Genomic DNA, 72089 nt, shown 5'->3' on the forward strand with positions numbered 1-72089 from the left:
AACAGACCGATAGAATAAGTACTAGACTTACAAAGAATAAGTCCTGGGTTCGATTAGCTCGAGTAAAAGGCGGTGCTCCAGCATGGCCAGTCAAATGACTGAAACAAGTAAAAAAGTAAAAGAGTAATTTAACACCTAGTGCCTCAATTGGTCGCACACCACAAGGTTCAACAGAACTTACAGAAGCAAGCCAACACGCTCGCGGTACAACCACGATCGATGGTGAGGCTGACGAGCATCCCTTGACATCTCAGTAAGGCGAGCTGCCAACGATGACAAGGACTTCGTTGTTAGCGACCCAGCCCGACAGAGATAGCTCACTGACAGGTCCCGATTTTGTTCTGTTCGGCAATGGAAGCAGTGACTCTCCCATTTATCGCAATATCCAGGATGTGGGAGGTATGTCGTTTGATATCGTTGGTTGGATTTTTAATGACGTCATCGCTTAATGTGAAGCTTAATCACTAAAACCTGATGACTGAAAAAAGAATCCAGGCTTAAAATGGGGAGAGACCTGCTACTGAGTTCAAATCATTTTGGAGTCAAATTTATCGTCCGTCCTTCTTGATTTGATAAAATAAGTTATCAATCAAGTACTTGGATCGATTTAGTATTTAAAAACGGCAAAACATAAAGGGACTTATAATAAAAACTAAAACTCTTTAGAGTGGACTTCATCAATACATCCTAGTTTTTCTTGTTTAACTCCGAATCAGCTCTCTATGGGTAAAACTGTCATCAATAACATTCCAGATACAATATATGATTAATCTTTACTTAGAGCATACAAGACATTAAGTGGAGACGCAATCGCCCAGTGGTTAGGGCAGCGGACTAGCAGTCATAGGATCGCGGTTTCGATTCCCAGACCGGGAGTTGTGAGTGTTTATTGAGCGAAAACACCTAAAAGCTCCACGAGGCTCCGACAGGGGATCGTAGCGAACCCTGATGTACTCTTTCACCACAACTTTCTCTCACTCTTACTTCCTGTTTCTCTTGTACCTGTAATTCAAAGGGTCAGCCTTGCCACACTGTGTCACGCTGAATATCCCCGAGAACTATGTTAAAGGTACACGTGTCTGTGGAATGCTCAGCCACTTGCACGTTAATTTCACGAGCAGGCTGTTCCGTTGATCGGATCGACTGGAACCCTCGACGTCGTAAGCGATGGAGTGCCAACAACAGGACATTAACCAATGAGTTCTTCCCCCTTTTGGACAGTAAAATATTTGGCTGCTATTTCTAGCAAATCGTGCGACCATACAGAAATTTTCTTGTTGGTTTGTGAACAAGTGGAAGTAGAACTCTCTTGTATTAGAGAATATAAAAGTAGTTTTATATTTACGTCGTTGAGTTCACTTGGGATGAAAATAATTTCTTATTTATATAAGTCAAATTAGTTTCCGCAGAAATGTCGATATTTACACCTACAAACCAAAAACGATTGACCAATGTTGCTGTTGTACGTTTGAAAAAAGGAGGGAAACGATTCGAAATTGCCTGTTATCCGAATAAAGTCATGTCGTGGCGCAACAAAGTGTGAGTGAATGGAAATAGTTTATTAAGTAACCGAGTTTGTTTACAAAACTTATACATATACATACACAAAAGAAAATAAGTATAAGACAGCATAGTATGCATGTAAATGATGAGGCGTATGTATTCATAGGATTTTTTGTATTTTGACTGTGGACATTTAAAACTGCTAACGGGGCACTCGACCTGTTACAATTAGCAGCCAAATCGCACCCTTCGCATCCTCCCATCTTTAAAAAAAACGGAACGACGCAGTAGTTAATGTAGTTCGAGGTACATTAAGCCTAAATGAAACGAGATGGTGACAGCAGAAACCCTTTGATGATTGGTCTGCACAATCAGGACGATCTTTTAGTTAAACAACAACGTGCCTGAATTTGGAGTCATCGTAATAATTACTGAGAAAGAAAAATTTTTAATCCTTTTGATAATTAACTCACCAAAGACCGCTTCTGGTTCTCTAGTTAAAAAAAAAACCTTTGTGTTCTGTTTTTAAATATTTTATTGGTCCAGATGGACTATATGTAATCTGAACTTTTCCCCCCCTTGTTTTATTATTTTTTTTTTACGGAATCCCACGTTTTAGGCTATGGAGATTCCGATTCTGAAAATTTTTTTTCAAAAATCTCAATTTCAAAATTTCGATTCCCCCCCCCCCCCCCCCCCGGTTTTTATATAGATCCACAGGGTAAACCTAACTCAAACCCTAACCCTAACACTAGTTTTGTGAGATTTGGCTGTTATTTCTAGCATGTAAATAGCCTGCTTGGTGGGGGAGGGAATTGAAATTTTTCAAAAAATTTTTTTTCAGAATCGGAATCTCCATAGCCTAAAACGTGGGATTCCGTAAAAAAAATAATAATAAAACAAGGGGGGAAAGGTTCAGATTACATATAGTCCATCTGGACCATTTTATTTAAAATAAATTTAATGTATTTTATGTAAGAACTTGATTGAACGTAGTCAATGTATTTCACTCGAAATAAGTCCACGAAAGTGTTAATTCCCGCAGTTACACTATTATACCTTATTTTCTTCATGTGTAAAACTAATCTTTTCGTAATTAAAGTGATTGTTATACGCTAATTGTTATTTGGGACTCCAAAAACAATCACAGAAACAAAATTTTTTATGCATCCGAATGACAAAAATATATTTGTAATTTTCTTTTTTTCACTAAAGTAAAATTTTGAAAAGTATATTTCCATTTTAATCAGCCGTGCTTTACCTGCTTTGTAGCCACCTTTAGGTTTTCTAGGCAGGGCTTTGTAATTACCTTTTATGGAAATAAGAATAAATAAAATGCATTATCCCTTCCATTGAATTAAAAAAGTATTCTGAAGTTGTCAAAACTAATAGATACCAAGTTAATGAGAGCAAAATAAAACTTTTTTTTTCTTTTTATTATACTATTTCGTTGTTTAGCCACAAACTATCTCTGAATGATCAAACTTATGATCAGGTCTATGTCTGTAAGACGGCATGTTGCGATTTGAAAGAATAGGCTATTTTTAGTAAATAGAAGGATCGCGTTAGAGATTTAATTTTTTTTTCTTTTTACTTCTTTTTCTTTTATTTTTAGTTGTTTTATCGTAATATGTATAGCTTAAGAGTTGCTGTTATGTTTATATAAGATGGTTTTTGCTTGAACAGAACTATGGGACTGCGATTTCTAATAACACTGCAGAATAATTGATCCTCTGCTCCGTGCAACACATTCGTCTGATTTGTATACAAACTACGTTATTTATCCATAGATTGACCTTAATCGCGCAGACCTATAACATATATTCCAGCCACGACTACCCTATCTTTTATTCAGACTTTGTTTATTTATGATACCATTATATCCAATGTGGCCTTTTCTTAAGACAATAAACTATGACTTTAGGGAGATTTGGCTGCTGTGTCTAGCAGGTCGAATGAATTGTTCTCAACTAGGTTCCTTATGGCACCAGAGGGTCCTTATAAGCTTTTTTTTGGGGGGGGGGGGTCCACACAACAAAATAGTAAATTGGGGATCCACAACAGTATTTTAAGGACCCCTGAAAAAATTTTGCTTTAGATGTATGCATTGTATTTATTGCAAGAAACAACCAGGTTTTTTTCTCTAACATTTTAAATAGTTCAACCTACACAAGTTAATGTGTGAAAAACAAAACAGGAATTTTGAAAGGTTTTTATAAAACTAGTTTTTAAACATCGAATGGCAATGGTGTCCACCAGAATAAAATAGTAAACAAAAGTGTCCGTAGATGAAAACAGTCGGGAACCCCTGGTGTAGAGGTTTGTTAATGCAGTAAGTTGCTTAGATAGAAGTATGTCAGTCAAAGTATATTTTGTGGGAGTGGGGTACGGTGTTACAAACCATTGTTTCTGTAAAATGTAAAACAAGCTGCTAGGCTCCCTCGTATATATACTGTGTCTGTCACACTGCACTTGATCATGCAGCTTGGATTTTAGAATTAAATTGTCTGTTTAACACTACTACTACTATCAATTGACTGATAGGTATCTTTATCAGAGTTCACTCTGTTACAAACATTCTGATCATGTCTCTAGTTGTAGACAACTTTCTTCGTCCCTGTCCCCAGCCAGCACTGAGTATCTGAAAAATACAAGTGCTGTTCTTCCCACAATTCCCAGTGACTAAGCCTTAAAAAATATTCATTTCTATTTCAGTGCTGACTGAGCAGATTTATGATGAAAGTCATTCCAGCTACTAACTTATCATCCAATGTGTCTTTTATGACAGGGGAGATTAGTTGGTAGTCAAGAGACTACAGGGAAACTGTTTAGTCCTGCATCAGACCTGATTGAGTAGTGCTATGGTTTACAGTAGTGGTTCTCAATCAGAGACCATGTAGCCCTTGGTGGGGGATCCATATAATCATTGTCGTTTAACGTCCGCTTTCCATGCTAGCATGGGCTGGACGATTTGACTGAGGACTGGTGCATCAGATGGCTAGACCAGGATCCAATCTGATTTGGCAGAGTTTCTACAGCTGGATGCCCTCCCTATCGCCAACCACTCCAAGAGTGTAGTGGGTGCTTTTTACGTGCCACTGGCACGAATACCAGTCAAGCGGTACTGGCAACGGCCACGCTCAAAATGGTGTATTTTACGTGCCACCTGCACAGGAGCCAGTTCGGCAGCACTAGCGACACTAAATTGCTTATACATCTACAATACAAAGAATATTTTAATTTTTTAATAAAATTCCCAATAATATTCAATTATGAAAATACAGTAGGATTAAAAAAAAAAATATATATATTTTGAATGGCTATGGGGGTCCAGTATAGTAAAATAGGAAACAAAGGAATTCACAGACAAAAAATGGTTGGGAACCACTGGTCTGCAGTATTCTAATTGTACTCATCTTGTCTTTATCCCAGTTACCACAACCATGAGCACATTATCTGGTGTGCCTATTCTTAAGATCATAGGATGTGGCCTGTTTCTAGCAAGTTTAGTGAACATAGGTTGGCTCATGATGGTAATGTTAAACTTAAGTGATTTACCACTCAGATGTCAACAGAATATTGCATAATTAACTAAAATGATGGGGATTTGTATCTTCCCATCAGCACTGTGTTGTGTCCATGGACAAGAAACTTAACTTTCAAACACCCCAGTCTGTCTGTTAATAAATATTGCAGGATGGGAATAAATCACTGCTATGAACAGCTGTAGCATTGTAAAATTAATTAGAGATTCATTACATAGTTTTGAATTTAGTCCCTTCTTTATGTGTCATTTGGAGATGGGAATATTTTACCAATCTGTCTTGACACATATGTATTACATGGAGACAGGCTTTATGAGTACTCTATAACTTAATGATTTACAAACCTTATCTGTTCAGGAAAGTGAAAGATGATTAGAAATACTTATATTATAGAAACTATTTTATGAACTGTTTAAGTGATTAACCAAAACAGAATGCAATTGATTATAGCTTCTCCTTCCATTTGCTTTAATGTTAAAATCAGAATTTACCTGTAAAATGAAGCATCCTCCATAAACTGAATTTCTCACCGTTTTGTGTTCAGTCAGCAATAGTGTGAATCATCAGTTTTTCAAAAGAATAAATTAACTCCATGATAGTAGACTCTGTCTGGCACATAGTTAAACTCCATCATCTGATCCTTGGATACCTTTAGTGAGGTAGACTTTGTTGTTTTATTGTAAATATTTAGGCGAAACCACATGATTGGGAAGTGATCTTAATCACATAACCTAATCATGCTTGTACATACACACAGAAAAAAAAATTATATATATATATATATGCATGCCAACATGGAAGACGGACGTTTCATACTTGCATGAGTGAGATGAGTATTTTGGGGCAGTGTTTTGTACAGCCAGATATCCTTCCTGTTGCTGAGCCCCACTTTTTACCGAGTGAGGTAATTCTCTCCTACTCTACTGAACAAAAAACAGTCTGGACATGTTTACATGGAAACAAATGATACTCTATGAAATAAACTTGTTTTGTTTACAAAGTTTGCGTAGCATGTTAAAACCTGTCTCAAAACTTGGATGTGCTTTTATGGTGGACTACAAGCAAATTACACCACCACTGAAGCCATTGTTTACACTCAATAACTAATTATATGTGTAGACAAATATGCATATATATATATATATATATGTACAAAATGTCCTGCAAAAATGTATACACACTTTTAACTGCTGATAATGTAATTTTCATTTCTTTTTAGATTTAACCCATTAGAAATAATGAAGAAAGCCAGACAAAGCTTTGAACAAAGGAAATTTGTCCTAAAGCTCTTTTGGAAGTTTGAAAATGAAGTTGACGTGCAAAGGGAGTTTCAAATGGATCCACCTGTGCAACTTATCCTCACTTGAATTAGAGATAAGTCTGAAGCCAATGGAACTGCTCAGAATGTTCACAAGAAACATTCTGGTAGGCTATGGACATTGATGAACCTCACAAAGTAAGAAAGAGTACTAGAAATGTATTGCCAGAGTTCAAGAAAATCTTCGCAGTGAGTAATGACATAGGAACTTCAAAATCAAGTACACATCAGATTTCGAAGTGCCATCATTGGGAAAGTTACATCCCAAGAATAATCCATGCTCTCAATAAAGATGATCTGGGCTGAAGAGTGGATTTTGGCAAGACGTGTAGAAGATGCTCACTTTCCAACAAAAATTGTTTAGAGTGATTAGGCAATGTTTAAATCTTATGGATCAATTCATCTCCTCAACTGCACCTGCTGGCACCTGAGAGTCTGCATACGGAAGAACATCATGTTAATTTGCCAGAAATTACAAGGTGGTGTGGCTTATCATCAAAAGGATTAACTGAACCATTCTTTTTTTGAGGGTACTATAATTGGTTCCATTTACTTGAACTCGTGATAATTTAATATGCTAAGCATTCAAGAGGACTTTGAAGATGTGGAGTTTTATCTCCAGCAAGATGAGGCACCCTTACACTATTATAGTAAGGTCCTACCTTAATGAGATTTTACCAAACAGGTGGATTGGATAAAGAGGTCTTGTGGAATACCCTCTGCATTCACTAAATCTCCACACCGTTAGAGTTTTTTTTATGGGGTTACTTAGAAGATAAAGTTTACAGTAGAAACTGGCAACAGTTGACAAACTGAGGGCAGCCATTTCCTGAGAATGTGCACAAATACTGAATGAAATGTTTCTTAATGTTTGCGATTCCATTACTTCATGTTATAACAGTACCTGGACCAGAACAGTAATTTCGAAAACAGGTGTTCATTTATTTTGGACACCCTATATATATGTTTACACACTCACACATATATTTACGACAAGTTTCAATTTCCTTCTACCAAATTCACTCACAAGGTTTTGATCAACCCAGGGCTATAGTAGAAGACACTTGGTCAAAGTGGCACATTGTAGGACTAACTTGAAACCATGTAGAAGTGGACATACCCATGCCAGTGCATATTTATATATATATATGCTTATGTCTGTCTGTTAGTCTTTGTATGTATCATGAGGAGGTATGAGAGGAGAATATATATTTATTAAATCATGTGACTTCCACTGGGTTATGGCTATTTTGCAATCTTATTCATGTAGTATTAATTTCAGTATTGAAGATATTATGCATACATGTTTACATTAACATGTATGGTCAGCATCATACAATACATACATATTAATGCAAACGTATGCAAAATTTCTTCCACATTAAAATTAAACACTACAAGAATAAGGCTGCAAAATGGCTGTAATCCTATGGAATTCAAATGGTTAAATTTATATTTTCACCTCTCATACCTCCTGACTTTACATTTTTATGTACTCCTTATGAAATAATTTGATTGCTTGGATTTTCTGAATTTACAGTTACATAGACACTCTACATTGCATTTCTTTGTAATTGATTGCTCTGTGGACCAATAGCTGAGTCTGTAAGAAGAGCTTACTGTGAAAGCCACATACTTCTTTGAATCTACATCTGATACTAATTTATATATCAGCTGGCACTGTATCGATTATGATGATGAGGGTGGTTCTGGTTGATCTGATCAATGGAACAGCCTGCTTGTAGAATTAACGTGCCTGAGCACTCCACAGACATAGCTCTAAGGGAGATTCAGCATGACACATAACATAACATAACAAGGCTGGCCCTTTGAGTTACAGGTACTACTATTTTTGCCAGCTGAGTGAACTGGAGCAACGTGAAGGAAAGTGTCTTGCTCAAAGATACAATGTGCTGCCAGGAATCGAACTCACGACCTTACGATTGCGAGTTGAATACTCAAACCAATAAACCACGCGCCTTCACACTCATATATGTATATTATATATACACACACACTCACACACCTACATATCCTGTTTTTTGTTGAATAGGCATATCATATCTGCATGTCTTGGGAAGCAATTGAGAGTTGGCTTCAGGAAGAGAATTTGGTTGTAAAACATTGCCCCAAAAAGTTCCACCCATCCTATATATGAGAGAAATAGCATGAATGTAAGCAAAGCCATATTGCCTGTAAATTTCTCATTAGTTTATGCTTGAAAGAATTATTGGAGCATTTACTTATCTTTTTTAGAGAGAAAGACATTGATGAAGTTCTACAGACACATGCTGTGTTCATGAATGTTTCTAAAGGTCAAGTGGCCAAGGCTGAAGATCTGAAAAAGGCTTTTGGTACGGATAACCAAGATGAAATTTGTTTACAGGTAGACTTTTCTTAAGCTTAACTTCACCTCACCTGTAGTTCTTTGTTTTAATCATCATTCATCATTACAATCATCTTGTCTATTTTTCTTTCATGTTAGTGAAATTTTTTGTGCTTCATGTTGCACATACAACAATAGAAAAAAACCCAACTTCATGTATGTCTTAAGAGGATTTTATCATGCTCCATGCATTTAGAGACTTTATCCTGTTACTTGTGTATCAATTCTTATTCTCAGTTACAGCTCTGTTAAATACATAGCTTGTGTTGCAGCTTATGGAGTCTATCTCTTATAGGCTACAGTTTGCCTTGTTTTCTATGGTTGGATGTATTTCTTATAACCAACCACTTTGCAGAGTGAATTGGGTGCATTTTATTATCCCACTGGCAGCCCCTTCTATTTGCTCATAGAGAAAAGTGAGAGAATCAGAGGGAAGTGAAGTGGATGGTGTACTCTGCACAGGTGGTGGAAAGATGTGAATTCCCTGAGGCAGATCATCTACGACCATGAGCTCTTTCTGTCACCAACCCTCACTTGCTTCCAACCAAGGTAATATTTCCTCACGATCAGACATGTTTTTCATGCAAGGCTAGAAACAACAATGTCTTATATGATGTTGATGGTCATTTAGAATGGTCATGTGATGTCAAGATAAGGAGATGGACACATGCACATACACTTCATACACACACATGCATGCGTGCACACACTCACACAACAGGCTTCTTTCATTTTCTGTCAACTTAATCCGCTCAGAAGGCTCTGGTTGGGCCATATGTGTGTCAGTGTGTATCTGTATCTACATACACACATTCAACAACCAATTCTGAGTATGCAGTTAATTTTATGATGATGTTCACCAATCTTAATAAAAAAGGTATGTTGTTTAAGTTTTTATAAGTTGCAATACAGAGTTTAATAATTTACAAAACACATATTGAAAAAAAATGCACTAGATTTTTTTTTTATAAATTTATTTACTGAATACAAATTTTGAAAGTCGTTTAGGGAAGGGATTTCTAGTATTTGCTTCTGTTAGTGTTAAAATATTCTTGCCTGATAATTAGCACACATTATGTACAACATTTTTAGTTTGAAAGAAATGATTCTTCTGTCATCATCATCATCGTCATCATCATCATCGTCATCATCATCATCATCATCATTTAACGTCCATTGTCCATGCTGGCATGGGTTAAACGGTTTGACCAGGGCTGGTAAGCTGGAAGGCTGCACCAGACTCCAGTCTGATTTGGCATGGTTTTCTACGGCTGGATGCCCTTCTTAACACCAACCACACTGAGAGTGTAAAGGGTGCTTTTATGTGCCACCAGTATGGGTGCCATTTGCGTGACACCAGTATCTGTCACGACTGCGATTTTGCTTGGTTTGATGGGTCTCCTTCTCAAGCACGACATAATGCCAAAGGTCCCTGTGTGTAAATTAATTGGAACATGTCATACTATGCAACATTCTCATCTAATGCTTTCTTTTGGCCATGCATTTGAGAACAAACTTTTCCAAACAAAGAACTTGGTTATCATTTGAGACAAAGATGTACCGAGTTCTTGAAAGGCATGTACGTTTGATCATTTATTGAAGAGTCTGATCTTTCTTTTCCCAAGAAATCTATTTACAAAATTACAACTGATAAATTGATGGAATCAAACCAAGGCTAATGTCATAACAAAGTCATGTTGCTTTCAAAGGGATTTAATGTCTAGAGTGCTTACAAAGTCATCAGAACCAGTGTGGGAGAGGTGTTGTAAATTTCTGTGTACACTCCTTACTGATAATGAGCAGAGGACTACCAATATTCATTGCTACACTTTATCTGAACTGCCTTTACAATATGCCTCTATTACCAAGCTTCTATATAGTGACTTGACTTTCTAGAAATAGCAACCAAATTTTCAGATCAAACACTACCATTCTGAAAAACCGAGAATATTTAAATTCCATATTAAAATGCTAAATTTTACTTTTCTGTTTACTTTTTATAAATTTTTCACCGTTTTCACCTCTCTTCTTTTTTCATTTGTATTTTCTGACAGATTTTAGCAAAGGGTGAACAGCAGGTGTCAGAGAAGGAAAGACAGGCTCAGCTGGAGTCTATGTACCGAGACATTGCTACAGTTGTTGCTGACAAATGTGTAAACCTTGAGAACAATCGACCGTTTCCTGTAACCTTGATAGAAAAAGCTATGAAAGACCTACACATTTCTGTCAAACCAAACAAGAACACTAAACAACAGGTAATTTTGGATGCATTCTTTCTAGCATTCATTCAGTTGGGAGTAGTGAATTAGCTGAAATGATGAGTGTTAGACAAAATAATCAGGCTTTATTTACATCCCTTCATATTGTGAGATTAATGGCAGCTGGAGTTGACTGTTTTTCATCTTTCTTGGGTTGACAGAATAACGTACTCAAGTACAGGGACTCATTTAATTGATTGTACTCTCCACAAAATCAGAGGCTTTGTGCCTCTGTTAAAAATCAATCTTTGGCTAAATCTATTTGCTTGTTTATCCAGTTTCTCAAATGCTTTGTCATCAAATTAGTGATGGGTTTGAACAGATCGATAAGATTCCAACCATCCCAGCTAAGAAGAGATCTTCTACATGGCTGCTTTTTTGGTTATGACTAGTTAGCTGTTAAATCTCCCTCAAACCATATCCTGCTATGGTCTGGGTTCTGCTATGCTTCCAAAATCGTAGGATGGTCACAACTAGAATACCTTCCATCATGTTTACTCTGTCAGTCCTTGTTTTATACAACAGCTGTCAAATGACAAACCCATAAGGTGTCCTCTACATGATTACTTGGCCTGCTCAGATGTGGAAAAACAGCTTTTTTGCCTGTTGCCATTCTATGTGGTTGGGTAGCACAATGAAATACAACCACATAGGTCATTTTCTCATTCATGTGATGGAGAAAACAGGCTTGAAGAAAATTTAGCTGGTATTTCTATCAAGATGAGCAGCCATGTAGAGGTTACTTCATTAGCTCAAGTTGGAATGTTTATATTTTATAACCTTGCATGACTTGATCCCCAAAATAGATTTTTCTCTGTTTTACACCTAATTTTCCACTTATAGCATACTTCACTAACTGGTGTGGAGTCTTGTTACATGTGTAAACTCCCAAAACTTGCTCATAAATTATTTGGTTATGTTAATCTGTGAAAGAACAAGTGTCCTATCAAAAGTGAGTTTATCTCTCACCTGCTTTATGCTATGAAGGTGAATTTAAGCATGGCTCTCAGGAAATCAATATAATACTAGGTTTATTAGGCTGTTTAGCTTGTGGTCAGTCTTGATTGAGCTGACCTATAATTGAAGGTACTAGAACTATGACCATCCTATCTTTCATTCAGATAAGGTGTCTTGAAGACTACATTATCTAATGTAATCTTTTTTTAAGATAATAGAGTGGGATTTGAAGGAAGATAATGGCTAAATGGAAGACAATGTTAATTGGATTCTGAATATAACTAAATACTATTGGGTATTAAGTCTTACTCTCTGTTGATTCTGCCATCCATCGACTTAGTGAAACTGGCTCTGCTTCTATTAAGCAGTTAATTGTAGGAAGAAAAACTAGCTGTAAATACTACTACAAATTAATCATCCCTTACATGGTAAAGTGAATGAAAACCAGTAAAAAAAAAAAAAAATAGAATGGATACATCTTAGACAGAAAATTTAGTCAAACACTTGAATAAAACATAATGGTATCTTAATTCTTTTACAATGTTCTTCAAATATTTTAGTCTTCAGTGCCATTGAAAAAAAAATGTCTTTTTTGTAGAGCTTTCTGTTGAAAATGTCATTGGTACTCGTGAATGATAAGAGAAAAAAATCTATCATTGTTACCTGTTTGAATTTGCAAACATATTTTTTGAAAAAGAAACCCATTCTAAAGTACTATGTTGATACTTATTTTTAAAGAATTTCTTTTATAATTTTTCTTTGTCTTGCATCCCCTTAAATTCGTGTTTTACTATTGTAGGCACTAGAAGTCATCAAACAACTAAAGGCATCAGACACTATCAAAATTCAACGTGCACAGATGCGTTTAAGGATAGGAGTTTCAGGTGAGTGTCTCCCTTTCTGTTTTTGGCTTCCTTTTTCATCTCTTAATTCTTGAAAAGAAAATAAGGTATCATGTGTGCTAAACATCACTCACAATACATTGGTTATATATTTAGAGACTGAAAATATATTTAGAAATAGATCATTTCAAAACCTCAAATCCTAAATGTTGCCATTACTCTCCCCGCTTCTATACTGCTTTCACTTATTAAACTGTGGCCATGCTACAACCCTGCCTTCTAGGATATAGTCTATTAGATTGATCCAGGTAGTTATTTTAACAATGTGGTTATGTAGTTAAAATGTTTGCTTCACAGCCACATGATTTTGAGTTCAATCATGGTGCATGGAAACTTGGAAAAGAGTCTTCTACTATTATCACAGGTTGACCAATGCTTTGTTAGTGAAATTTAGTCAACAAAAACCATAGAGAAGCCCCTCATATGTGTGTGTGTTTGGTTCTGTGTGTTTTTTATTAATATCACTTGGTTATCAGTGACATTTATTTATGTCCCCTATAAACAAAATATCTGCCTCAGCTGTTCAATGTGTGAAGGCCATCAAAACATAGTACCTTCCTTGGAAACAAAATAAGGGCTTGCTGTCAATGCTGCTGCTTCTGATAATGTACTTATTTTGTGAACTTCAGATGGATGACAAGCAAAGTAGAAAAAATTGTGATATTTCTGGTTACTTAATTGTAGGATTTTGATGTTTTAATGAGAAATGTGGGATTCTTTTTCAAATGGAATTCTTGTTATTAACCACCAACACAAACTCCATGTGTTTAGTGTGGCACCAGCACTAGAAAAGTTCTTTTACAACAAACCAACAAGGGAGCCTCTATGTGGTTGATTAATTCGCTAGAATTAGCAGCCAAATTTCCCTCATCTCACACCTGACTGTCTTAAAAAAAGACTCATTGCACAATTCTAGTTCTGGATGTACAACAAAATGGGACAGCCATAGTTAAAATGCTTTTGAGTATAGATTCACTGAACCAAAACTAACTTGGAACAACAACAATTTCTTATACATCATCATCATCGTTTAACGTCCGCTTTCCATGCTAGCATGGGTTGGACGATTTGACTGAGGACTGGTGAAACCGGATGGCAACACCAGGCTCCAGTCTGATTTGGCAGAGTTTCTACAGCTGGATGCCCTTCCTAACGCCAACCACTCAGAGAGTGTAGTGGGTGCTTTTACGTGTCACCCGCACGAAAACGGCCACGCTCGAAATGGTGTCTTTTATGTGCCACCCGCACAAGCCAGTCCAGGGGCACTGGCAACGATCTCGCTCGAAAATCCTACAGGAGCCAGTCAGGCGGTACTGGCAACGGCCACGCTCAAAATGGTGCATCTCATGTGCCACCCGCACAAGAACCAGTCCAGGGGCACTGGCAACGATCTTACTTGGCTTGCCGGGTCTTCTCACGCACAGCCCATTTCCAAAGGTCTCGGTCCGTAGTCATCGCCTCGGTGAGGCCCAATGTACGAAGGTCTTGCCTCACCACCTCAGCCCAGGTCTTCCTGGGCCTACCTCTTCCACGGGTTCCCTCAACTGTTAGGGTGTGGCACTTTTTCACGCAGCTATCCTCCTCCATTCTCACCACATGTCCATACCAGCGCAATCGTCTCTCTTGCACGCCACAACTGATGCTTCTAATGTTCAGCTTTTCTCTCAAGATACTTACACTCTGACGGGTATTCACATTGACATTACACATCCAACGGAGCATACTGGCTTCATTCCTTGCGAGCTTACGTATGTCCTCAGCAGTTACAGCCCATGTTTCACTGCCATGTAGCATGGTTGTTCGTACGCATGCGTCATACAGTCTGCCTTTTACTCTGAGTGAGAGTCCCTTTGTCGCCAGCAGGGGTAAGAGCTCTCTAAACTTTGCCCAGGCTATTCTTATTCTAGCAGCTACACTTTCAGCGCACCCACCCCCACTACTAACTTGGTCGCCCAGATAGCGGAAGCTATCGACTACCTCTAGTTTTTAATCCATGAGGCTTGAGTCTGTGCCAATCAAATGAGGAACAAAGTATGTAGTAACAAAGGTTTTCTATCATAATGAAAAAATGGCTGCAAAAAATATCCAAATGTGATTTTGGTTGGTGTTATTATTTAAGACAATGAGCTATCAGAATTGCTAGTGTTGTGGACAAAATGGTTAGCAGCATTTTTTGTGCCTCTTTACATTCTGAGTTCAAATTCCACCAGTCAACTTTGCCTTTCACTTTTGGGGGGGGGGGATGATAAAATAAAGTACCAATCAAATATTGGGGTTGATGTAATAAACTGGCCCTGCTCCCCTCAAATTATTGGCCTTGTGCTGAAATTAGAAATAATGTTATTTAATCCAGTTGAACTCTAATTCAACCGATATATATGATCAAAAGTGTTCTATCTGTGACTATCTTATCTTTTATCCAAACATAGTGTATGTAGGATTACCTTATCCAATGTGCACTTTTTTAAAAATATAGATGAATGGGATTTGAGAGAGATTTAGCTGCCAATTCTGTTGATGTTGTATAACTTAAGGCCATTCCTGATCAAGCTGGCCTATAGAGTTGTTGTTGTTGCTTGGTAGCAATGATATGCTTGTTAATGTTGTTGGCATTTGTATTCATATTTTTGTTCAGTTTGAAGAAAGACTGGTAGTGTTGGTAATATTAATGTTGTTGGAGACAGTGTTAGTCTTTTTTCTTTATTGTTGCTTAGTCCCAGGTAAGATCTCATGCAGCAGTCGGGTGGTGAAAACTATTATTTTTCTTTCAGATATACTATATCAAGAACGGTGTTATGCGGAGGTTGTAACTAACAGGATCTTGTCAAAGATCAAATCCAACTTTGACAAGAATAATTTTACCTGCCTCGCCACAGACTCCGACTTGTCAATGCGGACTTGTCTGAAGGCAGTGAGTAATTTGCTCAGGAGCTGTGACGGGATGGATTAATTATGACTAATTGTTTTAATTCTTGAAACATTGTAATATTGATGCTATTATTGTAACTATTGATTAGTATTGAACAAAGGTTTTCGAGGGGTTGCCAGTCAGTGGGCGCTGGTGCCCCTCCCATTTCTTCATCCATGTCTTTTTCTCATTTTTTCATTGATGTATTTGTCCAGCCCTGGCTTCTTGCTAATCTGTGTAATGCCTCAATGGCAAATATTATGAAATAAAGAATGGTGTTATGCAATGTGATTTGGCTGTTATTTCTAGCAGTGATTCTCTTTACTGTGTCAACTTTAGTGATCACTGTTCTGAGTTGAAATTTCCAAGCTGCATACTGTGTTTGAGAGAAGGCAGGTGGTCAAGTGGTTAAGGTGTTGCACTCATGATTGCAAGAATGTGATTTCAATTTTCATACCAGGTGGTGCATTGCGTTCTTGAGCAAAGCACTTCATTTCATGTTGCTCCACTTCACTCATTTGGAAATGAGTAACCCTGTGAAGGATTGGTGTCCTATTCAAGGACAATGTTATGATCTAGGTCACCACGGAAACCAGGTAACTGATCCTATGAGTCCTAGGGCTTGAGACACTAATGTCCAGATGATCATATTGTGTCTCTGTATTTAGATTTTAACAATAAGTTGGTTTATATTAATTATTTTAACGTAAGAATGACATTTTAAAAAAAATATTTTTTTCTCAGGTAAAGATGCTAAAAGGGTGAAAGAAAAGGTTAAAAAGCTGTCTACCAGAGTGGAGAAAGAAGATTTTGATGATGAACTGGAAATGGTAACTGATGTTTTTTTAATATAGGAATAAAGTATGGTGAAGCCAGTAGTGTGTGTGTGTGTGTGTGTGTGTGTGTGTGTGTATGCATACATGCACACATGCATACACCTACATAACTTTGTGGTTATGAAGTTTGCTTTTGTAATCATAGTTCTGGCATCAACAACACTTTGTGAATAAAATTGAGTAAACGAAGACTGTGGAAACCTGTTGGCTCTGAATGAATACCACATTTAATTTGTCTTTTGTGATGTTTTTGCATTAAGTATGATACACAATGCCTATTATAATCTAATACTACTTCTGTTGCACATTCCTCATGAGGCTAATTTTATCTTTTTGCTACAAAAAAATATAATCACTCACTACATTCCGTAAAATGGCTGGCATTTGGAAGGGCATCAGTTATAGGAACCATGCCAAAGCAAACATTGGAGCTTGACACAGCCCTCTGGCTGACAAGCTCTTGTGGAACTGTCCAACCCATGCCAGCATGGAAAGCATGTTAAATGGTGATGATGATACAACATCCTGCTCATGCTATTATGACTAAACATAAATGTAAAGCAATGAAAAAGTATTTATTTTCTTTTTCTTTTCTTTTCTTTGTTTTGTAGACTGTGTTGATTGATCCTGGTTGTTATAGAGAACTCAGTGAATTAATTCACACTGAAACCAAAGGTAAAGGGCATGTTGAAATTCTCAGTTTGAAAGACATAGAGGAAGGAGATGAGAAACTTGAATAAACTACAAGCAACCCTGAAGTTTCACCAAAACTTAAAAAGACTGCTGTGCTGTTTTCCTTTTTGTGTAACAATAAACTAGAAAAGCTTTTTTTTTTTATTTTTGGAAAAAAAATTAAAAAACATAAAATGAAAAAAAAAAAGAAATACTGAAAATGAAAAAACAATTGGAAATATACTGAAAAATAAAACAAAAAATAAAACAGTGCTTTGCCAATCCAAAACAAATGAAATATTCTTAGAACAGAATAAAAGATGCTTTTATTATTGCCATTAAGGAGTTTTGATTTAAGTTTTTTTCTAAAATTTGTTTTATCTGTTTGAAATTTCTTATTGGTAAAAATTGAAAACTGTACTACATAAACTGGAATTCAGCAAAGGCAGGTAATGAAATACGAAATTGAAACTTAAATTGAAATTCAATTAAAAAATGAAATTTGAATTTAGTGTCTTTTTTTTTTTTCTTTTACTACTCCCTCAACAATTTTAGGAAATGAATCTCTTGCAGGTGTTGACAAAGAACTGTGACAAATAACAGTATATGGTACTGAAGAAGACCTGGTGCAAGCATAACAAAAGACAGTTGTTAAAGTGGTTAGAATGGTTGAGGTTGGGATGTTAAGTTTCTATTTACAGACCTTTTCATTACTCCTTCACTTACCACCCTTCTTTCTCCCATCCATTATGATTTCTTCTGTATAACAAGAAATGGCATTTGTTTTCTCTATATTTAATGCTTCCACTGTCATCCTCTATCACTTATCTTCTTTTCTATTATCATCCCTCTATCATTCTATCTCTCTTCTATCAAAATACCTGTGTAACGAGGAATAACATTGAATCTATCTATAGTTTGTGCTCAGTACTCCTACCACTACCCATCTCTGTTGCTATCCCTTACTCATTTTCTCTTACTATCACCCACTTCTATTGCTCTCCCTAGTTCACTATTTCTTTCTATCACCCATCTTTATTGCAATCCCATCATGCTGCTCATACAGTTTTTGTATTCATTCTCCTTACCAACAACCAATATGTAGAAGTCAGTCCTTTCTCAATTACTCTCTTCTTTAGCAGTTGAGGGAACCCGTGGAAGAGGTAGGCCCAGGAAGACCTGGGATGAGGTGGTGAGGCAAGACCTTTGAACATTGGGCCTCACTGAGGCGATGACTTCTGACCGAGACCTTTGGAAATATGCTGTGCATGAGAAGACCCGGCAAGCCAAGTGAGACCTTATTCCAAGGCCTCTGCCAGGGTTGTAGCCAGCCCACTTATATATACCTTTCCTTCATTGGACACTAAACTCCGCTTGCAAAGACCTGTTGAGGCAAGTGAAATTGAAACCAAACTAAATTTGACGACTGGCACCCATGCCAACGTCGTCTCCTTCATTGGACACGAAACTCAGCTTGCGAAGACCTATTGGGGCAAGCGAAATCGTGATGGCACCTGTGCCCAGTGTCGCCTTTCTGGCACTTGTGCCCGTGGCATGTGTAAGGACTTTCGAGCGAGATTGTTGCCAGTGCCCCTGGACTGGCTTTTGTGCGGGTGGCACATAAAATACACCATTTTGAGCGTGGCCGTTGCCAGTACTGTCTGACTGGCCTTTGTGACGGTGGCACGTAAAAGCACCAACTACACTCTCGGAGTGGTTGGCGTTAGGAAGGGCATCCAGCTGTAGAAACTCTGCCAAATCAGATTCGAGCCTGGTGTAGCCACCTGGTTTCACCAATCCTCAGTCAAATCGTCCAACCCATGCTAGCATGGAAAGCGGACGTTAAACGATGATGATGATGATGATGATTTACTGTTTTTATCATTGTTTCTGCCATCCCACTTATACTCTTTTTTTTTCTTTCCTCCTCTTGGTCATTACTCTTTTTTTTATTCACACGCTTGAAAATGCTTACTTTGAAAGGAAAGAAACAATATGGAGCAGAGAGGAGACAAGGCAATATGTCTAGTTCTGGTGTCATGACAGAATGCACCCAATGCACTGTAAAGTGGTTGACAAGGAAATGGAAACAATGTAGGGGGAAGGGCTCTTTAGTCTTGTTGAAGACATAACAACTTTCCTTTGTGCTGGTTTCTTTGTCATATTACAACAAACTCAAAAGGTGTTTTTTTTTTGAAAAAAAAAAGCTAAAATTGTAAAAAGAAAATTAAAAATATATTGTTTTCCCTCTCGACAAAAAAATGGAATTGAAGCTTAAATTGAAATTCAATTAAGAAATGAAATTTGAATTTGATGTGAAATTTCACATTTTATTATATTTTGTGTTGGGCAAAAATGCACCCAATACATTCTTTAAACTGGTTAATATTAAGGACAGCATCTAGCTATGGAAACCATTCCAAAAATGGAATATATAAGTGAGGTGTCATCTGATTCATTTAGGAGAACAGTAATTCTGAAGAGGAACTGACTTCAACCATGTCAACCTGTCTATGCCTGCATGAAAAGTAGTTATAAAGTGTTGTTACTTAAAGCATTTGGAACCCATGCTCCATACTTCTGAACATTTCCCATTGAGTGAAGATGCTTCACTATAGTAGAGTGGAAGCACTGTTCCCTTGTTATTTGATGAGAATTTTTGTGCAAAAGTTGGTTTAATCACTCTTCATTGAACTCAACTGGACAGCCAGAATGAGGTGCGTCTTTGAGGTCAAAATTTCCATTTTTGAACTTGGCATACCAATCATGAGCGGTTCTTTCAGCTATGGCACCCTCTCCATACACAGCACAAATGTCATGAGCAGCTTTTGCGGCCTTAGAACCTTGATTAAAGACAAAAAGGTGTTGAAAATGCTCGTTTTTCTTAACTTGACATTCCATTTTAATGATCTGAAAATAAATAAAAATTAACTAAAGTTAACTAGAAAAAAAAAAAAAAAAAAAAAAGATTCCAAAATGATTCAAAAATAGATTCCAAAATTTAAAAACGCAATAAATTCCAAAATTTGAAAAGACGGCTGGAACTTAGTTGTCAACCCAATATATATATACATATATATATATATATATATATATATACATATATATTATATATATATATAGAGAGAGAGAGAGAAAGAGAGATGTTATTGTTTCACTTTTGACATGTAATACTGAAATAGTGTAAGAGATATGAGATTGCTCCAGGCTCACATTAGGCAAGAAGTTGAAAATTATTTTGGCCCATGACACTGCATGGACCCTAAGCAAGGCATGTGTAAAATTTGAATGAAATCAGTTGGGTAGTTCTCAAGTTTTAGTGATGCACACATACAGACAGAGACAGGCAGACACAACTTCTCAGTTTTATATATATATACAGATATGTACTGCCCCCCCCATACATATAAAGAGAGTTTCCATTACCTAGGTGACCAAATGAGGAGTGGTGGTGGATGCTCTGTAAGCATAGTTGGTAGAATAAGAGCCAGCTGGGAAAAGTTCAGAGAGCTACTATCTCGGCTGGTAACGTATGGCCTCTCTCTCAGAGTGAAAGGCTGATGATATGATGCATCTGTACAAACAGCTATGCTACAGGGTAGCTATGCCACAGGGCTGTGAATGCAAGGAACACATGAAGGCTTAAAAAAATGAAGCCAGTATGCTTGGTTGGGTGTCCAATGTCAGTGTTTTGAGAGAAAAAGTGGGTATTAGAGACACCAGATGTAGTTTGCTAGAGAGAAGACTGCTCTGATATGGTCATGTGATACAAATGAGTTGCATAAAGAAATGCTGATAAGGATGAGGAGAGTTGCATGAAGAAATGCTGATCTCTAGATGTAGTGGGAACCTGTGGAAGAGGAAAACCTCAAAAGATGTGGGACAAAGTGATGCAAAATGATTAGATGTTGAACCTCATTGAGGAGATAACAAAAGACGAAAATAATTGGTAACTTGTGTTTGAGAAGACTTGTCAAACAAAGTAGAATCAAGGCCATAAAAGGCATGTCCTTTATGTCCATGTCCCTCCCCCACACTCAATCAGTCTCTGGCAAACATCTCTCCACATCCCCTCTTCCCCCAAACTTCTTTGCTATTCATGTTCCACATTCACTGTATCTCCCACTTATTTATCACTCACTCTTCCTTGTGAACTCTGTGTCTGTCATATCACTTCCCACAACAGACCCTCCAAACACCTCCCTCCCTCTCCCAGTCATCGCTCACTACATTTTCCTCTCCTCCATCTCCCACCCTCATGAACTTACCCACCTTTCAACCCTACCCAATCCCAGTTCACTTTGCTAAATATACCTCCCTGTAACTCGGCTGTGCATCCTGTCACATCTTTACCATCTTATCTCTCAACCCTTTCCATTCTCTCTAGCTGAGGTAGTCATGTATCTCCTTTACTGCAAGACCTCTATTTCTGTCCCTCTATTCATATTCTAACTTCTCATCCCCTGGCATTTAGCCATCTCCCTTAATACTACTCCCCACTTGAGGGGTCTTATCTGCAAGTTATTTGGTGACCTCCTCATTATACAGGCAGAGGAGAGGCAATTGGAGAGTTTGGCGGAGACGGTGACATTGGGAGAGATTGTGTTGTGTGGATGGAGGGCAGAATCCCACAATGTTCTAAATGTGGCCAAAAGGGCCACATTAGAGCACACTGCCCTCTGCAGAGGAAAACGACAGAAGAAGCGGTGATGGAGACGGAGGAGAAAAAAGTAAGGAGTACAGATAGATGGAAGGAACAAGGGGGATGAATGGACAGTGACAGAGAATAAAAGGAAAAAGAGAAAGAAGAGGAACAACAGTCAGTGTGATGTGGGACCCCAGACCAACTCCATCCCACCCAAGACCACTCACACTTACCCTCCCCATACAGACACCAAACACACACACCCCCTCTCCTCACAGGAAAAAAAAGAAGAAAGAACAGACATCACAAAATTTACAAGACCCCTCCCTCGGTGAAAAAGGTTACGTGATTTTAATGTTTTTCATGTGTCATTCATAACATCATATCTTTATTTTAATTGTTATATGTCCCCACATGTGTTGTAGTGTCCCCCTTTAATGTAATGCCTTTATGGCAATTTAAAAGAAATAAAGAAGCTTGCTTCTCAACCACATGGTCCAGGATTCAGTCCCACTATGTTGCACCTTGGGCAAGTGTGTCTTCTACTATAGCCTCGGGCTGACCAAATTCTTGAGAGTGGATTTGGAAGACGGAAACTGAAAGAAGCCCGTCGTATATATATATATATATATATATATATATATACGACGGGCTTCTTTCAGTTTCCGTCTTCCAAATATATATATATATATATATATATATATATATATATATATATATATATATATATATATTTATATATAATGTATGTGTGTGTGTCTTTGTCCCACTCCACCGCTCGACAACCGGTGTTGGTGTGTTTATGGCCTCCGTAACTTAGTAGTCCGGCAAAAGAAACTAATAAAATAAGTACCAGACTTTTTAAAAAATAAGCCTTGGGGTCGATTTGTTTGACTAAAACTCTTCAAGTAGGTGTCCCAGCATGGCCGCAGTCAAGGGTAACTGAAACAAGTTAAAAATAAAAGATACATATAGACAGAAATAATCTTTCTTAATGGGGAAAAAAAATTTGGATCCTTTTTTTATCATTTAGCAGTATGGTAAGGAAAGCCAAGCTTAAGTAGCATTACTCTGTGTTGCAATATGCGCTTCGATGAGTAATACATGGGACGTAACTCTATGTTAAGAAAATTCGCAAATTTGAATAAGTTCGTCTGCCTTATAGACATAAATATGGTGCCCTTGTTCGGAGAAAGCAATAAAAAAATTATTAATGTCGTAAACAGATTCTGGATTTTATTAATTCTATGATATGTTGACAAAATTCTAGTTTATTCTTCTCAGCAGAGAATATCAATTTAGTTGTTTTGAAACGCTGTACGAAGGCAGGGAATATCAAGTGAATATTGCGGAAATGATTTACGAGGCAATATTACTGAGTTTATGGAACGCTACATCAAGGCAGGGAACCTAAACATGCGTTCTTTTTCTTAGACACTATAAAAAGGCAGGGTATTTGTAGTTTAGTAACCAAACGCTATTCGGGGCATGTAATTATTTATGAAAACCACGTCGCTGAATTAACGTATCGAGCACTTGTTGTTAAGCTGATCAGAGGAGGAAGCCAATGTTACAGAACTCACAACTTCGTCGAAGAGTTAGAAACTCAAATTGACGAACTCCGTACTCAAAAACAACGAAACAAACTAGTCTTCTCTTTATTGCTTCGTTTTTAGTTACAAATTCTTAGTCATTCGTAAACAGAGCAGTATTACAGATGTAATTCCGTTATCGAAAGGTAAAACGAACTGGTAGTGAAGGATGTTCGAATCTTAATTTCATTATTGAATTGGAGCCATGAAATATTGATAAGAAGGAAAAAGAAATTTGAAGAAGCCAAGTCTAAATTTAATAGACAACCCTGCTAATTATATAATTCTTGACTATTTTGTTGTCTTATTTTTATTCCTTTTTGTGTTTGGACTCAACCCCTAGTTTACATATCTGCTATGTCTTGCAGAGTATTTTGTGTTTATACACACACATTTTGAGATTTTTGTAGAAGAAAAGATAGGAAATTTCCTGTAAGATTATATGGAACTGGAATTGTCTTCTACTAGCGAAGAGGAGTTTTGCAGTCAAGACTTCACGACAAAAGACACCCCACATTTAGTGCACCAGTGGTTGTATTGTAAAAGAACGGATATACCTTGTGAGACTCGCGTGATAAGAAAGGACTATATCTAAGGAGAACTCTATTACCTGTAAAAAACTTATTCGCTAACCCTAATTCCAAACCCTGTTGTTGAGTCCAGTCGCTCATTCCTCAAAATACTAGTAATTTTTTATTTTAAACTAACGACGTTCTATATTCTTGTGGAAACTGGTGTCGTCTTATTCAACACTTCAACACTTATTCAACGCATTTCCCAAGGTAATGTTCACGTTGCCTGGAGCTTATACAAAAGATAGCCTTTTTCTCTTCAGATAAACCATGAACAAGAACTGTTGTGCCCAAATTCTACTAGACACGCTGTCGTCTATAGCTCCATTGCATGGTAGCTGTGCACGATCCACTAAAGTTATTGTTATTGTGCTCGTATGTTTGTCCCAACTTCCAGCATTGTCGGCCACTGAATCACAGTAAGTTGGAACTGAATTTTATTATTCATATATTGGCAAGTTATTATTATTTTTTTTTTAATTCTGCGAAACTATGCATCTCGTGTCTGAGAGAATTCAGTTTCGTAGTTTCATTTCATACTATGATATTTACATTGTAATAGCAAGTCGTCTGCTATACGATAGTTAAATATTCTTCTGTATTGCAATTGTTACATTGCTCTCTACTCGTTTATTTCTGTGTATACATTTTTCTTTCTGTATATATCGCGTTATCTATCTATCTATCTATCTATCTATCTATCTATCTATCTATCTCCAATCCAAATTTGTACCGCACACACACAAAAAAGAAATTGGATGCATTAGTTAAGTACCAAGGGCTCAAAGTGAATGGTTACCAGAGAGAGAGAGAGAGAGAGAAAAGATTTGGGTTGAAGTGGTGAAAATGACGTTAATGTTACATTTGACGGAGATGACCTAAGACTGTTCAACAGGCGAAATGTGTCACCGAAGATTTGACCTGCAGAAATTTAGTGGATGCACTTCTCCTCTGTTATGTGCATGCATCCCCTCCTATTGCCCATGCTGTACCTTCACACCTCCCTACTCTCTCTTCGCTTAACCACTGTCTCTCTCTCACTAACCTCTTGATACTACTTTTCATTTTCTCTCCTATTACCCACTTCTATAACACTCTGTTGGTCTCTCCCCAACAACCCTCTCTCAGCAAAAAACTTGTAATATCAGTAACTGTTTTGGACTCTGACGAACTCGTAGATAGACTGACCCATCCTGAGTCCATCTACTCAACCCGTTCCATTACTACTTCGTTTAACCCAGTGGTTTTCAACCGGGGTCCAATATGGTTACTTGGGGTCCATTCAAGATTTTTGGAGGTCCACATAACAAAATAGTCAATTGGGGGTACACAATTGTATTTTCAGGGCCCCTGAAAGTTATTTTACTTGAGATGTATGTATTGGTGTGTATTGCATGAAACAATTAGGTTTCTTTCTCTAACATTTTACGTAGTTCAACTTACACAAGTTGATGCTTGAAAAAATAGGAATTTTGAAAGTTTTTATAAAACTAGTTTTTTAAACCCAGAATAATAAAGAGGTCCATAGATGAAAAAAAAAAAAAGGTTGAAAACTCCTGGTTTAATCCATCGCTCTGCCTCTGTTAATCCAGCCCTAACACTTTCTTCTTTTACTGTGTTCCTTCCACCATGTGACCTCTTTCGTTTTGCCAGCTACAAGGCGACTCCAAAAGTGCTGGTGCTACATAAAATACCCAGTACATTCTGTAAATGGTATCAATTTAAGCAGCAATAACGCAGGGTTTGAGAAGGTTCATTAGTAAGCTTTGTAAACTGGTTGGTATCAGGAAGAACAACAAACTATTGTAGAGAGCATAGCCAAAAATGTAACATTGGGGGAACACATAACCTCAGGTCTGAATCTTGTACTACCATACCCATGCCAACATATGACTGTGTGTAAAATAAGGATACAAACATACACAAACGTTTATAGGCACAGGTACATTTCTTGTCTCTCTTTGTCTAAATGCTTGGCTGTTTAAGAAGTTTGCTTTGCAACCATGTAGCTTTGGGTTCTATCCTATTGCATGCCACCTTGTACAAGTACCCTTTATAGTCTTGAGCCTGGGAATAAAATTTGGTAGATGGAAACTGTACAGAAACTCATTGTGCATTTCCACATGTTTTCACATTGTCACCATGTGAATAAAAACAATGACAGGATTTATATCTCATAAACAGTTTGTCCCCATAACCCATGTGTGAAGACCAGTACAATAGACACCTTATCTAAAAACAAATGTTAATTATGGGAAGTTGTAGAATATGGCTTCAATAACTTCTCTCTAACCCATACCAGCATGGATATAGTAAACATGAAAAGTGTGTGTGTGTAAGCTAATAATAGCTTTATACACTTACAGCTGTAGTCTCTGTGTGTGTTTTTCTTACATTAAAGTTCAATTCTACTGAATAGCTGAGCCCTCTGACATGAAGCTAGTGACCACACTTAGTCCTGATCATAGATAAGCAATGAGAAATGCATGTAGCAATGTAATATTATTAGTGTAACAATGACCTTACATTTTCCTGAAACCACTTGGAGTGGTTTGGCATTAGGAAGGGCATCCAGCCATAAGAAACCATCCCAAATCAGACTGGAGTCTGGTGCAGCCTTCCATCTTACCAAACTTGGTTAAACCGTCCAACCCATGTCAGCATGGACGATAAATGATTATTTTATTCAAGAACAGTGTCGAACATCATTTGCAATGCTTGTTCCTGTATCAGTTGTAAAATCAAAATTAGTGTTTCTTAGTAATCTAGAATATAAGTCAATGTTTGACAGACTGATTCTTATTTATGCCTGTTTATTTGATCTGCATGAGCAAGTATACCTTTTAAGAGCCAAAACTATTATTGCATACTTGAAATACATTTTGGTTAATTTCTCTTATTGCCCATACCAAATAGCTGTAATTTCATAAGATGTTGTGATTATATCTGTCTACCATTCAAAGCAGATGGATCAAGTTTTCCGGAGTGAGGTATTGTTTAATTTTTATAGTGCAAATGTGCATTATGATTGTCATTTAACACCTGTTTTCCAAGGTGGGTTGGATGGTTCAACAGGAGCTGGTGAGCCAGAGAATTAAGCCAAGCCCCAGTATTTGCTTTGGTGGTTTCTATGACTGGATGCCAATCAATTTACAAAATGCACTGGATGATTTTTATGTGGTACTGGCACTAGTGAGGTCGCCAAGTAACTCACAAAATTAGATCCTCCAAATGAGCTGGGTGTTGTATTGAGGGAAGGGGATTTATGCTAGGTGATGAGATGTTAAATTATGACAGAAGGGCAAAAACAGGTGTTAAGCGATACAGAGGATCGGGCAGAGTGAGTGCATAACTAGAACATAAATGGAAGTAGAAACAGTTATAAACCAAGTTCAAATGTTGCTTTACTTATACCATCAAACTATCTAGCAGCATAACATTAAATTTGGTTTAAAAAATTCCGGGTAGTTTGTAATTCCACAAAAGACTTTGAAGAAATTGTAAATGATCCTACTAGTAATTACGAAATTTTCCTAAAGAAATGCTATAAATGATTAGTAAAAAAAAAAAGATATTCAGATGCAAGTTGATACAGGCAGTTGTCTCTTTCTGGTGGTAATACCTCAGAACTTCTGGATTGATCTGAATATATCAAATTTGCAGATGTGATCTCCAGTTAAAATAATTTGATTTCTTTATGATTAAGCTTTGAAACTCATTTTAAAACTTTTGACTATTGTGTCAGTGTTTCTCTTTGGATGATGTAAAGGTCTTAGGTTTACATCCAATTTTATTAAACCAATACACATATTTCATTGATATTTACTGGCTTCGTCAAACACTACTTCTGGAGCACTGTTTCAGCAAAATGGTTCTTAATAACTCTGTTCAGTTTAATTCCAGTTTTATTCTATTAATTTTCAGTGACTTTAACAGCCTTTCAGCAACTAAACAATTGCTTGAATTAAAAATAATTTTTGAACATACTCAGATGAAATATTATCATGGGTGGTTTCCAATTTTATAAATTCACATTTGTAACACTAGTTTCTACATCAGCATTATCAAGTTCAACAGCATCATCACGTTCAACCTCATGTTAATAAGTTCTTAAGGATATGCTATTAGGAATCAGATGTATTGTGCATGAGAAAAGACTCAGTTTGGGAATGTGGTGCATATGGATAAAGCTAGTTGTATGAAGTGTCCATGACTACTGTAGATGGAACCTGTGTAAGTAGAAAATCTGGGAAGACAGGAAGACTGATCTCAAGATGTTGAACCTCATAGAGATAAGACAGAAGATAGTGATATGACAATCCATACAGTATAAGGAAACAGGTTCCAAAAGCATAATGTGTGTGCACACAACTGGATCCCTTAATGTCCCTGTCAAGTTTACACCTGCTTTCTCTTATCCCAACAATAGACTGCTAGGTCCCACTCTTGAGCGAATTCCTTTTGACATCCAGCCTTATTTTTAGCATTGTCACTGCCCACTTCATTTAGCATTGACCATCTGCACCCTTGCTTATGTTCCTCTCCAACTCTCCCCAACACTCTTGCTGCCCTAACCCCACTCCTATCCCTACTCATCCCTCCATTACTCTCCTATTTGCTGTATTATTCTGCTGCTGTAATTAATAAAAGCAGAAGTTGCATCTTATTTCATATCACCATTTCTGTACTGAGTGAGGCCAATTGAAATATTTGACCAAAGAGAAAATGCTTTGCTTTTTATGTGCACCATACAGTTTTCAAGGTTTCCTTTTCTATATTTCTTCTACCTTCTTTTACTTGTTTCAGTCATTGGACTATGGTGATGCTAGGGCACCACCTTGACTGGCTTAGTCAAACAAATCTACTCAAGTACCCAATTTTTCAAGTCTTTTTCAATTCTATCAGTCCCTTTTGCCAAACCACTAAGTTATGGACATGTAAAGAAACCAACACCAGTTCTTAAACAGCGACCTACAATGGGTGCTTACACAGTTTCCCTCTACCAAATTCACTCGCAAGCTACTTGTCAGCTAGGGGTTATAATAGAAGACACTTGCCCAAGACTGATCCTGAAACCACATGGTTGCAAAGAGAGCTTCTTAATTGCACAGCCATGCCTAGCAACTTGCTTCAGCTATAGTTACTTATCATGATATGATGTCCATCTTCTGGAAGTATTTCTAATGTACCTTTTTCTACTTGCATCAGTTTAGGTAATCTCCCCCTGGAATGTACATCTCATAAATCAATGTTGAACATTTTTGATATTCATCCTCCTATAACAAATAAACCAGTAACAATAATGCTCACAACAAGTGCTTCAAGTTTCTCCAAAATATCAATGTATGATGGAACAAATTGTTTTAACTTGTGATTGCATTTTGGTTTATAAAACCAATCCACTTTTGAGATATCAGTTATCTCACTGTCAGTGATAAATTGCATCTTAACATTAAGATTGACTTTTGCTTTGGTCATTTTAGTATTGCTTTCAACCGATTTCATGAATCCTTGAAATCTTATTTTCAAATCCTTCAACTGCTTTTGTGGATTTACAAACTGCTTGAAAATAAATGTTTATATTAAATTTAATTTACTTAACCACTGACTGGATATTTTGATGGGTTATGCTTATATCCACTAAAACAATGCTTAGAACCAGGTTTATTCTTTTATCAACATGTCGCAATATCAAGGCCACCCTAATATTTGTGTTTTCAATTTGGTTATTTGAAATTTAGAAATCATTTCATGCTATTGTATAAATTCAATGCCTGTACAGTGGAACCTGTTAACAAATTTAAATTTTACCCGAAGGCTTTTTCACCTGAAATGTTAATAAACCAAAATTATTTTTCCCCATAGTAGAACCTCAGCAGGAACTATCTCCCTTTGATACTCCCAGCTTATCACCAACTGTCGTTGCCAGCTTGCATGTTCGTTACTCGAGACACTGTTCATCACCTGAAATATTTGTGTTTAAAAAATTGTTCACAAACCGATTTGCTCATGTTGAGAGGTATTTGTTAAACTGAACTTCCACTGTATTAAGTTTTGATTGAAGATTTTTTTTTAATGATTTACATGATATTCAACTGATTGTATTCCGTCTATGAATTTCATTTGAATTATGTAATCTTCTATACTCTTTAAATTTCAATGTTTTCAAATGCACGAAAAGTAGCTAACTATTATTGTAATCTGAGAATAATTTGTGGAGGTAACCTGTGGTAGAGGTAGACACAGGAGGACAAGGGACAAGGTTGTGAAGCATGATCTTCAAACATTGAGCCCTACAGAGGCAGTGACTGCTGACTGAGACCTTTAGTGATGTACTGTGCTTGAGAGGACCTGACAAGCCATGTGCAGCTGTGTTGGTGGCACGTAAAGAACATCTTTTGAATGTTGGGCCTCACAGAGGCGAAGTGGCTGAGTTCGTTTCAAGCATGGGGACCTCTTGGAGGCAATGACCAAGACCTTTGGCATTATGTTGTGCTAGAGAAGACCTATTGAACTGCGCAAAATTGCAGTTGTAGCAGATAAGTGACGCAAATTGACATCTGTACTGGTGGCATGTAAATGCACCCTAGTGTCATGCAAATGGTACCTATTCCAGTGGTGCGTAAAAGCATCCATTACACTCTTGGAGTGGTTGGCATTAGGAAGAGCACTCGGCTGTAGAAAACCATGCCAAATCAGACTGGATTCTGGTGCAACCTTCTAGCATGCCAGCCCAGTCAAACTGGCCAACTCATGTCAGCATGGACAACAGACGCTAAATGATGATATATAAGAAAAAGGTGCAAGCTTGACTGTTGTGTGCACACGCATTATGCTTTCAGAACCTCAGTTTTCCCATGCTAGCATAGCTGGCAGGATTTTCTTAAGCACCGCATATCACCATTCCTCACAAAGTTTTATCTTCTCTGTGAGAGGATAACTTCGAAGTTTAAGCTTGTTTGCCATCTTTGTAAAAATTTACATGTACTCTGCTAAAGAGTATCTAGTAATCCTTCGGTTTAGTGTCAAATTGTTTTAGAATTTTAAATAAAGATGTATTATGACATCTTGGATAAGTGTCTTCTATAGTATTGGGCCAGCCTGTACCATATGAATGAATTTGGCAGATGGAAATTGCAGGAAGACTGCTTGAGTGTGTGCACTAAAGTTCAACACTGGAAAAATATTCTGCTTCTCTTTTTCTTTATTTGTTGACCTGCCTGCTTATTTTTCTTAATAGTAAATTCAGCTTTGCTCATAGTCTATAAGTTCTTGCACTTAACCCTTGGTTCTAGTGAAGTTCCCTACCCCATCCTCAAGGAATCGTTCAACCTGGTAGAAATAACACCCAAGTCACACTGTACCCTCTTTGAAAATGATTTCTTAAATAGCTCCGTATTTCACTGTTCCTTATTCATAATTTAGGTGTTGAAAAGATCTTCGCTTTTCAACCTTGGGAAGGTGCTTCTAACTATTGCCCCTTCGGCACCACTGCGTAACAACCAGTGATAGTTTGTTTACGTCACCGTAACACCGGTTTGAGAGCGATAGAATGTACCAGATTAGAAAAATATATATGTACTGGGATCGATCTGTTCGACTAAATCCTTCAAAGCAGTGCCCCAACATAGCCTCAGTCCAATGACTGAAACGAGTAAAAGTTATATACGAACCACTTTCATATTCGCTTCTCTCATTTCCTTTCTCTTTCTTTCTCACAAATGTAGCCTTGTACTTAATCACTGACTTTAATCCCTCCAGTTTTTTTATCCAGTGTGTCGAATATTGCATCATGCAGATTTTGTATACGGTGTATGATTAACGGTCATTGAACTGTTCTTAAGGAGTGTCTTTGCATACTCACTCTCACGTGCTGATGTATGAGTTTAGTGATTCAGTTTCTCCCCTCAACGCATTTACTGGAGAAAGTTTAATCGAATTTACTGCCCCTACTCCCGTTCCACCACACACCACATTTGTAACCCTTTGCTAATATTAACAAAAAAAAAAAAAGTCTCATCGCCGACGTTCGTTTAGCTTTTTATTTTATTTTCTGAAGTATATTTTTATCCTCATAAAGTGCAAATGAATCTAGTCCATCGACTACATCCCTCCCCATAAATATGTGGCTTTGTAACATAGGAAAAACTTTCAAAATTATATTCATTAAAGATCACTAGTGTGTGTTGTTCAACCCACGGTCAGCTCTGATAAAACAAAGAAATTCCGGCCGTTATCCTCCCGTCAATTTCGTATGTCCAGGGAACCCAGGACCACCTTATCCATTGTCCTTTTCCAAGATAGGTGGTGTGTGAATTAGAGATTTGGTACCTATTTCTAGCAGGTCGAAAATCCACGTAGAAGCTGACTCATCTCGTATTTGTCACATTATGATCTGTAACGAGAGTTAATAAGTATTCATTAACTCATTAACCTTACATATTCCATGTTTACGTCACAAACTTAATCTCTCTCCTTTCGTCGCTTTATTGCTCGTTGAAATGTCTGAAAAATAAAGCTACATCTACAATGATTTACAGTCATTTTCCCTTTTATTCCTATAAACAACTACACGAGACATCCGTTTCACCTGAGTTACAAAGCAGATGTAACGTTATATATTAAAAGTTGTCTAAATACCGAAGGGTACATGTAGAAAAATGTATGAGGTGAATCGGGTGTGTGGGGAAATGACATTTAATTGTTTGTTTATTTATTTTTTTTGCTCTTGTTACAGAATCCCGTGATAGGATGCATGTGTTCAGTTTTGTAGTAAAGGAAGTGCGTGGGCGGAAAAAGTTTAAAAAAAAACATTTTTAACAAAAACTGATAAATCAATTGTGGATGAAAATTTAAAATAGTATTCTTTATTATTTGTGCATAATCAACTCATTTCTTCAATAACCAGCAAATTTCTTAGGACATTCAATCTGGTAAAAATCCTCCTTACAAAACACATGACCGTTTCTCTTTTATTGTCAGCTACTTAAAACTGGAACACTGGAAAGTTGACCCATCCCCAATCTGTGCGTTAACTTCCTTATTCGCTCGCTCACTCGTGTGCGTGTTTATACGCAAACCTTTTCACATGCAAGCACGTGCGCGGAATCACAACCATACACTTTCAGGATCAAATTCTAGCGAAGGAGATGGGATAGCTCTCAAATGATTTTGCTCCTATATAATATTAACTTATTACATAGGCTCTGGAACAGGGGGTGCAAGTGCGTCCTCTAATTTTTTTTCTTTTTTGGGGTGGGGCAGAGGCAATGAAAATGCTTTGAGCATCCTCTTGGAAAACTGGGTGTTGCACTCACTAAGTAAATTGTGCTTATGTATAATTTTTTTTTTTTTTTTAGTGTATTATCTTGGTGAACTGCGTTGACTATAATAGCAACGGCATCGTCAAACCCGGATTTAAATTACTCTGGTCTGATATTAGATGTATGTATATGAATATTGGGGGAATGGGGATGTTGACAAGGAGGCGAGAAGCATTAGTTAGCGAAGTTTGGAAACAATATCCCTTGGTCAGCCACCACAGAATTGTTTAATAACAGCAATATAAGCAAATTGTTTTAAACTAGGGTAACAATTAAAAGGCAAATTGTCAATACTTCTTTTTAAAAGAAAAGACTTATTTGCCGTTTGCTTCCTGATAAATCCAGTATTAGGAAGAAAAGACTGGTGCACCCAAGCAAGTGTTTAGATTGTTTAATGGTTAGTCTGAAGAAACTCTGCCAAATTAGATTGGAGCCTGGTGTTGCCATCCGGTTTCACCAGTCCTCAGTCAAATCGTCCAACCCATGCTAGCATGGAAAGCGGACGTTAAACGATGATGATGTGTATGTGTATATACATTCACATAAAGTTACTATGTGTATCTGTTTAGAGCAGTATTTCCCATTCTGGTGTATTGATTGAATTAGTACCACAGTGTTTCATCACCTGTCTCAATCCTTCATCATTTGGCACAAACAGCAAAGAATCTCCTAGTTTTTGTGAATTGATGTTTTCTTATGACTCATTGCCTTCCAATTGGCAATAATATTACAGTATTGACTTGGTGCATTTTATGATGCCATTTCTACATGAGATTTTCATTGGAAAGCCTAGTACCAGTTGAGGACTGCAGTATCAGTCCTGTATCAGCTTTTATTACCCTCTTACATAAATTGCATTTACAGGGTTATGTCACCTCTAAAACTCTTTTGCATATTGTTGGGCTAAAAAAAAAAATCTGTAGGTTTTGGTTCAAGCCTCATACAAAGCTACTGATAAAAACCTTATGGGGCCCAATTTTACAGCAATACATTGGATATAACATTGTGTGTGTATGTGCATGTTTGTCTTTGTTTCTGTCTCCCACCATTGCTTGACAACTGGTGTTTGTGTCCCTGTAACTTAGCAGTTTGGCAAAAGGGACTGATAGAATAAGTACCAGGCTCCAAAACAATAAGTACTGGGGTTGATTTGTTTGACTAAAATTCAAAGTGGTGCCCCAGCATGGCTGCAGTCTTATGCCTGAAACCAGAGAAAGATAAAATATATACACACAAGCATTGCTCTTTGGTTAAGTTTGATTCCTAACTTCATAGTTTCAGTCCTATTGTCTGCTACCATGGGCAAGCATTTTCTATAGCTTCATGCTGGAGAGCTGTCCAGGCTCCAATTATCTGTTTTGATATGGTTTCTGTGGCCGGATGCACTTCCTAATGCAAACACACTTTACAGAGTGTGTTGTGTGCTTTTTATGTGCTACTGGTACCGGTACATTTTTACATGGTACTGACACCTCTTAGCTGGGAGAGGAAGTGGATACATGGTTATAAAGGACATGCCTGAATGTATAGGTGGCCCTGAGTTCTCAAGTACAGCAAATGGTGGAGAAGTCTTGGTCCCTTGTCATCTCCTTAGTCAGGCCCAGCATCTGTTGATCCTTTCTCATCACTTCATCTCATGTCTTCTTGGGTCTACTCCTTCCACATGTTCCCTCCACAATTAGAGATTGGCACCTCTTTATTCAGCTGTCCTCATCCATATGCATCACATGACCATACCAGTGCAGTCTTCTCTTGCACACATCTGATGCCTCTTATACCCTGTTTTTCTTTTAAATCATTTACATTGTCATCCATGCACACTGACATTACTCATCCAGTGGAGCATGCTGGCTTAATTTCTTTCAAGCTTTCACATGTCCTCATCATGTATATATGTATATATATATATGTGTGTGCGTATGTATTCCTTTGTGTTTGTCCCCCACCACTCTCTGACAACCGGTGTTGGTTTGTTTGTCTCTGTAACTTAGGACTTTGATAAAAGATCAATAAAATCAGTACGAGACTTAAATGCAAGTACTGGGGTTGATTTGTTCAATTAAGCTATTCAAGGTGGTGTCCCAGCATGGGCACAATCCAATGACAGAAACAATAAATATATATCACCATCATCATCCTTTGATGTTGTTTTTTATACTGGTGAGTTGGACAGTTTAACAGGAGGTAGCAAGCCAGAGGGCTGTACCAGGCTCCAGTCATCACCTTTTGCATGGTTTCTATGGATGGATTGAGATATATATATATATATATATATATAATAGCATATTACAGTCCTGGGGTTACCTGTTCATAAGAACATGGGTTGCTTAGAATAAAGATACTCAGTGTGAGCATTTATGTTTTAACAAGGAGTCTAACAAAAATGTGCTTTGTTGGATTCATCGTTTTTAATAAAATATAAAATACATTCTGATATAGACAGGCAGAATATTGCTAGCACCAGCAGACCCAGCATAATGTCCAGAATGCTGCACTGTCCTATATTCAATTTGTGCAGTCATGATGTCTTAAAAGATAGCCATGCAAACTGCTACAATATTGATCTGAGATTATCAATTAAGAATTTTAAGGTATGATCTCTCTCTCACACACACATGCACACATATAGTATGTTTTAATCTCATTACATTATTTTAATGTTTAAGTGTGGTTTTTCTTTGTTTGGCACAAGACCAATCTTTGCAAAGGAGGAATACACTGGGCTGAATTCATTCAACCCTGTGTATTGCTGGTAGTATATATATATATATGTGTGTGTGTGGGAAGGGGTAGTTGATTTAATTAACGGTACCAGCTTTTGTAAGCTTGTGTTAGTAGTAGCAGCAGCACTTTTGAAGTGTTATTTATTCATAGTTCATTGATTATATATTGGTTATAGCACCATAGAAAGTCAGTTTCAATGTTGTGCACTATTTAGTTTTAACCCTTAACATTCTTTATTCTTCTGAGACATAAATATTCATGTCGCAATCTATATTTCAATCTATATTTCTGAAGGGTGATGGTCATGCATGCATAAAACACTTTCCCCACTTCTCAAATTCTAGGTTCAACTTATTCAATAACTAGCAGTTATGAAATTTTCATGTCCTTAAGGACCCAATCTTGCTAGCAGTATACATGACTCCTTAGTTCTTGCACATAGGCTAAATATTTTGTCACTCTGAATTATGTTAGTGACTAGCTACAGTTACTAAATATGTCCCTGGCAGACCACACTCAAAATAACCTTGACATCTTTTTCACTTCTGATAATAATCTCTACATCAACTCTGTTGTCTCATTCTTGCCTAATCATGTTAATACCTCTTGCACTGTTCAGTTGTATTTCACTGATACTTCAATACTTCTTGTCAGCTTTGCAAGTTCAATGCCAATTATAGCAGCAAATGTTTCTCCTATGGTCCATTTTGGGTAGCATAGTAAGTTGCTGAACCCATTCTCTTAATTATATCCTTTCTCACCCCTCACATAACTCAATCTTTAAAGGTAGTGCAGGAGTATACTACCTTCACATCCAACACCTTAAAGATAATGGAAATATTTATAAAGAATCACTCCTTTGTTTCCTTAAGTTTCAGTCTTTCCTTTAGTGATAATTGGTATGATTTATGTAGAACAGATCTACTGGACACTTGCTTTGTCATTTATCTTTGTGCCTTTATTCTTGAGAACTTTAAAAATAATGCTCTCTTGACATCAAAGTTTTAGCTGTTTGGTATAAAAACCTCTTTACTCAGTTTTCCAATTATGGTCTCCATTCTTTTAAAACAGATTTTACGAGTAGGTTCTTGTTGTTTGACCTATAATCAGAAGTATTCTAACTCTGACCATTCAACATGTATTTTAGGGGCTACAGTGGTCAATTTATTGGTTGTGTATCTCTAGGAGACCTATAATTTAAAATGTTTCATCAGTGTTTGTGTCCCCTGCTTTTTTATCTTATGAAGGCAATGTGATTTGAGGGAGATAGAGCTGCTTTCTCTAGCAATTAAGTGAATTTCTTGATTATTAGTAATAGTAAGATCTTTAAAAAAAACTGAAATAAAAATTCTATAACAAAATTGTCACTTACTGAGGTTTTATGGAATGAGATTTCAAATTAGATTTTGATTTAAGTACAATATTTTAAGCATGGATAGTGTATATTGGGTCACTAACAGGAGATTTAGGGTTGGCTTAAGCAAGTTGCTATTTCTATTGAAATAGATGAATTAGCTACACAATCATGAAATATACTTAGCTGATTGATGTTTTATAGTGTGTGTGATATGTTTGTGATAGCTTAAAAGTTTATTTTAATAATAATGTCAGTAGGTCTGGTAGACAACCATAACTTCCCAGAATGATATAATAAACACATAGGTTAATGTCATTTTTGTATTTTAGAAGTTTGTTTTTATTTTTTAACACTTGTTGGCATAATTTGAAAGGTTAATTATATTTGTTTCATGATTTCTACTTCCTTCTCCCTTGTTTCCTGCTGTAACTCTTATGTGTATCAACTTAGTTAATGTATTTACATTTCTGGTTATAGTACTATAATTCAGGCAGTAATCTGTATAAATTAGATTCTGTGAATAATAGTATAGCTATGGCAAAATGATTTACTGGATAAGGCATGGATTACTAGTTTGTTTTTAATCCCTTGAAAGGAGACTTTATCAAGCACTTTTATGAGACTTTATCAAGCTTCACTTCAGCCAACTGATGTGAATAGACACCAGATCTGAGATCTTTTAGAAAGGCAGTGTGTACATTAAATAAAGTTACCTTTTCAAGTCATACTGGCTCATAAGGGCCTGTTTCCAAGGTTCATGGCTTATATGTTCCCCATTTGGACAGGACGCCAATCCATTGCAGGATTATTCATTTTTGTCAGCTGAGTGGACTGGAGCAACATGAGAATGAAGTGTTTTGCTCAAGAACACAATGTATTGCCTGGTCCAGGAACCAAAACCACAATTTTATGATGACGGGCCCAACACTCTAACCTCTAAGCCATATTACCTTCATGATTAAGTGGTAGATGGATGACTGTTTTGCTAAAGTATCCTTGAAATGTTTGATCTAGACTAAGATCAGGGCAGGGTCCTTTCTAGTACTAGAGGAGAACTGTAAGTGCCTGTAGTAAATAAATTTTTACTTTCAGGTTGACAGGTAAGCAACTGTTTTGGATTTAAGGTTTAAACAACTTTTTCCTCTAGGCCTTTTGCAGACTTTGCCAGTGGCTAGTTTTACATTTGAATACAAATTAAACTTAGTTCTTTGAGGCTCTTCATCCTCTGATTGTGACAACTTTGTTTAATCTGAGGTCAGCTTCAAATAAGTCCTGTGATGAAAAAGACCAAATTGCTCAATCCATTGTGTCCTTATTTTCTTTTTTTTTTTTATTGCCGACTGTGTTACATGTTTCCAATAAGAATCCTTCATCTTCATTTGTAGTAATTGTTCAATGTCACTTTTACAATATCTTTTTGTTGTAGTGATTTTGTATATGAATATTTGGTCTTGTGTTGAAATGAGTTACGTAAATCAATAAGAGAACCTTGTTAAGTCTTACAACTGAATGAATGCATTGTTGACTGAATTAGATTTTTTTCCAAATATTACTGCTATCTTAATTATTCATGTTCTCTAATTGTATTATATACATGTTTAGAGAAGATAGAAATGACCATCAGTTGGTGTAGGTTTGATAGTATATGTATCTATTTTTAGTAGGTCAAGCAACTCTAAATTTCTCTAGGTAAGTTGGCCCACTTTAGTGTTTTAAGTTTTTTTGTTTTTTTTTAATCTGTTAATATGAGATCTTTCTACAATCCCTTTTATTTAAATTAGGACCAACCCTATAATTTTCTAGGTTATTAATCTCATCAAAATGTATATTTACAGTATTTATTTTTGTCTCCAATTACAATCAGGTGTCTTATTTCTTATTATTTAATGTCCATTTTCCATTCTGGTATGGACAGATTGATAAGGGCTGGCTAGGCAGAAGACTACACTGGGTTTCACCGTCTGTTTTGGCATGGTTTTTATGGCAGTATGCCCTTCTTGGCACCAACCACCTTACAAAGTGAATATATACATACACACATAAAAACAGAGTATCCTCCAAAATGTATGCACACATTGAATGACTATAAGTCAGTGTTTATTGAAATGAATTTCATTTTTGAAATCTAATGGAATCTAGACAATTCAGTTTTTTAAATGGAAGTTTGTTTTCAAACTGGTGATTGTTCTGGTCCAGGCACTGTTGATAAAACGATGGAATTGTGGAGATCAAGAAAAATTTTGTTCGGTATCTCTGTGCACTTTTGTTCAGTGGCTTCTCCTGATTTGTCTGTTGCTGGGATTGTACTGTAAACTTTATCCCTTGAGTATTTCCATAAAAAATCTATTGGCATGAGGTCTGGTGAACATGTCAGGTACCCCATCTTGCTGGAAATAAATCTCTACATCTTCAATGTCTTCTTGAATGCTCAACATGACATTGTCACATGTTAAAGTTAATGGAAGCATTCACTGTACCATAACAAAAAAGAAGTCCAATCCTTTTGATAAATCAGTAGATCCTAATAAATTAACATATGCCTCTGTAGTATGCAGATGCTTAAGTTCCCAGTGAGTGCAATTGTGATGATTGATTGAGCCATTTAATTTAAATTTAACCTCCTTACTCCAGTCTTTGTTGGAAAGTGTGCATCCTCTACATATCTTCTAAAGTACCACTTGAAAAACTCTACACTTCTGTCTGGATAATCTTTGTTGAGATCTTGGACTACTCTTAGAATAGAAGTTTTCAATGACAGCACTTCAGAATGCTTGATTTTGAAATTTGTCTATGACTTGCTTGTTACACAGATTTTCTTCAACTCGAGAAATACATTTCTGGTATCCTTTCTTGCTTTGTGTAGGTCATTTTCTGGAATACTACTTGGGGACATTTTAAATAGTTCTATCTTTTTTGACTTATCTCTACTTCAAGTGATGGGAAGTCACATAGATGGATTTGTTTGATACTCCACCTAAACTGTTTTTGCACTTCAACTGTATTTCAAACTTCCAGTAGTACTTTAGGACTAAATTTCCTCTGTTCAAAGCTTGGTCTGGCTCCCTTCATTATTTCTAAAGGGTCAAATCCACAATGGAAATTATCTGCTTTTAAAGTGTGTACACATTTTTGTGGGGGACAATGTGTGTGCATGTGCACGCACACACACACACACACACAAACACATCATTAACTGAATTCTAGCTAGGATCCTTCATGTAACTATCCTAAGTTTAGTGTCTTCAGTAAAGAAATAGTTTCTGAGTTGGTTTGAATCCAGTTTAAAACCATGTCTATCCAGTAATAAGACGGATGACTAGATTGAAAAAAACATTATAAATATTATAAAATACACAATGTAAAAGTCTGTAAAATGATTCCTCTTAACTATTCATAACTAAGTGAAGGTGCGTGGTTTAGTAGTTGGGGTAATTTGCTCGTGATCATAAGGTTAAGAGTTCAATTCTTGACAATGCTCTGTCCAGTTCACTCAGCTTGCAAAAATGAGTTGTACTTGTATTTCAAAGGGTCAGCCTTGTCACACTGTGTCATGCTGAATCTTCCTGAGAACTACATTAAGGGTACATGTCTGTGGAGTGCTCAGCCACATGCACGTTAATTTCACAAACAGGCTGTTCTGTTGATCAGATCAACTGAAATCCTTGTTGTAACCAATGGAATGCCAGTATATTTACACCTAACCTCATATATATATATAATTTCTTTATAGCTATTTTTGTTTTTATATGCCACAGGCTTCCATACATTTGTACAAAATCAAACATTAACACTATGTACATGATATTTGGTCTGTTTTATTGAGTAGGGTAATGCAATCCAAGTGTGTGTATGTCCATGCATTTGCAGATGAACTGGCAGTCAGTAAACCATTGGATACAGTTCTTTATGATATTTGTCCTGCAGTCTTGGGTGGTGCAGTTATGGAATTATTAATGTTGGACAGGATCTTTGTGTTCTGAATTCAGACACACATTCTCGATGTGTTCATTTTGGAAGTCCCTTCATGAGTAACTAAGTATTTCTTTGTCATGTCATTCTCTGTAGTATAGGGGAGAGAGCGAGCAAGCAAGGATTCAGGGAAAACTAAAGCACAAACCTAAAATAGTATCTCTTCAGTATATACATGTATAATACATACACACACAAATATATGCATTTGTGTGTGTATGTGTGTACATACACACACACCTCCTTTGAGGATATGAAAAGGATAAAAGCTTGGTTTAATTATTTATTGGCAAGATCATCTTTTAAATGTCATTAAATGTTAGGGGAACACAGACTGGTCATTTTAGTGTAATATTCTCATGGTTAGCATGGTAACAGTTGACTGAGATGAGGGTTTATTACAGTTTTACTGCTGTCCTCTTATAAATTAGCTGTCAGGGTGATGGGAATTATATATCAAGGTGGAGGAGGTTGTCTTCTCTGGTTTTCATCATCACAATAGTCTCTGGTTACTCTGTATTCATTCTATCTCACCCTCTTCTACACCACCTCTCTAAATATTTCAAATGTTTTATCAAAGGGAAGTTTGAATGTTTCTAGATTTTGAACCTGCTTGAATGTTATACCTAAAGAAGCCCTCTAATCCTGAGCTCCCCATCCTATGTCTGCTTTAATTCCTTTCCTCCTATCTTTTCTCATATTGTCTACCCATTTCTTTAGAGCTCTCTTGGTACCTTTGTGTCTCTGTCTGCATCTAGCAGGTAAACCAAGCCTCTTGTATTGATTTCGTTTTGTGAATAACTGGCCAATTTGTTACTGCATTTTTGCCAAGTAGTTGATATTTTGCAAGAGGTAAACCCACCTGTTTTATCATTCCTACTATGTCTCATATGACAAATTTCCTCGTTAAACTTTCCAAAATTGTGACCAAGAATCTGTTTTGTCTACTGGTATTTATTTGAACAAATTTACACTATAGGTACCGGACCCTCATATTCTGACATAATTAAAAAAAAAATGCTTTGTACCAATATCAAAGTTACCACTCTATGGCTCTTGAGTGCTTTTGCAGTGTTCACACTGTTGTAAGCATTAGGTATAGTTCTCTGGGCTGAGGATATTTTGATGTATTCCTTTCTGTAGTAGCAGCATATGAATTGTTGATCCAGCAAGCCAAAGTATTGTCACTTAGTATAAAGTGATGTAAGGGAGACGGACTATTCTAGCAAACTATGTAAAAAGGCGGTATGGATAATGTAATTTGAAGGAAATCCTTGGCTGTATACATGTACAGGTTTAACTCATCCACAAGTGAATATAACCTGGGAGTTTGTACCACTTTGGCAAATTGTTTTCACTGCCTATGTAGTCATGAGTAGACATATTCCTTCTCAACCTTGATCCAGCAGAATATCAAGGATGTGACAAGGAGGGCTGAAGCAGCAATCAACTGTATTCATTTTCATCTGACTAGTGCCAGTGCCATGTAAAAAGTACACAAGTACATGCTGTGAAGTAAATGGCTTTAGGAAGGGAATCCAGTTATAGAAACCATTCCAAATGGACATTGGAGCTTTGCACAGAACTTTGGCTCATCAGTTCCTGTCAAACCACCCAAAGCCATGGATGTTAAACTGATGATGATGATGATGATAGACTGGAGCAATGTGAGATGATGTGCTTTGATCGTGGATGCAGCATACTGCCCAGTCTAGGAATTGAACTCATGTCTTTATCAGTCCAACACCCTAATCACTTAGACACATTCCTTCACATATCCCTGGGTACTTGCAGAATATTGGTCTAACTGGTAATCAGCTGATTTGAAAATATTTCCTGGAAAATCTTGAACAGTTGGTGGGGATGATGGATTTACTTTCCAAGAATTTAGGATGACTTACTGATTCCTCTCCTCAATCTTTTTAAAAAGTTCTTTTCTTTTAATCCCTTTGCAGTGGAAGATGGTGCCAAAAGAGCGTCAAGGAAGAGAAAACAAGGGAAGTTGTTGAGAGAAAGAAATGCATTCAAAAATATGTCACTCGTTGTGGATTTTTTTCTTTGGACTCGTGTACTTTTTACAAGTATGTTATACAATGAGCTTTTTATTTGAACTTTTCCTTGTATTTGAGTTTTGTTAGTATCTTTAATTTCTCTCCAGATTTCTGAAAATTATACACATTAAAAAAAAAAATCTTTTTAACCATGTTATTCAACTGTTTAATGCTGTTTAGAATAAGATATTAGTTTGCAATTTAAGTCTTGCTGCATGCACAATATTGAGTCTAGATCTCTCATAGCATCTTCCAATCAATCTCTATTGTAAGAATAGATAGTTGTATCTTCCCACTGTCATATGAAGCATCTAGTTAATAGTATAGCATTTGACTTATGCTCTTTTTCTTTTTTAATCAATTTTTTGCTGTGAAAATAAATTGTTCTTGTTACATTGTCTTGTTTGGACAAAGCTTGTTAGTGACCTACTTTTATAAATGAGGTATATAAAACAAACACTTGACAGGCCATGTGTGCATTTCATGTCTGTGTTAAAAATATGATCATTAGAAGCTTATTCCTGTCCACAAGTCCATCATCCTTTTTATATATTTTCCACTAGGACAACAACTTGTTTGAAACGATATGACCAAAATATAACTATATACCACACAGTGTTAGACTGTTGTCCAGGCTGGGCTAAATCTGATAGTGAAACTTGTTTTGGTAAGTTTGCTTTTTCTCGTAATATTGTATTTTTTGTGAACAATGTGAATATTCCTAATAAGCCAACCACTGGTTCACTGTTTTATAGTAGCCAGAGAGTAACAAAGAAGCATCGGCCACTTCAGCAGAAAAAAAAAAAAAAATGAAACCTCAAATGTTAAGATATATATCAGCTTGTCGGTTTACTCACTGCTGTTTACATTGTTTCTTAGTATATATTAGTGAAGGATTTATGCAGATCTGTGTCTGATAGTTTTCTGCACTGTTTCTATTTACCAAATTATATTTGCAGGCATTGATCACCTAAAGGTTATGCTTGAAGATGTTTGCAGACTGTGCTAAATGGTAGTTTCTTGGAAAGACACAATTGTAAAATGATACAAATTAACTATTCAGCAAGGCTATACTGAAAAAAAAATTTTGTGTGTGTGTGTGTATGCACACACACACATTAGTGTGATTTTTTTATTAAGTTACTCAAATGCAAACGTAGCTATAAATAATAGCAAATTTGAGTCGCTCTAAAAAATTAAGACCTATTTACAAATTTCTCAGTACTTTCAAAATACTATCTAAATGGTATGTATGTATTTTCAAATCTGTGACTTTTCTTGTTCTGCAGAACTAGCTCAGGGCTCTAAGCCTTTACCATCAATTCATGAACTCTCTATTGGAACCTTAGCTGCCATTTGCAGTGCAAGTTTCTTCATCATGATCATCTTGTTCTTCATTGTAAAAGCTGTCTGGAAAAAGTAAGTTTTATTTATTTGTGCTTTTTGGATGAAGAAAAGATTTTTTTTTTTTTCATGTCTTTTAACATTTCAGTAGTTTTAGTAATTATGCCACTGATCTCAGCTTGGAGTTAAGTCTGCATTCACAATAAAAATTTTGAGTTGAAACTAGTTGAAATATGCATTTATAGGATTCTGGAACAATTGAAGGTTAGGCTTGTTGATATGTAGAATAAGAGTCAAAACAATGTGGAAGTTTAACCTGGCAGAAAAGCATTATCCAATTTTCCTCAAATTGCACTCTTCTATCCTTCAAAATAGGACATGTTGGACTATGTAGCTAGATTTATAAAAAAGATGATTGAACATGTGGGGTGATCTTTTGATCATGAGTTTTTTTAATCTTGGCTGACTTGGAAATAATTGAACCTTATATGTAATATTTTAAGTTTGTGAAATTGTAATTACCAATATATATTTCCTCAGAAATTTATTGAAAGCTTTGAAATATTAAAAAAAAAAAAATGTCATTAATTTCTTTAAAATATTTTAAATATGTATACATTTATAGAATTCTCTGCTAAATACTAGTCTTAGTTAAAATAGATGTTCCATCTGTACAGATAAGTGAACTTATTTCAAGAAAGCAAACAAACTTTGAACAACCAGAATAAGTTTGAGAGAATATGCAATACAACACATTTTAGAATCTTGTCTGTGCTTCATCATATCTGGGAAGCTTATCACTGAAGTTTGATCTGTTTTTTGAGTTTTTGATCTACCTTGGATATCTGGTTGTAAAAGTTAGTACTGGTTGCGGTGGTTTGTCAGTAAATGCTTTTTAACTTTGTTTTCCCTATCAAATGTAATGCTTATTTTACAATGTTTTGAATTATGTATTGTCTCATGGCTTCAAGATTTCAATGATTAATTTTTGAATGACATTGTAGAGCAAGTGTGAGAGGCCAGAGCTGGTAATTTGAGCACCAGACAGAATATTTAGGCTTGATATGACCAGTTTAAATACTAAGATTAAATTTACATCTTCCCACACTGGAACATTTTATACTCTTTTACAAATCTCAATCGCATTTTATCTCCCATTTACTCTGCCTCCCTTCAGTGTTATCAGTGGAAAATTTACATAAAGCAAATAAATGAGGAAAATTTATATAAAGCAGATAAATGAAGTATAATAATTAAGATAATTATTAATAATAAATTAAAAAGGTTGGTTTAGTTTAAGAGGTTAAATTATGCATTGTGTTTACATGAAAATGAGAATTGCTTATCAATGTCTTTTTATCTGTGAATACTTCTTGCAAAATTACAGTTGGGTGGTTGTCATTTGAAAGCTACATCATTATCACTGCACAGGCATATGTGTATAAGTGTGATGAAAACATTGATTTTGAATCAATATCTGGTTCTTGCAATGTGGTGTGCAGTGTCAGACATCTGTGATTGTCAGGTATAACGAGCTTCTGTTTGTGGAGTCACTGGCTGGAATTGGCTCATCTTAATCCCTAGTGAATGCTGATACAAGTAATGATGGACTTCTATACAGTTTCTTTTTACTAAATTCCTCTTACAAAGCATTGGTCAGCCTAAGACTATGGCATAAGGTGCATTCCAGAAATTTTCAGACTCTTTTTAAAGAGATATTGATTTCAAAGTACAAAATTTTAATCTCCTTCAAAGTAGGATCCTCAGATTTTAATGCTCTTATTCTAGTACTCCAGCCTCTTTGTGAAGTTCTCATGGAAGCCCTTCAAGGTGATGGAGCCCAGGATTCTTATTACAGCCTTCTTCATTTTCTCAGTCTTCAAAACAACTGCCCACGTGGCTCTCCTTCAGCTTGAGGAACAATCAAGTCAGAGAGAGCAAGGTCTTGACTGTAGGGAGGGTGAGGAACAGTTTTGATATCCCTCTCTGTCAAGTAGTTGGTCACCAGGATGTAACTGTGGGCAGTGCATTGACCTGGTGCAGAGGCCACTGACCTGAATGGAGGAGCTCTGGCCTTTTGCAAGGGAATCTCTTCCTGAACTCCCTCAAAACCTTCAAAGTACACTTTGTTGGGCATTATCTATATGCACTGGGTTCTGTCTAGCAGATGCACTTGATGTTAAAAAAGGGTATCAATATTAGTATTCTTGGGTCTGGTGAAGCCAGGCTGCTTCTATAGTGCACTCTGTCTCTTGGTCTCTGGATCATGAAAGTAGATCCAGCTTTTGTCACAGGTCACCAGAAACTCTAATCTTTGATAGGAGGTAATGAACTCCACCATCACCCTGCTGTCACCAACACATCTTTCCTTCTGATTGTCATTGAGTACCCTGGGAACAAACTTTGCATAAATTTTGTGCATGCTCAGATCTTCATGGATAATTCTGTGTACAGTTGCCACCTCAACTCCAAACTGCAGGCTTAGTCTTTATAGACACTTGGTGGTCTTCTTCCAGAAAATAGCAAATTTTTTTCAACCAGCTCTGATGTTTTGACCTCCCTGTCACATCTCATTGTTTCTTACCTCTTCTCTACTCTCCTGCAACCTTTTATGCTAGCAAAAAAAAGAAAAAAATGCTTGGCTCCTGCAAGTGAATCCATAAGCAGTCTGGAGCATTTCATAAATTTCTGTAGCATTTTGCCTAGTTTAATACAAGATTTTATTGCATATTGAGTGAGCTTCCAAGTTGTCTTCATCCACTGACTGCATTCTGCAGACTAATGTGCAGTGTTTAGTAGGGTGTGTTCAAAGTGCTGTTAGCCATCTTCTTCAATGTAGAATAAGTTGGCAGGTCAGCTTATTTGATGTATAGTAATGCTAAACTGAAATTACAATTATCTAGGACAGAACTACCTATTCTAAAAGTCTCAAAACTTCTGGAATGCACCTTACCGAAGACATTTGTTTAAGGTTTTGTGGGATGATTTGAACCTGGAACCAATGGGTTGTAAAGAGGACTTCTTAATCATGCAGCCATATCTGTATCCTTTAACATGTAATTTACTCCCATCTCAAAGTATGTTTAATTCGCTACCTTTAGGAATGGCAATATTGTAAAGGTTGTGATTTGGTAGAAAGTGAAGAGTATAAGACAAATTATCTTAAAAGTATTTTGTTTTATTTCTGCTAGGATTGATTATGACTGTTGTCCCTACAAACTTGGCAAAATAAGTACTAGGTATGTACTGCGATTGATGCAATCCATTACACCAGTTCCCATGGGAGAGCCTCTGTGGTCACTTGACCTGCTAGAAATAGCAACCTAATCACCCTTAAATCACATCCTCAGCTTTAGAATAAGTCACATTGGTTAATATACTTCTAGACAGACTGTAACTAATTATGTTTGTATAGTCATGATTAGAGTGACTTGATTCTATGTCCGCTTAGCAATAAATGTTATATTGGGTCAATGTAAAGTCATTATGCTATTGTTAAAAGACTTCTGATGGAAGGTGTAATTAGGCTAGCTAGGGGCTTGAGTCTTGTTGATTGAATCAGCTGTTCTGTATTACTGGTACTCATGCCAACTGATGTGGAGATTTCTCCTTACAATTGTACACACGAATACCAAAGTTGAGACCAGTGGCATTCTTATTTATACAGGGAGCAAATATGTGGGTTTCATTTGTTTCTGCCAGCTCATAGGGCTATACTTAGTTGCTCACTCACTCATTGAGTCTAGAAGGGCCAGAGTTTGTGGTCCTTGCAGGCACTCTTGGACTGGTTAGATCGATACCTTTAAAGTTCTGTGTGAGCAGGAACATTTCAGAAAGCAGATATTCTGGGGAAGAAGGAATGGGGATAGTAGGGTTGGATGCAACAAATGAGTGGGATGAAGTATGTTTCTGAATAATTGATCTTCTAGTAGGTTAAGAGGAACATTTTTCTTTTGGCTGTTGATATGTGAATCAAAATATCTTCAGCCTGGTATTGAAATCAGAATGAACTCAACTCACAAAGATACATGCTTTTATTTCTTTGTCATTTGACTGCAGTCATACCATAGTACTGCCTTTAGTTGGACAAATTGACCCTAGGACTTATTCTTTGTAAGCCTAGTACTTATTCTGTCAGTCTCTTTTGCTGAACTACTAAATTTATGGGGATGTAAGTACACTAACATCAGTTGTCAAGTGATGGTGGGGGGGGGGGGGACTAACATAAATATATATATATATATATATACACACACACACACCCAATATGGACTTCTTTCAGTTTCCGTCTACCAAATCCACTCACAGGGCTTTGGTCAGCCCTAGGCTATAGTAGAAGACACTTGCCCAAGGTGCCACGCAGTGGGACTGAAACTGGAGCTATGTGGTTGGGAAGCAAGCTTCTTGCTACGCCATCATACTAATTGTTATCAACTATTTTTAGCTGTCTTTCTAAACATTGACATACTCAGACAACTGGGAATCACATTACCCTTTTTTCATACTGGTATTGGTTAGACACTTGTGAAGTATTGCATATTGTCATACTTCTCAGTCTGCTATGAGGTCCAGCAGTTTTTTTTTTTTTTTAAATGTCTACTATGGGTACACATTACATTGCACTCCTGCTCAGTTTAACATTGAATAGCCAACACCTTTTTAATGCTTAACTAATTTCTCAGATTGCTTTGGTTCCACCTTTTGTCTGCAAATTAACCTTACACATCCAATGAATCTTGCTCGATTCCTCTCTCCAACCTCCACACTTAGTGCTTATGTCTTGCTATCATGCATTATTTATATATTTTAGTTTGTCTTTTGCATCACATGCACACTCTTGATGCAAACTTTATAGAGTTTGCTTGTAACAGTTTTTTGAGCTTTTTTCAGAGTTATTCCTGCTCCATAAATAGGTTTTAAAATATGTTAATTTTTCTGGGGTTTGCAACCTAAATATTGAATAAATCTAGCTTTCATGAATTCTTTTCATCAGGAGAGGAAGTACCTTTGATTGGTGAGGTTTCTTTGGTGCAACATGAATTGCTGAAAGTTGATATCAGTAGGAATAGTGTGGGGGAAGGAGGGATACTGCATGGCCAAAGTTAGGCAAAGGATGGATTAAGTAAAGGGTTCAGAGCACTTTACCAAATCTGTAAGAATGAATAGAAAAATGTGAGCTTCATGGACCATGTAGACTTAGACTGAGGTAGTACAGTTCAGAGGAATGGAAGCCATTGTTGAAGACATAGATATCATTACACATGTTTTTTAACCAGAGATTGTTACCCATTGATGAAGATGTTTTTAGTAACTGATAGGTTGGCTTTCTATTACATGTTCTCTGATACGTATTTAGTTGAAAGTAGAAACACTGTTCTATACATATGAGCACTGTAATTTGGATCTTGTTCGAGTTTCATAGAGGGTCACCAATTGATGAGGATTGAATTATTTTCTGGCCATGAAGAGGAAATCTGTTTTAGGGGAAGTAGGGATGCAGTTTTGGCAAAGTTAAAGAGTTGATCAAGAAAGATCAGATCAAGAGATTTTGTTTTGTAATATTGATGATTGATTAAAGTATGTTTTTTTGCTTGATATCTATAATGATTGTGTAGATTCTCCTAAAGATTTCTTAATTTACAATTTTTAGCTATATTTCTAAAGTTTTTTATTTGTTCTATCTTTTTTTTTTGTCTTTGAATTTGAATATCAAGATGCAGATCAGTTTTTCTCTCATTCATTGTCTTTTGTTGCAGAAAACGCAAGGAAAAGGCAGCTGCTGCTGCATCTGCATCTATATGTCTCGAGCCATTGCAGTTGGTGTCTTCCAATTCACCACAGGACCATCAAGACCCTACAAATATGAATTCAGTCCACTTTCAGCCATTGGTAATTGCACTGCCTTCGCCTCCTCTCCCCTCACCAGAAGTGCCATCCTTCTCGCCAGCTGCCAAGACAGCTAACCCCCACAACTTGCCCTCTTCACCAGAGATATGTGAACTTTCTGTGGAAGATTCCGAGAGGGTTCCATTAAAACAGACCCAGCTGGAGATGCAGCCCTTGACAGAAATTGAAACCCTGGAAGCTGAAATGCAACCAACAGAGCCACAAGTGGAAGAACAAGAACTGGCAGAAGAGCTTGTTGATAATAAAAACCCACAAGCATCTGAATCTTTACATTCTGCTGAGTCAGATACTCCATGGCAGTTACAGGATGTTGGGAAGGAATCTGAAAAGTGTGAACAAACTAAAGAGAGTGAAAAGTGATTGTGACATTGAATGTGTGAATATATACTGTGTGTGCGTATAACTTCTGGGATATGCATGTATATATTCCATAAATGTGTATGTATATATACCTATATATTTTGGGTATGAATGTGTGCATGAAAAGTGAAGATGAACAAATTTAGAGAGGTGTGTAAAGCCTATATGCACAATGTACATTTTTGTGTCAGACAGTGCATTTGTACACATATACATGCATAAACTTTGAGACATCTCACCTATAACTTGGTCCACCACTACACCACGTTTTTCTTTTTTTTTTTAAATATTCATGCATCCACTTTTTTTACAACAGAGATAACCAAACAAACTAAACTATTTCTTCTGGGGGAACCACAGTGGCATCTTGAAAAGTGTTATGGTTTCTTACTGCATGTATCTTCACCAAAAATAGCAGAATGAGGGAGGGTTTTATATATATAAAGTCCATATATATATATATATATATATATATATATATATGGACTTCTCTTCTCCTTTCAGTGTTGCCAGGGGGTAGGGGTATCAATGCTCTGAGTGAAAGTTGTTTGAGAATGTTAGGGTGCCGATGGCTAATTGTAAAGTGTGTGTGATTTTGATGTTGGGTCCGTTGTATAATTTGATATGAAAGGAGTGATTGAATAGGGTGCAAAAATCTAAGGTTGAATGTGTGAGCATGCTTGGAGAGTTGAGATTGATATACTGTGAGAGAAAGTCTGGCCTTGGAATTAGCTTCTCTACCTCAGAATACTCAATAACAAAAACAGAATATTTCCCAAATTGGCCTTTACAATTATATATATAATATATATAAAATCACACATTTTGCAGCATCAATTTTTAAACCCTGCTTAAAAATGAAAAGCAACAGAATAGTTCCACAAAAGAAAGTTAAGTTGACTTCTTCTCCAGCTTGGAGATTTTCTTTCAAACTCTGCCAAGCAAATAACTATGTATTTTTTAACTTTAATTTTTTTTCTTTATTCACAATATTAATATTTGAAGGAAAACATTCCAAATCTCTTGCCAAAGAAACTCATTTGGCTGCCACAGTATTTAAGGTGTTATATTTATGCTAACACAATTTTCTCTCCTGTTCCATTGTTTGTTACATTATCTATTGTTATATATTTTTAAAATACTAATTTTAATCCAATAACATGTTCTTTGGGTGCTCAATCTGCTGACCAAGTGTATTCAACCAAACCAGTGATGTAGATACTTTGCATCGCATTGCTGTGGGCTAAGAAGTATCGACACACTTGAGTGGTTTGGCATGCATTTTCTAATATTAGGGAAGAACCTGGTTTGTTCACAAATAACGTTTAGTTTAAACAACATTTTAGTTGCAAAGTCTTTAAGTGTAAGTAATATATTTTAAAGCATCATAAAGAAATAAGATGCTTCAAAATTTAAGATGACGGTATAAGCTTTAATCCTATATAGTGAGTTCTCCTGTCAACTTTGTATGAAGGTTTAACAGCCAGTGTAATGGCTATTAGTCTATCCACACTTGATTTGCAAAGGAATGTATAGGATCAACCACACTTTTTGGAAATGCTCGTCAGAGAATGTTGGTGCAAATGTTTGCCATAATGATCAACATAGTTCTCAAGCTTTTCTATTAGTTTTCCATCTCCTGGATTAGTTGATCATGCCAGTTTCCAACCAATCCCAGTAAGCTAAATGCATATCTAGGATGCCAAACCAGAAACTAAGTCCTCTTGCATACATATATACATACATACGTATCATGTAATTGGATGGCCATTGATTTTCCTGAGCTTCTTCATCCTTCAACTGGATTTGTTTTTCATTCCATAGGGTGTCTAAAAACAACCCTACTTTCCAAGCAGGCCTAGAGGTATTGATAGGTTACTTCCTGATGGCCTACCTTGCGACTGGTTGTACTGGGTTGCAGGTTACCAGTAGAACTCAAGAGCGACCTCATACACATTTTTTAATGATTACACTCAAAGGATTACAGTCATGCTGGAGCACCATGTATAAAAACATTGATCAGTTAAATATAATCAATGTCCTAGTTCTCTAAAAGAAAAAGAAAGTGTAGATGTAGTTTGTCATGTGATCCATCATATGGTCAGTCAGGTTTACATCATGTGTGTACTTATGCTCACATACAGCGAAAATAATTATTCTGAAACCAATGTTGATCATTACTCAATTTTTTAATTTTTTTTTTTTTAATTAGAAAGGTACTTCAGTTAACATAGCACCTAGAATACTCTAGACCATGACTATTTTTTGAGCTATATATATATATATATATATATATATATATATATATTCATTCATTGTTAAAAACTGAACTAATGAAGCTAACTCTCATCACGTATGTTGGATTGTGTTTAAAATTGTTTGAATCTTAGAGTATTGCTTCACATTAGTTTGAGAATTATTATTGTTGAATATTTTGGACCCAAACACAACTATTTAATTTTTGTATGCATATAATCCCAACTGAAAGTAACTGAGTCTGTAAGTCACTGTAGTTCAAAGATCTCTAAGTATGTAATAAATACAGTGACTAAAGAATTTTATCTCGGTACTTTTGGCATTTTTTTTTTTTTTTTTTGCAATGACAACAATAGGTGCCATAAGAGATGATCTAAGAGGGTTAAACTAGTCATCCAAGAATAGATGAATGTATATTATTAAACCGACTTTAGTGGTAAAATATTACTAAGGAAATTGTAGTGCTGACTGTGATATTCAGTTTTGTCCCTTTACATCCTGAGCTTCAAATTTTGTTTGTGTTGTCTTATAAACCTTGTCTTATTCCAAGAGGAGCAGCTAAATCAAGTAAATCTTGTTCCATGAAGTTTTTTGCTTTGAGCTAAAGCTAGAAATTGTATTAGCTCTGTCATGTCACTGAATACTGGATGTTATTGTACTACATTAACATCTGTAAATTTCCCTCTAAGCATTTGCCTTAATGCTTCAAAAGAAATAATTGGCCCTTTTTATTTATGTTAGAATAAGAGGACTTAGCAAGTGAGAGGGATCAGACTTCTTGAATAATCAACAAAATATATTCTCAGTTGTTTAGAAAATAATATTTTGGTGAAAAAATATTTTGCTTCTAATATCATTTCTCTATGGGTTTATTTTCTGAGAATTCCATAATCAGAGACCATAATAGATCTTTTCCTCCAGGATCATAATTATGCATTCTCCAATCTGTCTATACTGCTAAAAGTGATAGTTACTCCCAATTTGGGCTCTTTGGATTTATTTCTTATCTTTAGACAAATTTTCCGTATTGTTAAAAGAATTTATATTTTTTACTTTTGATTACTTTATTTCTTGAGGTTTGGACTCTTTTCATTCCTGCCATTTTTTTCCCATCACTGCCATGTGACGAAACACAATATTGATTAACATATTCATTTTCAAATCTGCCGGAATGTATTAAGAATATGTAAGTCATCGTTTTGATTCTCACTGTTCACCATGCATATTATGATTTAGTACTGGTTGGCAGATGTCAACATGCTTCAGCAAACTATTTGTTTGCTACTAAAGTTATAAACAAGAGCCTTGAACTCTTGTTAGATTCATTAGTCTGAGTGCCTTTGGCTGATAAGACACAATGATGTTGAAATATAAAATGTTCCAGAGTCCCTTGCACTGATGAATTATGGAAACCCACTCACTGCTTTAAGCTGTTTTCTTGTCATGAAACACAAGTGATTAGTATATTCACTCTTCTAATCTGCCAGAATGTATTAAGTATAAATATGCAAATCATCATATTTACTTTTTTGATTAGTAGATGGAATTGCTTCCTTTAGATACTTATCCTGAGCTACTGATGGAGACTATACACAGTTTGATCTCCAAGAAATAGCCAAACCACCTTCAAACAAAGATGGTCGAATCAAGGCTGGAATCCCTTTTGATTATAGCTCTTCTTGTTCAGGGTTTTACCATGGGGTTTGTCAACTAGTGATACAAAATTGTGTTTTGAATTCATTCACAAATAATTATCAAGGTATATGCTTTCATCAGTTTGCATTTCTTTACATTAATAAATTCAGGCTAAGAATTTCTCCACCTCTTTATTTCCAAATGTTTTTCAGCATTTACTGTTTACTTATAGAATTGATATTAAAAACAAAAAGACAAAAAAAAAATGAGACTGCACAATTTATCTGGGCTGTGTCTTCACTTTTTCTTCAATTTCTTCTATGTAAAGGTTTCTGAACGTAACACTTCCTTTTCCTGCACACATTTAATTCTACTGGACAAACTCACCTCTCCAATTATGTTTCACAACATTTTCAAATAACAACCCTGCCCCATGAAACTCTGTATTAAATTCTTGGTTAAATCCTTCTTCTCCAGAAATGCATCTCAGAACTTTTGTTTCACAGCCCACAAGTCTTTTATGAAACAAACCAAACAGTTAGCTGTATTATCTCTACATACTTATCAGTGTTTAAATAATTTTTGAGAGCACTGCTTCTCCACCTGTCCCTTTGAGTTAGAACTTTCTTACTGTTATGGTCCGTTTCAACAAGTATCTGGATTTTTTAATCATTTAAGAGCTTTAATACTTAGGAGATATTTTTATCAATCTTTTACTAAACTTTAGCCTGAACAGAATGTATAAAGGCATAGGACTTATATATATATATATGTATATATATATATATATATATATATATATAATACAGATAAGGAAATAGAACAGCAGGAACAGGATAAAGTATTCATATTTTGCGGAAAAATTTGGAATGTTGGATTTTGAAGTAGATAAGTTATAAGTAACATGTAAATATTGGTTTAAAACCCCTTTTGAATACAATGGTAGAATGATTGTCATGTTTATAGGTGTGGGTTCATGTCCTACAGGCAGCCTTCAACTTTTTTCTATCCAAAGGGGTTTTTAACCTAATAATTACATGCTATTATAGCTAATCTGCTTGAAGATCCAGTGTGCCAAAAAAAAAAAATTTTCATGTTTCCTTGAAGTTTATAAATTCTTATGATGCCAACAACATTATATATATATATATATATATATATATATCATCATCATCATCGTTTAACGTCCGCTTTCCATGCTAGCATGGGTTGGACGATTTGACTGAGGACTGGTGAACCAGATGGCTACACCAGGCTCGAATCTGATTTGGCAGAGTTTCTACAGCTGGATGCCCTTCCTAACGCCAACCACTCTGAGAGTGTAGTGGGTGCTTTTATGTGCCACCAGCACGAAGGCCAGTCAGACAGTACTGGCAACAGCCACGCTCAAAATGGTGTATTTTACGTGCCACCTTCACAGGAGCCAGTCCAGCGGCACTGGCAATGATCTTGCTCGAATGTCTTTACATGTGCCACCGGCACAAGTGCCAGGAAGGCGACGCTGGGCACAGGTTCCATCACGATTTCGCTTTCGCTTGCCTGTGAAATATAATGTATAGTACAAAAACCAGTTCTTTATAGAACACAGTCCCCAATGATCCCACATATAGAGGAGTCGCCGCCTATATGACACAATCTTTTACATAAAAGCAGCATCACTAACATGAGATGAAGCATCCACGTCTACAATAAATCATCATCATCATCATTTAACGTCCGTTTTCCATGCTGGCATGGGTTGGACAGTTTTGATTAGAGCAGGCCAGGCAGAGAGCTGCACCAGGCTCCAATTGTGTGTTTTGGCTTGGTTTCTACAGATGGATGCCCTTTCTAACACCAACCATTTTACAGAGTGTATAGGGTACTTTTTATTTAGCACTGGCACCAGCGCTATTTATGAGGCATGATTAATAGAACGGTATTCTCAGCACAGAGAACAGCAAATTCACACATTGAGCAGCTTTTCACATGAAGAACAGTACAATGAAGGAGATGTACCTAGTTAAAGGGACTGTATAATACATACTGAAGAATAGTTTCAGTATAAACCGACGGCAAACAGGGGTGTTATCTTGGCTTCTGTTATATATATATATATTTATTTATTTATTTATGTGTTTCAGCCAAGTGGCTGCGGTCATGCTGGTGCATATATATATATATATAAAATCTGAATTATGTGTTCTACCAAATTTTGTCAATTTGGGCTTATTTTAAAAACATCCCCCCCCCCCCCCACAGAATCTCTTTATGCATACATGTATACACTTGTGCATATACAGACACATGTAACTTATCATTTTGATCTAGTTAAGTTTCTTATAGATTAAAATGTTTTAATGGGAGACCAATTGTAACTCAGTATTTGTTTTTTCTTCAAGTCTAAATTTCAAATGGTAAAACAAAAATTGAGGTTTCATATGAAATTATTGCCTGAGCAGAGGAGGTAGCTCTGAAAGAATTGTGCAAAAACAAATCTGAGGGTTAAATATAATACACATTCATATGAGACAGAGAAAAGCGGGTAGGTTTAAAATTTGATTTGATTAGTAGAAAAAAAAAGCAAACTGTTTTTGTTGAAGTGGATGTAAAGACTTACTACTTGCATCTTTTGACCCCGTTTGACTTCAGTATCTGAAAACATCTATTATTTTATATTTAAAACTGGAAAAAAAAAAAAAATTTCAGTAAACATACAAACTAAAATTTGTATCACTAGATTAAATATATAAACTTTAATTTAAAATGCTATATTCTCTGTGGTGTCTTTTGTGAGTACTTTTAAAAGTTACACTGCAGATAATTCATACTTGGTAATCTGTAGTTCCAGCTACTGAAATTATATCTTTTGACATTTAAAAATGCCAAAATGTTTTCTTTAAAAAAATAAATAAAAATTAATCTGTTTTCTCTTAAGTTCATGTAAATTCTGGTTTTTATGCTTGTTAACTATCTAAATGTCATTTTAAATGGCTTCTTTAATTGTACTAGAAACAAAGGTAGTGTTAGCTGGAGCTCATTGGGGCCTTTTGACCAATGGGAGAGTGAATGCAATTTAGGTGTTTAGAGTTTTAAACTTGCAGAAGTTAGTAAAATGCAGAGATGGCTGAAGTTTGGCATGTAATCTGCATTTCACTTAAGCCTTTCACATCTTGGGTTATGCTGCTACATTTATCTTTTGTACTTGACAGTTATTGTGTCACCTCTGTTGCATATTTGGAGTTCAAGTTTTGTCATACTTATCAATATTATGTTAAAGTAGTTCTTTAGTGACAAACATATTGCAGATAGTTGATCTTGAACCCTGTAGTGTATGTTAGTTTGGCACAAAAATTTTGTCTCCCATCTTAATCTGAGATTTGTCTAGGTATTAGATAAGTAGATGAGTAAGAAAGACTTCATTGATTTACTGGCAGCTAACCTGGAGAAGTTTTGCTTCTCAAATTATGAAGCTTTTTGAGAGTTCTTAATGCCAGTGATTGACAATACAAGGTTCTGCTCATAACTGGCCACAAGTGATGCTTTCATGTTCCGTATTTTTATTCCTTGTTCCACATCTTTGTTCTTCCTAATCTTTTAAATACCTGTATTGTTGTCTAGTTCCTTCACAGCTGTCAATTTATCTAATCCTAAGGTTTTTGCTTAGGTGCATGACCAACTTAACACCTGACAGTGAATTTGTTTAGTTCACATTTTTTGACTTTTTTTTACTCTGAAAAGCCCAGTCACTAAGCAGTGTGTACTTTGTGATCACTTCTCGATTTTAGTTGTGACCAACTCCAGCTTACTCTGGATACAAATATTGCCAGGTTATGAGTTAACCCATACATGACACGGGGGATAAGTTTAAAAAATACATGGTGGACTCCACACTGCAAAACTGAATTGTCCATCACCTGTCAGAGAGGATCTGCATCTTCCACTTCTCTAGATGTTAGTAGAGCCAGAATTTACACAGCTCTCACCCTGTACTTTTCAGCAATCTGTTTAATATTTGAGATGGAGGGAGACTCCATTCATCAGTGTTTAGTGCCTGGAGTTGGTACCTTCCTGCACAATTCCATTATTGCCATTCTGTGTAGTATATGGAAATCTTAAAAAACACTTAGTGGTTGCTTTTCATCTTTCCACACTGGTAATAGGTGTCTGCCATCATTGTTGTTTCCCTCCTATTCCAGAATTTCAATACTTGGCATGGAGTACTTTTTTTTTTTTTTGTAATAAATCAATTTTGACTCAGAATAATGCCTGTCATCTCATGGGTGAGTGTTTGTGATCCTGGAATCCGTCATGAAGAAAAATGCACAAACTGTCTCCCAGCTTGAGACCCTAAAGTCCTTGTTATACAATTGTTGCTGAATAGATGACTTACATACATTGCTTCATTACTCAATAGCTGGACCTTGGAGAAATGACTTGCAGCAACCACTTGTTGCCAGAGTGGTGGTCATATAAAGATTTGGCACCTATCCTCTGAAAGGTCTAGGGAACCAAGCAGTAGGGTGAGAGTCTATTAATTAAAGAGTATATAGGTATTGTGTATTCTCTTTATAATTCTTTAGGCTTAACTTAGACTTGAATTGATAACTTTGCCATTTAAAAACATTGATAGGCTTGATTTATTTGATTTCTTAAGGGACCAGGACTATCTAGGGAGTAGGCTACCAATATGTTTTTAGCATATGCATCACATAAAATTGTCCTTTCTCCTACTTTCTAGCTGCCACCTTCTGATAGGTGAGTTTTTGTAGCAATGCTGAAAGTGTGTGTCCTTGCAGTTAGGCAGATAGATATTTTAAATATAACAGCTTGGGTATGAAATACAAAATATGTATATATGAAAAAAATGAGAGAAAGCAAAGAAAGAGACTTTCAGACAATGAATATTTAAGTATAAATATATAGATATTTACATTAATATATCTACCTTACACAGAATACAAATGACAGAAGATTGAAGGGGAGGAAGTAAAGAAATATGAATAAAAGGGGATCGTTAATCATTGGCAGACATAGTTTATTAAGGTTTTCCACTCATTTCCATCTTCAGCTGCTAGATATATTTCATTGAGTGACATCCTACAGTCTGCATGAATTGTATGGTGGTATGTTGTTCTTAGTTGTTTCCTCTCATGCTCTCCACCTTGTAGGGTCTTAAGCAATAGGTACTGTTGATAGCATTCATTGGGTGGGTGTTGCAGTTGGTGACCTCTTCATCTCAACTGGCATTCCTTTATCCTTGTATTCATTTGCTTTTTGTCAGTCATTTGGTACAATGTATCCTTGGAAATGTGGTTGTTATAAGATATCTGATATATTTTCCTCAAGTTTCTTGTGTGAAAAGTGTTCACCATGACCCTTTACCAATTTGTATTTGTTACCCGTGTCTTACTTCTGTATGTAAAAATTACAATTACCACCAGTTTTTCAGTTTTCTAATGTGTTATTCTCAGAATTAAGTTAAATTATGTGAAACCTTCACAACTTTGATGTGGCGAAATGACGTTTGTATTTAAGAACTGTTATTTCCTCCATTATGCTTCAATATTCAAAGTGGTTTTGAGAAATGGAATGAGTTTCTAGCAATTTCTCAAGGAAAAAAAAAAAAATCAAAACTTGGCATGTGAAAGTGAGATTGTCTCTGTATGAGCTTGTGTCAAAGCCAATGTTATTTACAGCCATTCTCAAAACTATACTCTGCTAGATTGTTCTCCAATAGATGTTGTTTGTTGTTTACATCCATTTTTCTATGCTTATATGAGGTGGAAAAATCTTTTCCAGCTCAGCATCATACCATTTGTTGCAGTTCCATCCTCATTTATTTTATGTTGCACATTGAGATTAGTTTTCTCGACTTCTTCCCAAATCTTTCTTTTCTGCTTATTCCTATTCCATTAATAGCTTTATACTTGTTTATCCACTGTCTTTCATAAGCATCGGGTGTTTATACCACTCTAGACTTCTCTTTTGCACATGGTTGATACCTCTTATACACAGTGGCTCTCTCATATAACCATAGTTTTCATTGGGTACATAGTATAAAATTCCAACTTACATCTTTTTTGCATATTGAGCATGGGCATTTCTTAAATGGCAGTTCTTCCTTTCCTGACAAGAGTTTTACTAAGTTTACTTTAATCCCTCTTGATTCTTGGTTTTGACTTGCTCGTTTTGAATATATTTTCCAATTCTTAGACTGATTCAGCTGGGAACTAGGTCAAAATTATGAGATCTCAAAGTAACCAGCTAGCCAACTTTCAGTTAAGGGAATACATCGATACCTCATGCATTCAATCAAAATTCTCTTGAAACCATTTTGTCTACGATTCTTTACTGGTATTGTTAATGATGGAAAGTTGCAGTTTCATATACAATCACATTTCTTCCACTTGTTTCTTAGCAGGGGATTTGAGTTGAAGCTGTGTTAAGTTATTTTGCATCTGTGATCAAACCATTATGATTATTTGATATTATCCCTAAATGCTCATTTCAAAATCTTCAGTGCATTAACTGTTAGTTAATAGTGAAACAAATACAGAACATTGATACTATACCTTAATCTCTGTTCCAATTTTTCATTGTAAAACAATTAATGATGGTTAGTGTTCTATTGTAGATAGTGGGAGAATTTTTTTTTTGTTTATTTGCAGTCCTGAGATCTAACTTCATGGGCAAAACCCCACAATAGATTGCCATACTGGTATTTTTTAAATTTTTGTTAATCTAGGTATTTTAAAACAATTGGAGCAAATGAATTGTTTGAAGGCACTTGTCTTGCAAGCGAAATACTTAGGAACTGTGTATCCATTTGATGGCTGTCATCTAGTAAGATAAAGCAAGGTCGGAACCAGCTTTATGAGAAAAAAATTATAACCATTTACTTTCTTGTGTAAGCCTCTACAGATTGGGCTCTGATATAGAAATGGGTGTATAAATACAATGTGATGTATTTATATTATAGTACCATGCATAGTAAATTATACTGCTGTATTTATGTGCTATGTTTCTCTATTCTCAGATAAAATATTTGAGTTTTAAAGGTCAAACATTTTTTATTCCTTTTTGAAGTTGGTCTGATAATTTTTTTTTTTCCATTCTTTGGCTAATTTTGATTCAGTTTCTGGAAAACTTGAGGAAAGTAGGAATAACTCACAACCTCATTTCTCTCTTATTTTTTCCTACTCATTTACACCAAAGTTGAATCTCAACTTATCTGCACTTCTATTTTTGAATAATGTGGGATTTATAATGTTTTTAGATTAGAAAGATAACACTAGATATCAGGTTTAATTCAGCAGGATGCTACTTTTGCAAATCAACCATACTCTGAATTCAAATCTCATTGAGTCAATTAAATAAATAGCAATATTGTACAAGAAAATATTCAATTAACTATACTCTTTCTTAATATATCACCTCGTACCAAAGTATTCTCTTGTAATAGAAATTTAATCAAACTAAACTTGTGTGTGTTTGTGTCTTTGTTTGTCTCCTACCACTGTTTGACAAGCTGTTGGTTTATGTCCCCGTAACTTAAGATTGGCGAAAGAGACTGATACAATAAGCACCAGGCAGGCTGATTTGTTTGACTAAAATCTCTTCAAAGTAATGCCTGAGCACGGCTGCATTCTGATGACTGAAATAAGTTAAGGGTAAGATGTCTTCTGTCATATGACTTCATATTTATTTTGAAGGGACCTGTTAGGTCTACCTTTTTTGACCAAGGCTATCCTCAATGAACAGTCTTCTTGGTAAACCATATTATATCAGTGTTGCTATCGTCTGTTGTTGAAAAAACATTGAGGATACTGCATAGTAAAGTTTGGGATACAGAGGAATAAAAATTGCCAGCCATGTTGAGTAAATCTATACGTATGTATGTTATTGTTACTCTTGGAAACCAGTTTATGATATCTATACTGCTATTCTGCTGACATCAGTTTCTGACTTTCCAAATGTTGTTTATGCTGTTTTGAATCTTCTAATATATATGTGTGTGTATATATAGTGTGTTTGAAGTGGTGTACAGATATTGTATATTGAGAAAAAGGAGGCAATCAGAATTTTGGATAATTCTTTATTAGTGCTTTAGTTCATTTTTCAAACTTGTCAAGACAAAATCAAAATGATAAAAGCAGAACATTTTGTTCATATATATGAAAGGAATTTTTTTTTTTTTTTTTTTTTTTTTTTTGCTTTGTTTAGAAGAGAATATCGTTTTTTGTCCCTTTTTGGAAGAAGGGAGAGAGAAAAGCAAAGAGTGGGGGAATGGATAGAGAGAGGATTCATTCTCATGTTCACAATGGCCTTCCATCTTTTCCCGTATATATCAGGTGATGGGTATTTTCTCTCAAGCCTTATTTTCCTCTTAAGGTGGAAAATAACGATTTTACTAGAGCAAGACTGGAGATAAAGATGCCTGTCATGATTCCTTTCATGTGAGTCTTCCATACAGCCTCTTTCGCTATAGCAACCACTAAGAAAATGAGCCTTATCTGCTTTGTTAAAAGAGGAAGAAACAACATTTAAAATAGACTCTGAAGACAAGTGTACTCTTACCAGCCATTATTGCAGTTAAACAAAAACGCACATTTCTGAAATTTTGGGGCATTGCACAATTACTGTCCTTGCATCTTGGGCACATGAGTGAACAAGAAGCACCATGCCTTGCGAGTTTGACAAACTGGTAAGGCTCCTCAGTAACATTGCCAGAGATCCTTGGAAGTTATTCAAGGGTCCTGGCCTGAATGTCCTTTGGAACAGGCCTGCTGGTTGACTGTCATCAAAGCCCAGTCTCACCCAGGTTGTTGTCATACTTCGCCTCGACCAACCCTCTATAAAATGACGAGGTGGAACCCTTGCTGCTGGCCTTACCCATTCGAGAGAGAAGTGAGCATACCTGACAACACTACTTGCCAGACTCCCAACTTTGGTCTGTGCTTGATCCATGGTTCTAGTTCATCAAAATTAGTAAACCCAGGAAGTAACAATAACAAATGGAGACCACACCTGTTCAGCACATGTCAAGGCATCCTTAGCTCACCCTTTAGTGGGTGTTGGTAGCAGACAGAGCGCTTTACAAGAGGAACTTTGCTCTTCCACAAGAAGCAAAAGAGCAGATGCTCCAACTTGTTCAGCCATGAAAGGGGGCAAGGCACGACAGTTAGGTGGTAGATAATCAGATACAATGAACACATTTGTGACCCCTGCCCTCCCTTTCAGAGATAGCCATCACTCAGACCTGGTCTGAGTTACGTGGGCCACTCAGCTCATCATCTCACCCCGTTTCTCTATATGGAGGTCTGGACCAAATCAAACCCCTAGCATTTTAACCAGACCCTCCATCCAATGCCCTATGACATTGTTAGGAGGTATCGACTTGCCTCTCCAGGTGCCAAGTTGCATGCTGACTGACTTATCCTGGTTAACTTTTGCTCCTGCCACCACCTTGTAGTCCTTAATGGCCTCACCTACCCTCTATGGATGTTTCACCTTGGACACGATGATGGTGATATGTTTATGGCGTAACCATCCTTCCGCAACCAAGACCACATGGGATGTCCCTCAAGCCCTTCAACTTCCATAGGAAAACCGCCAGAGCCAACACATACAGAAGTGGAGGGAGGGGATACTCTTGATGAACCGAGCACTTGATCTTGAACAGTTTCGAGAAGAAACCATTCACCTGAATGATCGAGTCCATATTGCTGTATAAAGCAATGCTCCACCTGTGGAAGACTGGGCCATGAGGACCGACACCAGATACCGATGGTCAACCCTGTCATCAGTTTTAGACTTGTCTAAATGGACCAGAGCCTCATACTTGTCAGGAATCCTGTTAACCCTCTCTGGAGTATAGCTTGTAAGATGGAGATTGCTGTATATGGCTCTGCCAGGAATGGCACAAGTTTCTGCCTCCCCGATGAGGCTACCAATGACACACACCAACCTTTTTGCTAATACTTTGGCCAAAACCTTCAACTCTGCATTAAGCTGAGTTATGGGCAAGAAATCATATCACCTTTGTTTGGGTCCTTTTTAAGCAGTGTCACCACCTTGCTCACAGACCTGCGAATAAACCCATTCTGCTGCCAGTTAGTGAAGTTGCGTGCCAGTAGGTGCCCAAACAAGCCTGGCATACTGTAATAAAGTTCTTAGGGAGACCATCTTGTCCTGGCGACTTGTCCGCCGCTGTAGTTCAACAGAGCCTCCTCCAGCTCCGCAGCCGTGATCTGCCCAGAGAGATGTGGAAGTCCCTTCTACACTCTGGCCTGCCGCCTCTTCTGAAAAGTAGGGCGAATTGTTTTTGTCTCTAAATCCAAACTTTTCCTGAGCAGCACAGCAACACTTCTTCCTCCTCCAGGTAAGTACGATGGAATAAATACCTCGTAGCTGTTTAGAAGGGAAGAAAGTCTCTCTGACTGCTCAGTTTGGACTCTGTGGCAACTATGATAGCCATACTATGTGACCTGAAGTCATTAATGAAACAACCTTGTTACCAATTTGGCCACGGGCTGTGCACATTCAAGCACCCTACATTTAGTGTATCCATAAAAGGTTGTACTTACGGGTTGAGATGGGGTCATACGTCCATCTCATTCCTTTACTTTCAGGGCTTGCTTGTTATCATTGACTATGCCCTCGTAAATTTGAGAGGAGAAATCCTTACTCAGAAGGCTTATGTTGTTTTTAAATTGACATTTTAAAATATAATTTATCCTGTAATGGAAATTATTGCAATATGTTCTGCAGTAGTGTCTTATTGTTTGTCACTATTGCAGTATAGTTTATATATAGCTGGTTGCGGAATGGTTTGGACTGGGGATTTTGGGGTACCTGTGTGCTTTTTGTTTTCATTTTAGCTGTAGGGTTGGAATGGGCCATAAATTTACTTCTGTTTTCTTTATCGTTTTCCCATCCCTCCTCTTGATTGCCTTTTCTACCTCCTCTGTTGGGGTTTTGAAATACTTCAATTTTTAAAGGCAGCTTCATAACACCAGCTGTGAATCACTGGTGTTATTGTTTACATCCCCAGGTCAACTCTGACGATTATGCCTATAATCAAAAGCATTCTGGGGATATCTAGGATATATTATCCATGGTGCTCTTTTTTTTGTCTTAAGACAGTAGTGTTTGATTTGAGGGAGGTTTAGTTGCTATTTCTTGCATGCTGATCAACCATGAAGAGACTCTCTTTAAAGTTTAATAGACTTGACTATTGAACTTGATTGCCATTGGCACTGTCTGAACACCAGGATTTTAGCTTATCATGGAATCTGTTCAATTTTTCATATCACAAGTGATATCGGTGGTTGAAAATATTTTAATTATAGAAATATTGGTTCCATATTTTTACACTGTGTTGTCATAAATTTAAAGATTCCTAACTAACTCATATTTTATGTTTGTGTTATCCTTGATTTAGTTTACTAAACTTAATAGTTTAAGAGTGTATAAAGCCTATGTCTTCATACTGATATTGCAGTGACATCTGTTGGAAAGTTTTTGATTCATCTCCCTTACCCATTAAACAAAAAAAAAATGGTAAATCTTGTGTTATTAAGTTGGTCATTATAACAAAATTTAATGCAACATAGTCTTTTCTGTTGATATCTAATTTCTTCAACTTTCAGTAATATTTATCATTCTCAATTACTTATGTTGGGTAAATGTAAAAATGGTAAGGTTTATTAGAATAGCTGACATTTAATAAATAAGGATTGTTGTTGGTAACAAAATATTAAATCTGAAAACTGATAGTCTTCACTCCAACAAAGAAGTAATTATAACAAGATGGTATTTCTTAAATATATCTGTGTCTATAGGCTGCTAAATTTTCCAGCTGCAAGTAACATTTTATTTGACATGGGTTGGCTATACAAGTATTGACATTAGTTGCAACAGGAGACAAGTAGAATGATGTTCCTAATGTAATGTACTTTAACTAAATAGCCTCACTTCTACTTCAGAGTAGATTTCTGAGTTGTCCATTTGTTTGGAGTATTTGCAGAATCAGTTCTTTCAAAAATTTTATTCTCTAATGTACTTTCTTCCCACAGATATCTCATTCTATACTGTAACTATGACTTGCAATCACCCAACTTTTCTGCGCTCAGTAGTTCTGCATTAATCATTTCAGTTCTGATGGTTAAATGCATCTGGCAAGTTCTGTTTTCAACTTGCAGCAATTCTTGAGATAACCTAACATGTCAGAGAATTGTTTGTTTGTTTATGTCAAGCTCCAATGAACAAACTATATATGTAGACCATTGCTTTGTGAAACCTTGTGGTGATAAATTGTGCTTCTATTTGCAAATCCTAAAATTGGATGATTTGACTTGTAATGAGGAAATTTCAAACTGATTACAGTTAGGGGTTCTCCCTGCCGTCTGCTACTGCTTTTGCTATGTGGGGTGTCACCCAGACACTTAATTACTATTGTCTATCTCCTTGGAGATACCTCTTACTTATACTCACTACATGGCTACTCAATGTGAGTAGCCATGTAGCTACTCTACAACAAAAACCTGTTCTATTCCAACCCCCTTATGCCTTAACCCCTGTCTAGTATACAGGACCTCCTTGGGTTTGTTGATTTCCAAGCTACATGGTGACCTCAATAGTGCTAGTGGGATGTTAAAAAGCATTTGCTATACATTGTAGAGTGGTTGGCATTAAGAAGGGCTTCCAGTCAGAGAAGCCATACCAAAGCAAACATTGGAGCATGATGCAGTTCTTGATTCATTGGATCCTTGTCAAACCGTCCAACTAATTCCAACATGTTTTATGGTGGAGACTTAAGAGTATGGGTTGGTTGATTGTTTGCTATGGCGGTTCACATCACCTCAAAGTTAACAGTTGTAAAATGCATGATTATTGTGCAACAATTGAATTTCAGATGAGATTTTTTCATCTTACTTTTTTATCTTTACAAGGTCAGTGAAATAAATACCACTAATACAGAAGGTTGAGGTGATTGTATTATTTTAATGTCATTCTATATATCTAGTGGCAATTTTCATAATGAGTAGAGTTTATAGACTTTTGAATAAGTTAAAATTCTGTGAGAAGCAGAAAATCTTATTTTGGTTTTTTGCTCTTCAAAACTAGAAAAAAAAAAAAGCTCAGAAAATAGAGGGCAATTGGAATTTGTGTTTTAAAACTAGTTTGACTGACATAGTGGCAAATTCAGTGCAAACAAAGATAACAATTATGAAGACAGATGCATTAAAACAAATAACTACAAATGCAGAATAATAGTGACAAACACGTATCAACAAATATGCAATCATCCACACAGGTTTAGAGGTGAAAATACTAAAAAAGAAAATAGGGGTAGGCCATGTGAAAAAGCAATCATAAAAGTGAGGTGGATATTTATACTTACTGTGCAGGAGATTGTTAGTGGGTTACAAGAAAGTTGTTCCCTATGTTGAATTCTTCACTGCAGTGTTAGTTCACAGCTGATGGAGAATTGGTCAAGTAAGTTGGTGATGAGTAATGGATCTGAGGCTTCTCAGTGCATCAATTAAGACATTCTATGAAGCAATCACCCACATGATGGCTAGATTTACCTCTATACAAAGAATTGCAGAGAGGGCATACTATGGTGTATTGTAATTTGTTTGAAGCATTGCAGTTCATAAATGGAAAAAAAAAAAACTTTTTGAGCAATGCAGGTGAGAAGTTAGGTAAAATATGTAAGGTTATATTCATTTACTGCCACCCTTATATAATGCTAGGTAGCCATGTATCTTCTCTGTCATACTTTAACTGCTCAATTTCCCCACCATCAAATAGTCCCACCTCATACTTAGTCAAGCAGACTTTTTCCTTTTGTCTTGTTTTCTTGTCTTGCAAGTTACTGAGTGACCTCGCTAGTACCAGTAATACAACCCCCCCCCCCCCTAAAGTGGTTGGCACTAAAAAGGACATCCCAACCATAGAAACTGTACTGGAGCTGACACTGGATTCTGATGCTAGTACGCAGTTTGCTGGAGCCTGTCAAACTGTCCAACCCATGCCAGCATAAAAAAACAAATGTTGGATGATATCAATAGATGAAAACAAAGAGGAAGGATATTGTAATTTCCTTAGATAGGAATTTATCACAAAATATAATAGGATTATTAAACCTCCTATTTCTAATAGAAGTAAAATAATCACTTTGGAGAAGTGTTTTGTAATTAGCAGGCTAGCAGGAATTATTAAGTATGTTAACAGGAATAAATGACATGCATAAATGTCTGGTGTGACGAACAGGTCAAATATAATATCAGGGGTAAAAACAAATGGAGGTTCTGGGTTAGTTGTGACATGAACTCCTGACTAGGTCACAAAGGATTTTGTCCCTTTTGAAGAAAATTGAGTGGAAGCTCAAGAAAGATAGGACAATTTGAAGGGCAAATCATAGGACAGAAGTTGCAGTGGTTAGGGCATTGGACTCGCGGTTTCGATTCCCAGACCGGGCGTTGTGAGTGTTTATTGAGCGAAAAGCACCTAAAGCCTCACGAGCCACTGGCAGGGGATGGTGGCGAACCCTGCTGTACTCTTTCATCACAACTTTCTCTCACTCTTACTTCCTGTTTCTGTTATTCCTGTAATTCAAAGGGTTAGCCTTGTCACAGTGTGTCACGCTGAATATCCTCGAGAACTACGTTAAGGGTACACGTGTCTGGAGTGCTCAGCCACTTGCATGTTAATTTCACGAGCAGGCTGTTCCGTTGATCGAATCAACTGGAACCCTCGACGTCGTAAGCGACGGAGTGCCAGCATACATTCCTTGTCCTGACCTCAACTTGTTTGTTTCTTTCTATCCTCTGCATTCTTGTTAGACACTACAAATTGAGTTGCGGTACAATGGAGACCCTCGCAACTAGAGTACTCCCTTAATTCAGCTTTCTAGGCTTCCTTAATGTTGAAGTATTCTTTAACTTAATTCATAGAATGGATTTTCTTGATTTTAGACTTGCAGTGGCTGGTACTGCACTGGTTATTTGTTACAAAAGTATGATCATATTTATGCTCTGAAGAAAAGTCAAGTACAATTCAGTTGTGATGAACATACAGAAAGAAATGTGGGGGTAAACTATGAGTGACTAAGGAATGAGCTGCAATGATTCCTTGATCAGAAACTTCAAAAGCATTTTCTGATGGGGATTTCTACTCATGTTAAGAAAATGATGTTCCTACTGCTTTTAATCATTAGCAGCATGCAACTATAGCCTTCGCAATTGCTTTGCATCTTAAACCTCATGTCATTGAAAATCTCTTCTATTGGAAGCACAAACTTGACAGAACTGCATTTCAGTGCCTGGCCTATCTCTTCAGAGTCTAGATATCTCAGCCCCCCCAACATTTATTGACACTCTACAAAGCTTAGGTGAGGTGGCCCACAATGGAGTATTACTATCACACCTGAGATGCCATCACTATGCGAGTGTGCGCGCGCACGCACACACGCACACACACACACACACACACACACACACACGTATTCTAGACTGCATCCAGAAAAATGTCTTCAGATCCATTATTGTCATTCATACACTCCATTCTCTAGTCCATAAGTGCACTCTCTCTTCATTACTATTTCTGTCACTACAATAATACTCCGTTCTCTTTCAGAGTTGGCTGGACGCTTGCCATTTCCATTTGGACATTCTAACACATTAATCAGTTTATCACCTTTATTTCTGTCCGTCCTGCATTAATTACTACAACCAGTCTTTCCTTTCCAAAATGTTGGCTTCTGGAATTTCCGTCTCGTCTTGGTATTTTACTGATTGATGAGGAATATTAATGGCATGAAAGGTCACGTGTATCTGCAAACGGTTGATCAAACAGATCCTGGCATGGAAATGATTAGGTGAGGCAGCCCACAATGGAGAATTACTATCACATCTGAGACGCTACCACACACACACACACACACACACACACACACACATCCAGGTATTCTGGACTCCATCCAGAAAAACGTCTTCAGATTTATCGTCAAGTCTGGTGTCATTTTTGAAAGTCTTTCTTACATAGGTCCCACTTCTAAGTCATCATACTTGGGTTCTGCCCGCAAGACCCCCATGCTGAGAGCTAGTCTCTTAGCATATTGTATATAAGTAGCATGGCCATCCGGCTGAGTAGTTGCCGAAATGACCTGTCACGGATGCCCACTCTTGCAGGCCGGCACCAGGCACCACAGGCACCAATTGTGAGTCCATGCACCTACCCTGGCTAATCAAACTCCTGCAACAGCAGTTGTATGAGCTTGTGCATTTTCTCAAGAGTTGCTTCTCTCAAGCCATCTCCTTGCTCCAATAGGATGGTCACATCAATGACTACTACCTTCTCTGGACGACTAAATACTAAGTCGGGAATCAGCCTGGAGCCTCCTACAATGTCAGAAGGCTCCGCACTGACATTCCAACCATAGTTGACAGCTTCTTTTGCCACCAGGCTACATATTTTATTGTGCCTGGTGAATTGGGGTACTTTAAGAGCACAGCAGACACCACTGATATGGGAGATTGTCTCGGACACGTGGAGTCTCCATGGGCCCCATGTGTCCAAGTTTCTTGGGTAGGATATAAATTGGAGTGAATCTTGGTAAGACTCGAGTAACACCCCTCCGTAATCCTACCCAACCTACTTATCCAACTATTACCAATTGCATCCCCACGGTATGCCGCCACATATGCACCAGCTGGGCCACCCATCTATGGGAGTGCACCAGCTGGATGTCAGGGTTGTACTCGGTAGCACCCGCAGGTAGCAACAGTAAGTCAAAGGATGCTATTCGTTGCTGATTCTGTTCAGCAACCTTCCTAACAGACGTATACCCAGAAGTCAGTAGGCGAAGATTACGGTGGATGACATACTTAGGTATCAGTCTCACCATCTGGTGAAGACTTAACCTGCCATCACGCCGGCTGCTGTATAGGAAGAAAGAGGAAGTAGTTTCTGGGAGATGTAACATCCTTCTAGCCCCCATGCAGATGACCACGTCCAGTCTCTCGAGAATGTCTCTTGACGGCAGTACCTTCAGAAGACTATGAAAAAGTCTCGGCATG

The 72089-nt window shown here is 36.7% G+C and overlaps 2 protein-coding genes and 1 long non-coding RNA gene across 5 annotated transcripts; 2 read left to right on the plus strand and 1 right to left on the minus strand.

Moving 5' to 3' along the window:
• Nucleotides 1-533: 533 nt before the first annotated feature.
• LOC106869813 (ribosome maturation protein SBDS) lies at nt 534-17623 on the plus strand. Of its 2 annotated transcripts, XM_089353650.1 has the most exons (7): nt 1293-1539; nt 6268-6504; nt 8623-8752; nt 10807-11007; nt 12767-12851; nt 16522-16607; nt 17225-17623. In XM_089353650.1, exons 2-7 carry the CDS (start codon nt 6491-6493, stop codon nt 17351-17353), a joined length of 645 nt encoding a protein of 214 aa, XP_089209776.1. In that variant the 5' UTR covers nt 1293-1539; nt 6268-6490; the 3' UTR covers nt 17354-17623. The 2 variants fall into 2 exon arrangements, with proteins under 2 accessions (XP_014771183.1, XP_089209776.1); XM_014915697.3 differs by lacking the exon at nt 6268-6504 and having other exon boundaries at nt 534-1539.
• A 14-nt stretch (nt 17624-17637) lies between these two features.
• Nucleotides 17638-31950, minus strand: LOC149134990 (uncharacterized). The gene is made up of 2 exons (XR_016242189.1): nt 31768-31950; nt 17638-20195 (listed from the first exon to the last, which is right to left on the minus strand). It is a non-coding gene; the product is annotated as an uncharacterized LOC149134990 (long non-coding RNA).
• LOC106869812 (uncharacterized) lies at nt 23141-55303 on the plus strand. 2 transcript variants are annotated; one of them, XM_014915694.3, is made up of 6 exons: nt 23141-24513; nt 43423-43548; nt 44082-44185; nt 44808-44937; nt 48054-48101; nt 50619-55303. In XM_014915694.3, exons 1-6 carry the CDS (start codon nt 24365-24367, stop codon nt 51127-51129), a joined length of 1068 nt encoding a protein of 355 aa, XP_014771180.1. In that variant the 5' UTR covers nt 23141-24364; the 3' UTR covers nt 51130-55303. The 2 variants fall into 2 exon arrangements, with proteins under 2 accessions (XP_014771180.1, XP_014771182.1); XM_014915696.3 differs by lacking the exon at nt 48054-48101 and having other exon boundaries at nt 23156-24513.
• The last annotated feature ends 16786 nt before the right edge of the window (nt 55304-72089 follow it).

Source organism: Octopus bimaculoides, chromosome 6, assembly GCF_046866305.1.
Source record: "Octopus bimaculoides isolate indiv1 chromosome 6, ASM4686630v1, whole genome shotgun sequence".
In the NCBI taxonomy this organism is placed as follows: domain Eukaryota; kingdom Metazoa; phylum Mollusca; class Cephalopoda; order Octopoda; family Octopodidae; genus Octopus; species Octopus bimaculoides.

Coding starts and splice junctions, on each gene's coding strand:
- LOC106869812 (XM_014915694.3), top strand. CDS start 24,365: ATGAACAAGAACTGTTGTGCCCAAATTCTACTAGACACGCTGTCGTCT. Junction 44,186..44,807: donor TGATAGTGAAACTTGTTTTG/GTAAGTTTGCTT, acceptor CTTGTTCTGCAG/AACTAGCTCAGGGCTCTAAG. Junction 48,102..50,618: donor CTTGGCAAAATAAGTACTAG/GTATGTACTGCG, acceptor CTTTTGTTGCAG/AAAACGCAAGGAAAAGGCAG.
- LOC106869813 (XM_014915697.3), top strand. CDS start 1,412: ATGTCGATATTTACACCTACAAACCAAAAACGATTGACCAATGTTGCT. Junction 8,753..10,806: donor AAGATGAAATTTGTTTACAG/GTAGACTTTTCT, acceptor ATTTTCTGACAG/ATTTTAGCAAAGGGTGAACA. Junction 16,608..17,224: donor TTGATGATGAACTGGAAATG/GTAACTGATGTT, acceptor TTTGTTTTGTAG/ACTGTGTTGATTGATCCTGG.